Source organism: Gasterosteus aculeatus, chromosome 9 (assembly GCF_964276395.1).
Source record: "Gasterosteus aculeatus chromosome 9, fGasAcu3.hap1.1, whole genome shotgun sequence".
Lineage (NCBI taxonomy): Eukaryota > Metazoa > Chordata > Actinopteri > Perciformes > Gasterosteidae > Gasterosteus > Gasterosteus aculeatus.
In genome coordinates, this window is record NC_135696.1 from 4676429 (window position 1) to 4741971 (window position 65543).

Genomic DNA, 65543 nt, shown 5'->3' on the forward strand with positions numbered 1-65543 from the left:
AAATGTACTTTCCTGAGGTGCTAGATTTAGGAAAACACTGTTAACCAATGCATTCTTGTGTTCTGTGCGTTTTCAGCTTTCTCTCGGCCTGAAAACGATTAATAGTCAAGATTGCACCAAAACTTAGTTTGAACAAAAAAGGTTGGAAAACTATTCACAAACCTTGATACCATCATGAAAAGGATGAATGTACCTTCCTGAGTTGCTAGTTTTAGGAAAACACTGTTAACCAATGCATTCTTGTGTTCTGTGCGTTTTTAAGGCTTCTCTCGGCCTGCAAACGCCTTAATAGTCAAGAAAGCACCAAAACCTAGTTTGAACAAAAAAGGTTGGAAAACTATTCACAAACCATGATGCCATCATGAAAAGGATAAATGTACTTTCCTGAGTTGCTAGTTTTAGGAAAACACTGTTAACCAATGCATTCTTGTGTTCTATGCGTTTTCAGCTTTCTCTCGGCCTGAAAACGCATTAATAGTCAAGATTGCACCAAAACTTAGTTTGAACAAAAAAGGTTGGAAAACTATTCACAAACCTTGATACCATCATGAAAAGGATAAATGTACCTTCCTGAAGTGCTAGATTCAGAAAAACACTGTTAACCAATGCATTCTTGTGTTCTGTGCGTTTTTAAGGCTTCTCTCGGCCTGCAAACGCCTTAATAGTCAACAAACCACAAAAACTTAGTTTGAACAAAAAAGGTTGGAAAACTATTCACAAACCATGATACCATCATGAAAAGGATAAATGTACTTTCCTGAGTTGCTTGTTTTAGGAAAACACTGTTAACCAATGCATTCTTGTGTTCTGTGCGTTTTCAGCTTTCTCTCGGCCTGAAAACACATTAATAGTCAAGATTGCACCAAAACTTAGTTTGAACAAAAAAGGTTGGAAAACTATTCACAAACCATGATACCATCATGAAAAGGATGAATGTACCTTCCTGAGTTGCTAGTTTTAGGAAAACACTGTTAACCAATGCATTCTTGTGTTCTGTGCGTTTTTAAGGCTTCTCTCGGCCTGCAAACGCCTTAATAGTCAACAAACCACAAAAACTTAGTTTGAACAAAAAAGGTTGGAAAACTATTCACAAACCATGATACCATCATGAAAAGGATAAATGTACTTTCCTGAGTTGCTAGTTTTAGGAAAACACTGTTAACCAATGCATTCTTGTGTTCTGTGCGTTTTCAGCTTTCTCTCGGCCTGAAAACACATTAATAGTCAAGATTGCACCAAAACTTAGTTTGAACAAAAAAGGTTGGAAAACTATTCACAAACCATGATACCATCATGAAAAGGATGAATGTACCTTCCTGAGTTGCTAGTTTTAGGAAAACACTGGTAACCAATGCATTCTTGTGTTCTGTGCGTTTTTAAGGCTTCTCTCGGCCTGCAAACGCCTTAATAGTCAACAAACCACCAAAACTTAGTTTGAACAAAAAAGGTTGGAAAACTATTCACAAACCATGATACCATCATTAAAAGGATAAATGTACTTTCCTGAGTTGCTAGTTTTAGGAAAACACTGTTAACCAATGCATTCTTGTGTTCTATGCGTTTTCAGCTTTCTCTCGGCCTGAAAACGCCTTAATAGTAAAGAAAGCACCAAAACTTAGTTTGAACAAAAAAGGTTGGAAAACTATTCACAAACCATGATACCATCATTAAAAGGATAAATGTACTTTCCTGAGTTGCTAGTTTTAGGAAAATACTGTTAACCAATGCATTCTTGTGTTCTGTGCGTTTTCAGCATTCTCTCGCCCTGAAAAGCCTTAATAGTCAAGATTGCACCAAAACTTAGTTTGAACAAAAAAGGTTGGTAAACTATTCACAAACCATGATACCATCATGAAAAGGATAAATGTACTTTCCGGAGGTGCTAGTTTTAGGAAAACACTGTTAACCAATGCATTCTCGTGTTCTGTGTGTTTTCAGCTTTCTCTCGGCCTGCAAACGCCTTAATAGTCATGAATGCACCAAAACTTAGTTTGAACAAAAATGGTTGGTAAACTATTCACAAACCATGATACCATCATGAAAAGGATTAATGTACTTTCCGGAGGTGCTAGTTTTAGGAAAACACTGTTAACCAATGCATTCTTGTGTTCTGTGCGTTTTCAGCTTTCTCTCGGCCTGAAAACGCATTAATAGTCAAGATTGCACTAAAACTTAGTTTGAACAAAAAAGGTTGGAAAACTATTCACAAACCATGATACCATCATGAAAAGGATAAATGTACTTTCCGGAGGTGCTAGTTTTAGGAAAACACTGTTAACCAATGCATTCTTGTGTTCTGTGCGTTTTCAGGTTTCTCTCGGCCTGAAAACGCCTTAATAGTCATGAATGCACCAAAACTTAGTTTGAACAAAAATGGTTGGTAAACTATTCACTAACCATGATACCATCATGAAAAGGATGAATGTACTTTCCGGAGGTGCTAGTTTTAGGAAAACACTGTTAACCAATGCATTCTTGTGTTCCTCAGCGTTTTCAGCTTTCTCTCGGCCTGCAAACGCCTTAATAGTCATGAATGCACCAAAACTTAGTTTGAACAAAAATGGTTGGTAAACTATTCACAAACCATGATACCATCATGAAAAGGATGAATGTACCTTCCTGAGGTGCTAGATTTAGAAAAACACTGTTAACCAATGCATTCTTGTGTTCTGTGTGTTTTCAGCTTTCTCTCGGCCTGCAAACGCCTTAATAGTCATGAATGCACCAAAACTTAGTTTGAACAAAAATGGTTGGTAAACTATTCACTAACCATGATACCATCATGAAAAGGATTAATGTACTTTCCGGAGGTGCTAGTTTTAGGAAAACACTGTTAACCAATGCATTCTTGTGTTCTGTGCGTTTTCAGCTTTCTCTCGGCCTGAAAACGCCTTAATAGTCATGAATGCACCAAAACTTAGTTTGAACAAAAATGGTTGGTAAACTATTCACTAACCATGATACCATCATGAAAAGGATAAATGTACGTTCCGGAGGTGCTAGTTTTAGGAAAACACTGTTAACCAATGCATTCTTGTGTTCTGTGCGTTTTCAGCTTTCTCTCGGCCTGCAAATGCCTTAATAGTCATGAATGCACCAAAACTTAGTTTGAACAAAAATGGTTGGTAAAGTATTCACAAACCATGATACCATCATGAAAAGGATGAATGTACCTTCCTGAGTTGCTAGTTTTAGGAAAATACTGTTAACCAATGCATTCTTGTGTTCTGTGCGTTTTCAGCATTCTCTCGCCCTGAAAAGCCTTAATAGTCAAGATTGCACCAAAACTTAGTTTGAACAAAAAAGGTTGGTAAACTATTCACAAACCATGATACCATCATGAAAAGGATAAATGTACTTTCCGGAGGTGCTAGTTTTAGGAAAACACTGTTAACCAATGCATTCTTGTGTTCTGTGCGTTTTCAGCTTTCTCTCGGCCTGCAAACGCCTTAATGTCAAGAAAGCACCAAAACTTAGTTTGAACAAAAAAAGTTGGAAAACTATTGACAAACCATGATACCATCATGAAAAGGATGAATGTACCTTCCTGAGGTGCTAGATTCAGAAAAACACTGTTAACCAATGCATTCTTGTGTTCTGTGCGTTTTTTAAGGCTTCTCTCGGCCTGTAAACGCCTTAATAGTCAAGAAAGCACCAAAACTTAGTTTGAACAAAAAAGGTTGGAAAACTATTCACAAACCATGATACCATCATGAAAAGGATAAATGTACTTTCCGGAGGTGCTAGTTTTAGGAAAACACTGTTAACCAATGCATTCTTGTGTTCTGTGCGTTTTCAGCTTTCTCTCGGCCTGAAAACACATTAATAGTCAAGATTGCACTAAAACTTAGTTTGAACAAAAAAGGTTGGAAAACTATTCACAAACCATGATACCATCATGAAAAGGATAAATGTACTTTCCGGAGGTGCTAGTTTTAGGAAAACACTGTTAACCAATGCATTCTTGTGTTCTGTGCGTTTTCAGCTTTCTCTCTGCCTGCAAATGCCTTAATAGTCATGAATGCACCAAAACTTAGTTTGAACAAAAATGGTTGGTAAACTATTCACAAACCATGATACCATCATGAAAAGGATGAATGTACCTTCCTGAGTTGCTAGTTTTAGGAAAATACTGTTAACCAATGCATTCTTGTGTTCTGTGCGTTTTCAGCATTCTCTCGCCCTGAAAAGCCTTAATAGTCAAGATTGCACTAAAACTTAGTTTGAACAAAAAAGGTTGGAAAACTATTCACAAACCATGATACCATCATGAAAAGGATAAATGTACTTTCCGGAGGTGCTAGTTTTAGGAAAACACTGTTAACCAATGCATTCTTGTGTTCTGTGCGTTTTCAGGTTTCTCTCGGCCTGAAAACGCCTTAATAGTCATGAATGCACCAAAACTTAGTTTGAACAAAAATGGTTGGTAAACTATTCACTAACCATGATACCATCATGAAAAGGATGAATGTACTTTCCGGAGGTGCTAGTTTTAGGAAAACACTGTTAACCAATGCATTCTTGTGTTCTGTGCGTTTTCAGCTTTCTCTCGGCCTGAAAACACATTAATAGTCAAGATTGCACCAAAACTTAGTTTGAACAAAAAAGGTTGGAAAACTATTCACAAACCATGATACCATCATGAAAAGGATGAATGTACCTTCTTGAGTTGCTAGATTTAGGAAAACACTGTTAACCAATGCATTCTTGTGTTCTGTGCGTTTTTAAGGCTTCTCTCGGCCTGCAAACGCCTTAATAGTCAACAAACCACCAAAACTTAGTTTGAACAAAAAAGGTTGGTAAACTATTCACTAACCATGATACCATCATGAAAAGGATAAATGTACTTTCCTGAGGTGCTAGATTTAGGAAAACACTGTTAACCAATGCATTCTTGTGTTCTGTGCGTTTTCAGCTTTCTCTCGGCCTGAAAACGCATTAATAGTCAAGATTGCACCAAAACTTAGTTTGAACAAAAAAGGTTGGAAAACTATTCACAAACCTTGATACCATCATGAAAAGGATGAATGTACTTTCCGGAGGTGCTAGTTTTAGGAAAACACTGTTAACCAATGCATTCTTGTGTTCTGTGCGTTTTCAGCTTTCTCTCGGCCTGAAAACGCATTAATAGTCAAGATTGCACCAAAACTTAGTTTGAACAAAAAAGGTTGGAAAACTATTCACAAACCTTGATACCATCATGAAAAGGATGAATGTACCTTCCTGAGGTGCTAGATTCAGAAAAACACTGTTAACCAATGCATTCTTGTGTTCTGTGCGTTTTTAAGGCTTCTCTCGGCCTGCAAACGCCTTAATAGTCAACAAACCACCAAAACTTAGTTTGAACAAAAAAGGTTGGAAAACTATTCACACACCATGATACCATCATGAAAAGGATAAATGTACTTTCCTGAGTTGCTAGTTTTAGGAAAACACTGTTAACCAATGCATTCTTGTGTTCTGTGCGTTTTCAGCTTTCTCTCGGCCTGAAAACACATTAATAGTCAAGATTGCACCAAAACTTAGTTTGAACAAAAAAGGTTGGAAAACTATTCACAAACCATGATACCATCATGAAAAGGATGAATGTACCTTCCTGAGTTGCTAGTTTTAGGAAAACACTGTTAACCAATGCATTCTTGTGTTCTGTGCGTTTTCAGCTTTCTCTCGGCCTGAAAACACATTAATAGTCAAGATTGCACCAAAACTTAGTTTGAACAAAAAAGGTTGGAAAACTATTCACAAACCATGATACCATCATGAAAAGGATGAATGTACCTTCTTGAGTTGCTAGATTTAGGAAAACACTGTTAACCAATGCATTCTTGTGTTCTGTGCGTTTTTAAGGCTTCTCTCGGCCTGCAAACGCCTTAATAGTCAACAAACCACCAAAACTTAGTTTGAACAAAAAAGGTTGGTAAACTATTCACTAACCATGATACCATCATGAAAAGGATAAATGTACTTTCCTGAGGTGCTAGATTTAGGAAAACACTGTTAACCAATGCATTCTTGTGTTCTGTGCGTTTTCAGCTTTCTCTCGGCCTGAAAACGATTAATAGTCAAGATTGCACCAAAACTTAGTTTGAACAAAAAAGGTTGGAAAACTATTCACAAACCTTGATACCATCATGAAAAGGATGAATGTACCTTCCTGAGTTGCTAGTTTTAGGAAAACACTGTTAACCAATGCATTCTTGTGTTCTGTGCGTTTTTAAGGCTTCTCTCGGCCTGCAAACGCCTTAATAGTCAAGAAAGCACCAAAACCTAGTTTGAACAAAAAAGGTTGGAAAACTATTCACAAACCATGATGCCATCATGAAAAGGATAAATGTACTTTCCTGAGTTGCTAGTTTTAGGAAAACACTGTTAACCAATGCATTCTTGTGTTCTATGCGTTTTCAGCTTTCTCTCGGCCTGAAAACGCATTAATAGTCAAGATTGCACCAAAACTTAGTTTGAACAAAAAAGGTTGGAAAACTATTCACAAACCTTGATACCATCATGAAAAGGATAAATGTACCTTCCTGAAGTGCTAGATTCAGAAAAACACTGTTAACCAATGCATTCTTGTGTTCTGTGCGTTTTTAAGGCTTCTCTCGGCCTGCAAACGCCTTAATAGTCAACAAACCACAAAAACTTAGTTTGAACAAAAAAGGTTGGAAAACTATTCACAAACCATGATACCATCATGAAAAGGATAAATGTACTTTCCTGAGTTGCTTGTTTTAGGAAAACACTGTTAACCAATGCATTCTTGTGTTCTGTGCGTTTTCAGCTTTCTCTCGGCCTGAAAACACATTAATAGTCAAGATTGCACCAAAACTTAGTTTGAACAAAAAAGGTTGGAAAACTATTCACAAACCATGATACCATCATGAAAAGGATGAATGTACCTTCCTGAGTTGCTAGTTTTAGGAAAACACTGTTAACCAATGCATTCTTGTGTTCTGTGCGTTTTTAAGGCTTCTCTCGGCCTGCAAACGCCTTAATAGTCAACAAACCACAAAAACTTAGTTTGAACAAAAAAGGTTGGAAAACTATTCACAAACCATGATACCATCATGAAAAGGATAAATGTACTTTCCTGAGTTGCTAGTTTTAGGAAAACACTGTTAACCAATGCATTCTTGTGTTCTGTGCGTTTTCAGCTTTCTCTCGGCCTGAAAACACATTAATAGTCAAGATTGCACCAAAACTTAGTTTGAACAAAAAAGGTTGGAAAACTATTCACAAACCATGATACCATCATGAAAAGGATGAATGTACCTTCCTGAGTTGCTAGTTTTAGGAAAACACTGGTAACCAATGCATTCTTGTGTTCTGTGCGTTTTTAAGGCTTCTCTCGGCCTGCAAACGCCTTAATAGTCAACAAACCACCAAAACTTAGTTTGAACAAAAAAGGTTGGAAAACTATTCACAAACCATGATACCATCATTAAAAGGATAAATGTACTTTCCTGAGTTGCTAGTTTTAGGAAAACACTGTTAACCAATGCATTCTTGTGTTCTATGCGTTTTCAGCTTTCTCTCGGCCTGAAAACGCCTTAATAGTAAAGAAAGCACCAAAACTTAGTTTGAACAAAAAAGGTTGGAAAACTATTCACAAACCATGATACCATCATTAAAAGGATAAATGTACTTTCCTGAGTTGCTAGTTTTAGGAAAATACTGTTAACCAATGCATTCTTGTGTTCTGTGCGTTTTCAGCATTCTCTCGCCCTGAAAAGCCTTAATAGTCAAGATTGCACCAAAACTTAGTTTGAACAAAAAAGGTTGGTAAACTATTCACAAACCATGATACCATCATGAAAAGGATAAATGTACTTTCCGGAGGTGCTAGTTTTAGGAAAACACTGTTAACCAATGCATTCTCGTGTTCTGTGTGTTTTCAGCTTTCTCTCGGCCTGCAAACGCCTTAATAGTCATGAATGCACCAAAACTTAGTTTGAACAAAAATGGTTGGTAAACTATTCACAAACCATGATACCATCATGAAAAGGATTAATGTACTTTCCGGAGGTGCTAGTTTTAGGAAAACACTGTTAACCAATGCATTCTTGTGTTCTGTGCGTTTTCAGCTTTCTCTCGGCCTGAAAACGCATTAATAGTCAAGATTGCACTAAAACTTAGTTTGAACAAAAAAGGTTGGAAAACTATTCACAAACCATGATACCATCATGAAAAGGATAAATGTACTTTCCGGAGGTGCTAGTTTTAGGAAAACACTGTTAACCAATGCATTCTTGTGTTCTGTGCGTTTTCAGGTTTCTCTCGGCCTGAAAACGCCTTAATAGTCATGAATGCACCAAAACTTAGTTTGAACAAAAATGGTTGGTAAACTATTCACTAACCATGATACCATCATGAAAAGGATGAATGTACTTTCCGGAGGTGCTAGTTTTAGGAAAACACTGTTAACCAATGCATTCTTGTGTTCTGTGCGTTTTCAGCTTTCTCTCGGCCTGCAAACGCCTTAATAGTCATGAATGCACCAAAACTTAGTTTGAACAAAAATGGTTGGTAAACTATTCACAAACCATGATACCATCATGAAAAGGATGAATGTACCTTCCTGAGGTGCTAGATTTAGAAAAACACTGTTAACCAATGCATTCTTGTGTTCTGTGTGTTTTCAGCTTTCTCTCGGCCTGCAAACGCCTTAATAGTCATGAATGCACCAAAACTTAGTTTGAACAAAAATGGTTGGTAAACTATTCACTAACCATGATACCATCATGAAAAGGATTAATGTACTTTCCGGAGGTGCTAGTTTTAGGAAAACACTGTTAACCAATGCATTCTTGTGTTCTGTGCGTTTTCAGCTTTCTCTCGGCCTGAAAACGCCTTAATAGTCATGAATGCACCAAAACTTAGTTTGAACAAAAATGGTTGGTAAACTATTCACTAACCATGATACCATCATGAAAAGGATAAATGTACGTTCCGGAGGTGCTAGTTTTAGGAAAACACTGTTAACCAATGCATTCTTGTGTTCTGTGCGTTTTCAGCTTTCTCTCGGCCTGCAAATGCCTTAATAGTCATGAATGCACCAAAACTTAGTTTGAACAAAAATGGTTGGTAAAGTATTCACAAACCATGATACCATCATGAAAAGGATGAATGTACCTTCCTGAGTTGCTAGTTTTAGGAAAATACTGTTAACCAATGCATTCTTGTGTTCTGTGCGTTTTCAGCATTCTCTCGCCCTGAAAAGCCTTAATAGTCAAGATTGCACCAAAACTTAGTTTGAACAAAAAAGGTTGGTAAACTATTCACAAACCATGATACCATCATGAAAAGGATAAATGTACTTTCCGGAGGTGCTAGTTTTAGGAAAACACTGTTAACCAATGCATTCTTGTGTTCTGTGCGTTTTCAGCTTTCTCTCGGCCTGCAAACGCCTTAATGTCAAGAAAGCACCAAAACTTAGTTTGAACAAAAAAGGTTGGAAAACTATTCACAAACCATGATACCATCATGAAAAGGATAAATGTACTTTCCGGAGGTGCTAGTTTTAGGAAAACACTGTTAACCAATGCATTCTTGTGTTCTGTGCGTTTTCAGCTTTCTCTCGGCCTGAAAACACATTAATAGTCAAGATTGCACTAAAACTTAGTTTGAACAAAAAAGGTTGGAAAACTATTCACAAACCATGATACCATCATGAAAAGGATAAATGTACTTTCCGGAGGTGCTAGTTTTAGGAAAACACTGTTAACCAATGCATTCTTGTGTTCTGTGTGTTTTCAGCTTTCTCTCGGCCTGCAAACGCCTTAATAGTCATGAATGCACCAAAACTTAGTTTGAACAAAAATGGTTGGTAAACTATTCACTAACCATGATACCATCATGAAAAGGATTAATGTACTTTCCGGAGGTGCTAGTTTTAGGAAAACACTGTTAACCAATGCATTCTTGTGTTCTGTGCGTTTTCAGCTTTCTCTCGGCCTGAAAACGCCTTAATAGTCATGAATGCACCAAAACTTAGTTTGAACAAAAATGGTTGGTAAACTATTCACTAACCATGATACCATCATGAAAAGGATAAATGTACGTTCCGGAGGTGCTAGTTTTAGGAAAACACTGTTAACCAATGCATTCTTGTGTTCTGTGCGTTTTCAGCTTTCTCTCGGCCTGCAAATGCCTTAATAGTCATGAATGCACCAAAACTTAGTTTGAACAAAAATGGTTGGTAAAGTATTCACAAACCATGATACCATCATGAAAAGGATGAATGTACCTTCCTGAGTTGCTAGTTTTAGGAAAATACTGTTAACCAATGCATTCTTGTGTTCTGTGCGTTTTCAGCATTCTCTCGCCCTGAAAAGCCTTAATAGTCAAGATTGCACCAAAACTTAGTTTGAACAAAAAAGGTTGGTAAACTATTCACAAACCATGATACCATCATGAAAAGGATAAATGTACTTTCCGGAGGTGCTAGTTTTAGGAAAACACTGTTAACCAATGCATTCTTGTGTTCTGTGCGTTTTCAGCTTTCTCTCGGCCTGCAAACGCCTTAATGTCAAGAAAGCACCAAAACTTAGTTTGAACAAAAAAAGTTGGAAAACTATTGACAAACCATGATACCATCATGAAAAGGATGAATGTACCTTCCTGAGGTGCTAGATTCAGAAAAACACTGTTAACCAATGCATTCTTGTGTTCTGTGCGTTTTTTAAGGCTTCTCTCGGCCTGTAAACGCCTTAATAGTCAAGAAAGCACCAAAACTTAGTTTGAACAAAAAAGGTTGGAAAACTATTCACAAACCATGATACCATCATGAAAAGGATAAATGTACTTTCTGGAGGTGCTAGTTTTAGGAAAACACTGTTAACCAATGCATTCTTGTGTTCTGTGCGTTTTCAGCTTTCTCTCGGCCTGAAAACACATTAATAGTCAAGATTGCACTAAAACTTAGTTTGAACAAAAAAGGTTGGAAAACTATTCACAAACCATGATACCATCATGAAAAGGATAAATGTACTTTCCGGAGGTGCTAGTTTTAGGAAAACACTGTTAACCAATGCATTCTTGTGTTCTGTGCGTTTTCAGCTTTCTCTCGGCCTGAAAACGCCTTAATAGTCATGAATGCACCAAAACTTAGTTTGAACAAAAATGGTTGGTAAACTATTCACTAACCATGATACCATCATGAAAAGGATAAATGTACGTTCCGGAGGTGCTAGTTTTAGGAAAACACTGTTAACCAATGCATTCTTGTGTTCTGTGCGTTTTCAGCTTTCTCTCTGCCTGCAAATGCCTTAATAGTCATGAATGCACCAAAACTTAGTTTGAACAAAAATGGTTGGTAAACTATTCACTAACCATGATACCATCATGAAAAGGATAACTGTACGTTCCGGAGGTGCTAGTTTTAGGAAAACACTGTTAACCAATGCATTCTTGTGTTCTGTGCGTTTTCAGCTTTCTCTCTGCCTGCAAATGCCTTAATAGTCATGAATGCACCAAAACTTAGTTTGAACAAAAATGGTTGGTAAACTATTCACAAACCATGATACCATCATGAAAAGGATGAATGTACCTTCCTGAGTTGCTAGTTTTAGGAAAATACTGTTAACCAATGCATTCTTGTGTTCTGTGCGTTTTCAGCATTCTCTCGCCCTGAAAAGCCTTAATAGTCAAGATTGCACCAAAACTTAGTTTGAACAAAAAAGGTTGGTAAACTATTCACAAACCATGATACCATCATGAAAAGGATAAATGTACTTTCCGGAGGTGCTAGTTTTAGGAAAACACTGTTAACCAATGCATTCTTGTGTTCTGTGTGTTTTCAGCTTTCTCTCGGCCTGCAAACGCCTTAATAGTCATGAATGCACCAAAACTTAGTTTGAACAAAAATGGTTGGTAAACTATTCACAAACCATGATACCATCATGAAAAGGATGAATGTACCTTCCTGAGGTGCTAGATTCAGAAAAACACTGTTAACCAATGCATTCTTGTGTTCTGTGCGTTTTTAAGGCTTCTCTCGGCCTGCAAACGCCTTAATAGTCAAGAAAGCACCAAAACTTAGTTTGAACAAAAAAGGTTGGTAAACTATTCACAAACCATGATACCATCATGAAAAGGATAAATGTACTTTCCGGAGGTGCTAGTTTTAGGAAAACACTGTTAACCAATTCTTTCTTGTGTTTTGTGCGTTTTTAAGCCTTCTCTCAGCCTGCAAACGCCTTAATAGTGAAGAAAGCATAAAAACTTTGTTTGAACAAAAAAGGTTGGAAAACTATTCACAGATCATGATCCCACAATTGAACAGATGAATGTACTTTCCTGAGGTAGTAGTTTGATGAAAACACTGTTAACCAATGCATTCTTGTGTTTTGTGCGTTTTTAAGCCTTCTCTCAGCCTGCAAACGCCTTAATAGTGAAGAAAGCATAAAAACTTTGTTTGAACAAAAAAGGTAGGAAAACTATTCACAGATTATGATCCCATCATAGAACAGATACATGTACTTTCCTGAGGTGCTAGTTTGATGAAAACACTGTTAACCAATGCATTCATGTGTTTTGTGCGTTTTTAAGCCTTCTCTCGGCCTGCAAACGCCTTAATAGTGAAGAAAGCATAAACACTTAGTTTTGAACAAAAAAGGTAGGAAAACTATTCACAGATTATGATCCCATCATAGAACAGATACATGTACTTTCCTGAGGTGCTAGTTTGATGAAAACACTGTTAACCAATGCATTCATGTGTTTTGTGCGTTTTCAGCTTTGTTTGAACAAAAAAGGTTGGAAAACTATTCACAGATCATGATCCCACAATTGAACAGATGAATGTACTTTCCTGAGGTAGTAGTTTGATGAAAACACTGTTAACCAATGCATTCTTGTGTTTTGTGCGTTTTTAAGCCTTCTCTCAGCCTGCAAACGCCTTAATAGTGAAGAAAGCATAAAAACTTTGTTTGAACAAAAAAGGTAGGAAAACTATTCACAGATTATGATCCCATCATAGAACAGATACATGTACTTTCCTGAGGTGCTAGTTTGATGAAAACACTGTTAACCAATGCATTCATGTGTTTTGTGCGTTTTTAAGCCTTCTCTCGGCCTGCAAACGCCTTAATAGTGAAGAAAGCATAAACACTTAGTTTTGAACAAAAAAGATTGGAAAACTATTCACAGATTATGATCCCATCATAGAACAGATACATGTACTTTCCTGAGGTGCTAGATTGATGAAAACACTGTTAACCAATGCATTCTTGTGTTTTGTGCGTTTTTAAGCCTTCTCTCAGCCTGCAAACGCCTTAATAGTGAAGAAAGCATAAAAACTTTGTTTGAACAAAAAAGGTAGGAAAACTATTCACAGATCATGATACCATCATAGAACAGATAAATGTACTTTCCTGAGGTGCTAGATTGATGAAAACACTGTTAACCAATGCATTCTTGTGTTTTGTGCGTTTTTAAGCCTTCTCTCAGCCTGCAAACGCCATAATAGTGAAGAAAGCATAAAAACTTTGTTTGAACAAAAAAGGTAGGAAAACTATTTACAGATTATGATCCCATCATAGAACAGATACATGTACTTTCCTGAGGTGCTAGTTTGATGAAAACACTGTTAACCAATGCATTCATGTGTTTTGTGCGTTTTTAAGCCTTCTCTCGGCCTGTAAACGCCTTAATAGTGAAGAAAGCATAAACACTTAGTTTTGAACAAAAAAGATTGGAAAACTATTCACAGATTATGATACCATCATAGAACAGATAAATGTACTTTCCTGAGGTGCTAGATTGATGAAAACACTGTTAACCAATGCATTCTTGTGTTTTGTGCGTTTTTAAGCCTTCTCTCAGCCTGCAAACGCCTTAATAGTGAAGAAAGCATAAAAACTTTGTTTGAACAAAAAAGGTAGGAAAACTATTCACAGATTATGATCCCATCATAGAACAGATACATGTACTTTCCTGAGGTGCTAGTTTGATGAAAACACTGTTAACCGATGCATTCATGTGTTTTGTGCGTTTTTAAGCCTTCTCTCGGCCTGCAAACGCCTCAATAGTGAAGAAAGCATGAACACTTAGTTTTGAACAAAAAAGGTTGGAAAACTATTCACAGATCATGATACCATCATAGAACAGATAAATGTACTTTCCTGAGGTGCTAGATTGATGAAAACACTGTTAACCAATGCATTCTTGTGTTTTGTGCATTTTTAAGCCTTCTCTCAGCCTGCAAACGCCTTAATAGTGAAGAAAGCATAACAACTTTGAACAAAAAAGGTAGGAAAACTATTCACAGATCATGATACCATCATTGAACAGACGAATGTACTTTCCTGAGGTGCTAGTTTGATGAAAACACTGTTAACCAATGCATTCTTGTGTTTAGTGTGTTTTTAAGCCTTCTCTCAGCCTGCAAACGCCTTAATGAAGAAAGCATAAAAATTTAGTTTGAACATAAAAGGTAGGAAAACTATTCACAAATCATGAAACCATCATAAAACAAAAACATGTACTTTCCTGAGGTGCTAGTTTGATGAAAACACTGTTAACCAATGCATTCTTGTGTTTTGTGCGTTTTTAAGCCTTCTCTCAGCCTGCAAACGCCTTAATAGTGAAGAAAGCATAAAAACTTTGTTTGAACAAAAAAGGTAGGAAAACTATTCACAGATCATGATACCATCATTGAACATATGAATGTACTTTCCTGAGGTGCTAGTTTGATGAAAACACTGTTAACCAATGCATTCTTGTGTTTAGTGCGTTTTTAAGCCTTTTCTCAGCCTGCAAACGCCTTAATGAAGAAAGCATAAAAATTTAGTTTGAACATAAAAGGTAGGAAAACTATTCACGAATCATGAAACCACCATAAAACAAAAACATGTACTTTCCTGAGGTGCTAGTTTGATGAAAACACTGTTAACCAATGCATTCTTGTGTTTTGTGCGTTTTTAAGCCTTCTTTCAGCCTGCAAACGCCTTAATAGTGAAGAAAGCATAACAACTTTGAACAACAAAGGTAGGAAAACTATTCACAGATCATGATACCATCATTGAACAGATGAATGTACTTTCCTGAGGTGCTAGTTTGATGAAAACACTGTTAACCAATGCATTCTTGTGTTCTGTGCGTTTTCAGCTTTCTCTCGGCCTGAAAACGCATTAATAGTCAAGATTGCACCAAAACTTAGTTTGAAACAAAAAAGGTTGGAAAACTATTCACAAACCTTGATACCATCATAAAAAGGATGAATGTACCTTCCTGAGTTGCTAGTTTTAGGAAAACACTGTTAACCAATGCATTCTTGTGTTTAGTGCGTTTTTAAGCCTTTTCTCAGCCTGCAAACGCCTTAATGAAGAAAGCATAAAAATTTAGTTTGAACATAAAAGGTAGGAAAACTATTCACGAATCATGAAACCACCATAAAACAAAAACATGTACTTTCCTGAGGTGCTAGTTTGATGAAAACACTGTTAACCAATGCATTCTTGTGTTTTGTGCGTTTTTAAGCCTTCTTTCAGCCTGCAAACGCCTTAATAGTGAAGAAAGCATAACAACTTTGAACAACAAAGGTAGGAAAACTATTCACAGATCATGATACCATCATTGAACAGATGAATGTACTTTCCTGAGGTGCTAGTTTGATGAAAACACTGTTAACCAATGCATTCTTGTGTTTTGTGCATTTTTAAGCCTTCTCTCAGCCTGCAGACGCCTTAATGGTGAAGAAAGCATAAAAACTTTGTTTGAACATAAAAGGTAGGAAAATTATTCACAAATCATGATACCATCATAGAACAGATACATGTACTTTCCTGAGGTGCTAGATTGATGAAAACACTGTTAACCAATGCATTCTTGTGTTTTGTGCGTTTTTAAGCCTTCTCTCAGCCTGCAAACGCCTTAATAGTGAAGAAAGCATAACAACTTTGAACAAAAAAGGTAGGAAAACTATTCACAGATCATGATACCATCATTGAACAGATGAATGTACTTTCCTAAGGTGCTAGTTTGATGAAAACACTGTTAACCAATGCATGCTTGTGTTTTGTGCATTTTTAAGCCTTCTCTCAGCCTGCAAACGCCTTAATAGTGAAGAAAGCATAAAAACTTTGTTTGAACATAAAAGGTAGGAAAATTATTCACAAATCATGATACCATCATAGAACAGATAAATGTACTTTCCTGAGGTGCTAGTTTGATGAAAACACTGTTAACCAATTCTTTCTTGTGTTTTGTGCGTTTTTAAGCCTTGTCTCAGCCTGCAAACGCCTTAATAGTGAAGAAAGCATAAAAACTTTGTTTGAACATAAAAGGTTGGAAAACTATTCACAAATCATGATACCATCATAGAACAGATAAATGTACTTTTTTGAGGTGCTATCCATCCATCCATTGTCAAACCGCTTTTCCTGCACACAGGGTCACGGAGGGGCTGGAGTCCACCGATCTCACTTTTAGCCTTAGGGACACAGAACTCTGAGACAACCGATCTCACTTTTAGCCTTAGGGACACGGAACTCTGAAACAACCGATTATCGTTTTCATGCCTTACTGACACGGGACTCCGGAACAACCGATTCACGTTTTTATGCCTTACTGACAATTGAACTCCGGAACAACCCGATTCCTGTTTTTAGACCTGTCAAGGTTATCAGAAACAACCCCAGTCTCCAGGCCCCCACACCAATTCGTGCCGGGCTAAAAGGTAAAAACTCTATAGAAGATTCCAAGAAAAACCCCTGAAGATTGCACCACAGTATCTTGTCCTGCGCCAACTCACGCCAGTTTAAGGGCAAACCCAATAATACCCATAGAACATTTCCCTGAACCCCCTGTATAGACAAAACAACTACTCCTCCCAAATGCCCAAAGAGAGTCCTAAAGAAAACCTTCCCCCAAACACAGACACGGAACTCCGAAATCAAAAGAGTTCCCTCTTAAAAACCTTCCCCCGAAACCCAGAGACGGTCCGAAAGCTTTCTTACCTGTAATGAAGAAAAAACACTGTTCGCTAGTTAACGGATCTCATCACTCCCATCCACCTCAAGTAGAACCTGGCCTCTCAACAATCCAAACTAATCCTGTAACGGACTTGGGGTGGAGGACTTATTGAAAAGGAGTCCCAGACTCCCTCGTACGGTTTCAGGTCCAAACTTGAGAGGAAAAAAGAGTTGTTGGGATCCGGCTCGAAGGACCGAATTATGTCAGAAAAATTCTCACTCGACGCCGGCGTAAAATCATCAAAACAGGTTATTTAATATTTGCAAACAGGAGACAAAGTTGACACACATACAAGTCATGCGCCAACCCTGCTCAAAGGTTTTCATCTTTGGAGCAGGAATGTATACTGCAGGTATGGCATCAAAACACAGGGATGGTTAGGCACATACAGAGAATTGTTTACCCTCAGGAGACAGAATGTCCCTCCCGAGGCCAGCGCCCCCAATCTCGACAGACAAGATGTCTGCCAGCTGAGGGTAGCAAAAACCTTGAGTAGTACAGCCTTATTGATCTCATGACACACATTATTTGCAGTTTTTCCAACACACATATATTGTTTTTTGGGAGGGGGGGGTTGTATTTTTCATGGTGGGGCCACGCCCCATGACCTTCTACTGGCCGGCCTCCACCGGGTCGACCCTGACACACTTTTTAGGGTTTGTGTACTACAAACACTGCTCACCTTGAGCATTGGTGATGTAGTTTGTGATGAACATGATATAATAATATTGTTGATTTTTAGAGAAATGTATTATCTATTATTGTTTGTTGTGTGTTGTGGATTATTGTGCAGAAGTCACCTTTTTCCTAAATTATACTATTCTGGTAGGATTGCAAACATAGTTGCAATCCTACCAGAATAGTATAATAATAATAATTCATGATGATGAATACATTTTTCGCCATCCAGCTGTTTGAAAGTGCAAAATCCCAATATCAGGATTGGTGAGATTTTGTCAAATGAGCCAAACTAACTTTATTTCCAGTTCATCGATCTGTCCATGCTTCATTTTAATGCACGCAGTAGTTTTAAAATCATTCAAAGATTTAAGACAAACATAATAATGCTGCAAATTTTTTATACCAAAAACAGTGACCCAAAACAGCGTCCTTGTTTTAAACATTGTTCTCAACGTTGATCCGAGATGCGACAGGGGATCCACAGGGGACAATCTGACGTTTCGCAGCATGAACAGCACAGCATAATGGCTTAACTAATGCTTCAGTTTTGTGATTCCTGGTCCATTGCGTCACTGCTGTGGTTCACTGGCCTGTTGAAGAGAAATAGTATTGGCAACACCTGTACCTTTGCTACGATACCAAATCAAAATGCCTTCAGCAACAAAGGCCCATTGTCTCTTGTTAAGAGTCACTGTGGTTTTTACTCTGTAATGTATTTGCTCAACATGGCTCACTTCTGTCCTCCTTAAATTGATGTCGAATATAAATAGATGTTCTACTCAATTGTGTACAGTACACCAATACTTAGAAATGAACCGTGCACGCTCACAAATGCGCATGCACAGAGGGGCGTGGTAACAGCGGGCGTAGTGATGCTTGGTGGAACAGAGAGTATGTAATCCAGCCGCTTTTTCCACATTCCAGGAATAACTCCCATGGCTCATTCCCTGACTTGGAGCCTGACTTACTCTACACACACACACACACACACACACACATGTAGGATCCCCTGGATCCTGGATGGAAATTCACCCTTAAGTGTTACCCTGGCCTTGTCTACCAAACCTGTCTCCACTTTGTGATCAGAGACGCTGATCACAAACTGATTGAGCATCCGTAGATTCTCGTCCAAACTGTGAGCTGTTTTAATCTGGATCACATTTTTAAAAATGTATTTGTATCGATAGGGGCAATCGCGAAACCGATGTGGATGTGTTGTGAAACAAAGCCACAGCATCCCCCTCGATTACCACCCACAAACCCGCTTTATTCATATAAACAGGGTGTCTTCATTCTTTCCCAATACGAAATGATCACAGTGACCTCTGTGAAGGCTCGATGGGCCTGATGTCTTTAAGGAACTGCTGTCTCATCACTCAACGTCCAATAAGATGCTCTGGCTGCTCGTTCGTCCACTTCCCTTCATTCATCTCCACCCCGCACAGTGATACAGCACCCTTTGGCTCCGCCCCCCCAGTGGTGCCGTGAACTCCTTCAAACATCACACCACCGCTCTGGCCCCGCCCCCCCGTCAGCCTCATAGATACTCGTTGGATGGCACTCGGACCCGGCATTGTTTAGCTGGCGCTCGGCTTTCCCTGCACGTCCTCTGTCCCTCCGCAGGTCCCCTGCTGTGAACCCCTCCACCTCCATCTCCACCTCCGCGCGCGTCGTAGCCCCACTTCAGCGGTCGAGTAGGGAGAAGCCAGCGGGACTCAGCATGACGTGGATTCGCGGGGGACTCGGGCTGTGCACATGGTTCCTGCTGATGCTGCTGCCTCGAGCAGGTAAGACGCTTCCTGGCAGGAAAACCGCTTCTTACCGCACAGAGAGCAGCACCGCTGCGTCGAAGTTGGCGGAGCTTATTTATTGCGGCTGTTAATATGAATATAAACCCGTGAAACAATTGGTCTTGGTCTGTTTTGGTTTGGAATTGTTTGTATACGCCATGAATTATGCGCTGAACAAGGACTGTGATTGAGGATAATCTGAAACTGGGAAATGTTTTGTTCATTTGGGATTCTGAATGAATGTGATGCACTGAGGACGTGGATCATAAAGGAAAACCAAATTCAGTGAGATTTACTGTTTCAGTCTATGAATGGAATGTACGCACCGCGCTGTGATTGGTTTGTTGCATTAGAACGCAAGCGAACAGCCAGTCGAAGCGGCCCGTGTCACCGGCCCGTGTCAGGTTTCAGGTGGGCGGAACAAGCGCAGAAACCGGCCGGTGTCAACTAGAAAGGGTGCGGTTAAAGCACCGAAAGACGCCAGCGTCCAGGCATAATGTGCTAAAAGGAATAGAAGCATATTAAAACATCCTTAGTTTTAGTAACGCATCATGTCCAACTAGTCAAATGGATGTTGCACAGGTGCTGCAGATTGATTCAGTTACAGACGGGAACCTCACTATCAAGTACGGAACGTGTAGTTTTTAAAATGAGATCATCAGATGAGATATTTGCATTTGGGAAGTCAATTCTCAAAAGAAACCCCTGTGAATGTGTCCTATTAAAGTGCAGTTACACTAGATCACTGCGGAAGTGGCCTCCTCCTGGAGCACATGCATCATGGTTATTCAATTACCGCTGGGAGTGTGTTTGAGTCAACAGAGACCTCTTTGTAAAGTTTTTTGTGTGTGTGTGTTTGTATTACATGCACATGTCATAAAAGGCCGGTTGCTATTGTTAGGGGACGAGTCGTTGTCTCACAGGGGGACTGTTGTCATGCAGCATTGTGGTGACAACTTGTCTGACCTCTTTGCAGTATCTGCCCTTCATTACAGAAGTTCCTGCTGTCAAAGAAGTTTTTGGGCGAATCATAGCCGTCTGCTGTGTGTATGTCTGTGGTTCGTTGGATGTCATGTTTGCGCTGTGCGTATAAATGGCATCTACTGAATAAGATGCAGTTTCTTTTTGCTTATGAGACTGTTTACTTGAAGTTACAAAAATATCAGCAACACTTGAGATTTGGCTTACTGAGTCAGGTTTGAAGTAGATGTCATGAAAGTACATGACTATTACATTCAACGAGACAAACGTTTGACCACACAAAAGACTTCATGCAAAGACTTAATTCTAACACCTCCTTTTATTAACTTCTTGAACCATATGTGGAAGATTAGGAGTTTGAAGTTCAGCGCTGGACCGACTTTTGCTTCCTCCTCTGCGACGGGAATGAATGAACGGTTCTCGAGTGGGAAAGCGAGCGAGAGCCTTGTCGTCATTGTTCACCGAGCACATCTTTAGGAAAAGCTGGTTCATGAGAAACAGCTTCGGAGACTCTATTCCTGGAACCCCGTCCCCCATGTGTGAGCGTGGGCTTGCCGTGGTTTCCCTGAAGGCGTGTGGGTTAGACTGGAACAGCTTCTCAATATCAGCCAAAGTTCTCCCCCCCCCCCCAAACAAACCTTGACTACAGTCTGTTTTTTGGGGCATGACATTCTGGTAGTAAGCCTGTAGGATTGAGAACGCCTCCCCTTGCACAATTTCCCGACTGGCCCTCATATCGTAACCCATCACACCCGTACTGTCCCTAATTTAATCACTTATTGACACACACATTGACTTCCTTGTGTTCGGAGTCTCCTCCTCTGTCACCGTGGTGACGCTGTTATGAGGAATCTACCAATCAGCCACCGGTGGTGTGATTGTTCAACTCCTCCCAGGCCATTGTCTTAAAGGCGTAGTCGGTCACGTCCCCGGCCTCCAGGTGTTGGGACAGACTGGCGGTGCAGAGGTGATGGAGGAGGAAAGTGGTTGGAGTGTGAGCTGCCCTCGTTGGTTTAAAGTGCCGTGATGTCGATGCCGTCTTTGCTCTCTTGTGGTTTTGTGGAGGTGTCATCGTCCCGGGGCGAAACCTCTGTGTCCCAAATAAGCCGAGGTCACTCTTTGAGGTCATACTTCTTCTTCTGCAGGGCAGTGAAGCCGTTGCCACTTTCACGACAAAAAGAGGCGTGTGAGTCCTGTTTCATACCAGAAATGACTAAACAACAAACGAGTATCAGAGGCGTGTGGCTCGGTTGGACATGCTGCATCATCAAATCAAACTCTTTTTCTGTACATTCAATGAATACAAGTCTCATTTTGTGAATCATTTATTTTATCTTTGAAAGTGAAGGGGACATTAAGTAAAGTGGAATTGGTTCGTGGATATGACTGCATGTGTTTGTAATGAGGGAATAAAGAAAAAAACAGTAATACTGGTTCATGTGTTGCCGCAAAGGAAGGTGACATGAAAGACCGATTACTTCATATCTTGTTCAAACATGAGTCAGGGATCCAGACAGTGTTGTTCTCCGTTAAGCAAAGAGGAAAAGGTGTGTCTGTCAGTTATCTGAACACCGGTGACTTTCAATGTGTAATTTCCAATTATTTATTAACCTCACAGTGATACTGGGTTTTTTTTTGTGTTGACGCAAGCTCATTTTTGTACTTGGTGCTTACGAGCAGGAACATGTAAATATAGCAGTAAATGCTGATAATGTCTCTGCATATTCAATCATTTCACTCACAGATGCAGCCTTCATATGCAGCTCCACCCAGTTGAAGTGTGGAAACGGGAGGTGCGTCACCAACAGGTGGATCTGTGATGGAACCGACGACTGCGGCGATGGAACCGATGAACTTCCCGCAACGTGTGGTGGGTTCTTTCATCATAAATTACTCTGAGACTGAATACAGAATAAGAAAATTTAAACTCGCAACTATTATCTTCTGCTTGTATCATAAAAAAAGGGAAGCAGAAATGCAACAACGCCACACAATAGTTTCCATAAGTAAATGTTAGTTAGGTTTCATACTCTAGCTGCATCTCACCGGCCATATGTACTTGAAACATGACATCATTTTATAGCATCCTTCTCCATTCTGTCCCCAGCAACAAAAACATGTCAGCCATCCGAGTTCAGCTGCGGCGCTCCCACCAACCAGTGTATTCCTGGAGCCTGGCATTGTGACGGCAAAGCCGAGTGCACCAACGGAGCTGACGAGAATAACTGCAGTAGGTTTCATATCACATTATTTCACTCTTAACGTCCGCGGTGATTCCCTCGGTAGCGCAGAGCAGCGGCCAATCGGCTCGACGGTGTGGCACCATGACACGCATGTTGTGTCGTTTTTAGTGTGAATGTCAGGCCTGATCCACCTCTAGCCTTAAAGTCACATGACTTCCTCTCCTCTCCCCGTCCTGCCTCCCCACAGCGGCCAAACAATGCACCCCTGACCAGTTTCAGTGCACCAACGGCCAATGTGTGTCCACCGCCTTCGTCTGCGACGGCGACAGCGACTGTTCGGACGACTCTGACGAGGCCTCCTGCCCCAAACCCACCTGCAGCTCTAGTTCCTTCCAGTGCAACGACTCGGTGTGCGTGCCGACCCAGTGGAGCTGCGACGGAGACGCGGACTGCCCCGACGGCTCCGACGAGTGGCCGCAGAACTGCGTGGGGCGGCTGCCGGAAAAGACCCAGGTGGGCTGCGGAGTCCACGACTTCCAGTGTGAAAACGGAGAGTGTGTCCACGGCACCTGGAGGTGTGACAGAGGCAATGACTGCTCGGATCATTCGGACGAGTTCAACTGCAGTGAGTTGGCTTTCATCGGGCTTTACAGCATTCTTTTTATCTACTTATGAAGACGACAGAAGATGCACATGTAAACTAAGATTTTCCTTGAAATCAAACCTATGCCTCATTTCACGGTCTCTTTTTCTTGTTTGTCCTTTTATCTTCTTTTTCCAGGTCTCCCCACCTGTCTCCCAGATGAATTCCAGTGCAATGACGGCATTTGTATCCATGGCGGCCGCCAATGTGACCGAGTGCCCGACTGCAGGGACCTCAGCGATGAGATTGACTGCCACACAGGTGACCGTTTCACCCGGGCGTCTAAATGTACACAGACGCTAGTATTTTAGGCCCCGTAAGACCAAGTGTCTTTGCAGAGGAATTACCACGCGGCCAGATTACGGTTGTATTCACACTCCCCTGCTCCTCTCCACAGCAAATGGATGTGAAGGCTCCGAGAAGTTCAAGTGTCGCAACGGGGAGTGTATCAGCATGGACAAAGTGTGCGACAAGCAGAAAGACTGCAGGGACCAGTCCGATGAACCGAGCGAGTGTGGTAAGTGAAGAACTTGTTTTGCCAGCCAGCCAGCGGCCAAAGAGCCTCACACCTGGAAGTGTAATAAAGAAATATTGGGAATACGCTGAGGCCTCTTTGCTGCTCGTAAAAAAAGTGAAACCACATCACAGCCTGGAAATTATGATTGGACCAGCTGGCCCAGCAGACTCTGCTGAGTGGCCTCGATAGTTTGTGGTTTGATTCAGTGAGTTTGTGCTGCCGTTAGGAAAATGGTTTTCAGGGAGTGAGCTCTGTGTATCTGCGTCTCCATAGACCAAAACGAGTGTTTGACTGGAAACGGTGGTTGCTCCCATTCCTGCAACAACCTGAAGGTCGGCTACAACTGCTCCTGCCACCCCGGGTACAGCCTGAACACGGACAAGAAAACCTGTGCAGGTGAGAGGAGCGATTCTGACGATTCAAATGAGGTATATTTGGGAGGAAGGCTGTGACCAGCTTTGGAACTATATTTAACTTCATGTTATTTGCGAACTCTTATCTTTCAATTTGCATATCGACCTTCTCTCCTTCTGCCTGTAGACATCGATGAATGTGCCGAGGCGGACACTTGCACTCAGACCTGCACCAACCTGCCCGGCAGCTACAAGTGTGAATGTAAGAAGGGCTACCAGGTCGACCCAGTGAGCAAGACCTGCAGGGCCGAATCAGGTAATGGCAGAAAACCCGTCCTCGCTCAGGACCTACTCTCAGGAGCAGCTGTCGTCTTCACGCCCTACAGACTTGTGCTGCAACACTGTTTTTACATGTCTTCTTCCCTCCAGGCACAATTCCCACACTCTACTTCACCAATAGACACGAGGTGAGGAAGATGACGGTGGACCGCAGCGAGTACGTCCGACTGATCCCCCAGCTGAAGAACGCCGTGGCTCTGGACATGGACATGCCTAAGAAGATGATCTTCTGGTCCGACCTGTCTCTCAAGAAGATCTACAGGTTAAAACTTTGTGTTTCTTAGGCTCTATCAAGAAGTACTGCGTCTAGAACTCTGTTTTTCATTTAGTTTTAAAGCCATATCTTGCTTACTAAAACTACTACTCGTATATCTCCCAACAGCTCAAAGTTAGACGTGGCGGGTAACTCCCACTATCACTCTGAGGTTATTGGAAGTGGCATTGAGGCCCCAGAAGGCATTGCGGTGGATTGGATCCATGGCAACATCTACTGGACTGACAGCGTTTTGAAGACCATCTCTGTAGCAACGACAGACGGCAGCAAGAGGAAGATCCTGATCACAGAAGATCTGGAGAAGCCAAGAGCCATCACAGTCGACCCTGTGAATAAGTAAGTCAAGGTTTTTGGCAATTTGTAAAATTACTGAAATTCTTTTGATTTATTAAGAACGGGTTCAACTGGAGCTTTTAATTGGGATTTCTTATTTGTAATTATTTTGTTTACAAATCATTTTTATTTTGTCCACCGTAGCTTTATGTACTGGACAGACTGGGGAGATGAGGCCAAGATAGAGAAGAGCGGGTTGAATGGAGGGGATCGCGTCGCCTTGGTAACGGATAACATCATGTGGCCCAATGGCATCACCCTCGGTAAGCAAAATTTCATGCAAGTATTAAATGGAAACCAATGACTTCTGTTCAGACCGTATGGAGAGCACACACTTTTATTGACTAGTCAAACCCCTTTAACATGTCCTTGTGTGTCTCCTGTCCCCTCTGGACAGACATGGTCAACCAGCGTCTGTACTGGGTGGACTCCAAGATGCACACTCTGTCCAGCATTGGTGTGAACGGAGAGAGTCGGCACAGTCTCATAGTCAGCGAGGACAAGCTTGCGCACCCCCTCTCCTTGACTGTCTTTGAGGTTAGTGATGGACCTTGTTGGGCTTGTTTTACCCCACGAGTCACCAAGACGTCATCTAGACAGTGCAGACATCTTCTATCAGCTGACATGACGAACACCGTTATCATTGTTACGAGGATGCAGACACAAAGGCCCTGCTGATGTGATGCTAGTGCAGTTTTTCCAACAGAAAACAATATGAATCTAAAATCAAACGTATTACTCCATGGTTTATTCATTTTAAAACACAACTTTGCAATGTACTTAACTAGCATATTTAAGACTTGTTAGAAAGTAATAAAGCACATGCTTGTTTACCGTTATCCAGCTGAAATAGTTAAAAAGCATAAAGCCAGTTCTTAGTGTGTACTTTATTCCCTCTAAATTTAAATCAGTGGTGCTAGTGTATTAATCTGTTTGAAGAAACTTAAGCAAACGATGAATAATGTTGTCAAACGTTGTAATACTCTTGATGCATTTCTCCTTTGAACAGGACCGAGTGTTTTGGACGGACATCACCAGCAGTGCTGTTTTCAGTGCCGACCGCCGGACCGGGAATGACATCACTCAGCTGGCCGCGGACCTGGACCATCCAGAGGACATCGTCCTGTACCACGACCTCAAGCAGCCAATCGGTACAGAGGCATCTCTCGACCAGAGAGATATAATAATAAAAAACAAGCTGTGGAGGCCATGCAAGGATTTGAAATGCTTCTTCCTGTCTCTCTTGTAGGTATAAACAGTTGCACAGGAAGCCGTGGTGAGAATGGAGGATGCGAGTTTCTGTGCCTTCCCGCCCCGCAGATCAACCATCGCTCTCCTAAATACACCTGTGCCTGCCCTGACCACATGACCATGGGATCCCGCAAGAGGACGTGTGTGACAGGTGGGTTCCCCCCTGCACTACAAAGAAACTCACATTTAGCATCAAGTCATACGTATAAACCGATTATTTATTGACTTGCTTATTCCCACCACCTCCAGGCAAAAACCAAACTAGTCCACTGCTCCCACCCAAAGCACCCACGGCAGCCCCAACTGCAACTACCACCGCCGCTACCAAGAAAGATACAACTACCTCGGCTAGCCAGCAAGGCACACAGCGGCCTGCCGCTACAGCTCAAGGTACAGGAAGGGGGTCTGGATTGTGCTGAAGTGATTACAAAATATCTGTCTAGAAAGTTCACATCAGAGTACATCACCTTATTCTCTGGCCACATGTCAATGGGGGGAAAAAGGAGGCAGAGTTTAAAGTGTTCGTCGGGGGATGAATGTTAATCGTTGGCATGCTGATCCGTTTTCGTTTTTTTTTTGATCTAACTTGAGGGACGGTTCTATTGTATTTTCTGCTGTTTCAGGCAACCGATTGGCAGCCTCGCCCGAAGAAGCCCATTTATCCCACCCTGTTGCCCTCTACGTCGTATTGCCAATATGTAAGTTCCATAGTTCAGCTCTTTATGACTCTCTTGTACTACATGCCACCATAAAGAGCCCAACTTTCCCTACTTCTTCTAACTCGAGTCCTCTCTTGCTCTGCAGTGGTCATGTCCCTGCTGGTCTTTGGAGCAATGTGGGTATGGAGACACTGGCGTCTGAAGAACACCAACACCATCCACTTTGATAATCCAGTGTACCAGAAGACCACTGAGGACGAGATGCACATCTGCAGGAACGGCTCTGAGGGCTACGTTTATCCCCAGGTATCTTCACTTTGATCCCAAGTCACTTTATTGTTCATTACAAATAGTCCGTAAGAATAGACGTATGCATGCATATTTATATGCTCCATATTGTATATTGTTATGCAGCTATTCAGTGTTACTCTCTTGTGTTGCAGAGGCAGATGGTGAGCATGGACGACATTGATGTGGCATGAGCCAAAGACGAAGACACCAGCTGATTGTGACGTGAGGTTTTTTCTGCTGCAAACATGAAGCAACAGTGGCCTTTTTTTTTTTTTTTTCTTTCTTTTTTTCTCCCTTCCCTCCCCCCAGGTGCTCATTTTGTAGCTTATGTTTATGACCTCCACATTGTGCCGTCCAAGACGTTAGAAGGACTAAATGAAGCCGAACAGAATGAAGCCGTTTAGTCGGACCATAAAATAACTTTAAAATGAAGGATGCCTTGCTTTCAAAAGATTATGTTCTTAATCCCGGAGGACTATTTGGAAGTACTTTGCTGCCAACATGGCCTCCTCATAAATGTTTCCCTTGCAAACCCTGATCTACTCTATCTGTACATGCAGGTGCCTTCAGTTCACACAAATAATTCAACTGGGTTAATGGGATGTGCATAAATGCCTTAGTGACCTCACTACCTCCCAAACCAGAGTCTGTGGTAGTTTGTGCTTTAGCCACACGCAGTGGTGGCCTTCAGTCTCTTCTTCTGGGTAAAGGGTCGCACATATAGTTTCCAATATAAACGTTTGTCTCATCCATCACGTCTTCAACGTAAACCCCATTTGTATTGGTACTCTTGCTGTTTTTTGTTTTTTTTCAGTGTGCAGAATCACACTTTACTTGCACTGTAAATGGGGAAAAGCTGCAGTTTCTGAAGTCAACCAAAGTGAAGAAAAATGTTCGGTTTTTGCAAGGTAAAAATGTTACTATAGCCATGTAAATAGTTCCTGTGAATATTATGGAAAACTAAAGTTTGCCGTGGCGTTGGTGATTTACATTTGTAAATTTTATTCAAGAGAAAATGTAAATATGTCAGATTCTTATTTATTTATGAGAAGTTTTTTGATCGTAGTTATCTGACTGGTTTTGTTCCAGCTAAGCCAGTATAGCTGTTACTCTGCACGGCTGTAAACTGTTCAATCAAGACTTGTTTTGCTCTGTTGTTGTTGTTGTGTGATATCTGGTCTGTGTCCCTACTGCAGCGTGGGGCCGCAACTTGAAATAAGTGCTCTTTGTCTCTTACACAATGGCCTGTTTTTCAGTAAAAAATTACATAATTTATTTTACTTCACCTTTTTGTGTTTCTTTGACTTGTGGTTTTCACGGTGAATCACATTCTGTATGTAATGTGCAACGCACCAAAAATGTCTGTCTTGTTAATGCACATTGCTTTGTTCTCTTTTGGATGTGTTGGTCTTTTTCTATTTAAAAGTATAACTCTTAAATCGTCTGTTTCTCTTCAATGGAGGTCGGTTTCACTAGAATTATATTATGACTGAACTAAACTGGGACATGAGAAACCTTCCCATCGGATGCAGGCCTGATAATGAGATAATATGGGGACACCAGATATGAAGTGATCACTGCTGAATGTCTTGCCGAGCTCTCTGCTGATTATCTGTGGTACAATTGCTGCCCATGAAACCTGTTAATTGTCCTTGAAACGCTGAGCGGATGAGTTCTTAAACGCATCTCCATCAACGATATGAACAAATGTCCTTCTTTTAACTCTCACTCTTATCATCACTAGACATAGAACCTGTGTATATCCTCCGATAGACTAGCGCTGAGCTGTCTTTGGATTTGGAACAGACGTCATGACTTCATAACCCCTCAGTGGACTTTCCACCTTCAGTAGCATTCGTTTAATAACACTCCCCAATTGAATAAATATAAATCAACCATTAATGTAGAATTCAACAAAGGTTGTGTAAAAGAGATCTACAGGTGATGTCCAATAGCCTGGGATGGGATGACATGCCAATGAAAGCAAAGAACCAGCAAACATCCTCTCTGTAATCTAATACACATCCTCCATAATTCATGTTTAATAATGGTTCCTCCCCCACGAGAGTGACCACAGTGCTCAGACCACTACAGTGCATTACATTACATTACAGGTCATTTAGCTGACGCTTTTATCCAAAGCGACTTACATTATAGAGCATTAGAGAGCAGCAACTGTGTGTGTTGAGCTTTATAGTCTGTAGAGAAAGTGGATTTTTACGACAGACGTCATGCGGTGGAAAATTTTCACCTCAAAACCCACATTTTTTTCCACCCATGGTATTGGTTTTTTTCTAAAAGCTCTGCTCTGATGAGTAAAAGTAAAGGGAATGTTGAATTGTATTCAAATTAATTCATATTACCCAAACAATTGACATGAATGATTACTTTTTTAGCAATCCGTCCATGCACTATAGTTTACAGAATAAAGGCAGCTTTTGTTCAAAATCACTCAAAAGCAACTGAGACAACTGCAGAAGAAGTGAGAACAGTCTGAATTTCTACTCTTTAAACTTCAAAATCTCTCTTGACTCTCGTGGTTTTACTTAACAATGGTTTAATGGGTATAAAAATTACAAGAAAAGCTTTTAGGACCTGCAGTAGTGTGTATGAGTTTGTGTTTGACGTCAGTGACAGGCGGTGTTAGGACACACTGAACAGCTCTCATTGTCTTTTACTCAAAGTCTTTGGTATGTCGTCTTTCAGGACCTGGGATCCACATTCCGCTGGCATCACCCGCGTCGAAGGCCAAGTTGTGTCTTAGCTTCCGTACTACCGCTTTACTTGAGACTTTGTTATTCAATTCTTGATAAAAATTGTGCCGATTGCTACTAATGCTTGTTTCAATAGCAACAAGCAGCATCGTTGTTGACAGTTTCCTATCAGAACAAATTAGCCTGAGACCTATGAGACAAACAGGCAGATACACCTGAGGCCCGGGGGACGCGTGACACCTGTGCCCTGCTATGCGCCTTGTCCTCCCTATCACGGACGCCCCATTGGCCCGCTGGCAAGCCGAAGGGCGGAGCTCAGCTCACACCACCGCACGCGCCTGAGGGAAGGGGAGTGCCCTCAGAAAAATGACAGTGAAACAATGCAGGTGGAGGATGGGGACAGCGGGGGGGCAGGGAGAGTATTCCCCTGTCAGGTTGCTAAACAGGGCTCCAACCGTCCTGAATGATAAGGTAACAACAACAGGCCCTCCTGAGCGCTGCCTGACAACCCGAGGGCCAAAACTGAGCCTCAGCGACACTTTGTGCTCTGGAGTATCAAGCTGAGGACGACCTGCTGTGTCTCTGAAAGACAATGCTGCTCTGCTGGGTATCATCCGGCGTCCATTACAAAAGTAGCACTCGAGAAGCCGTCGTCCCGGATTTGCATTGCAGGAAATCTCACTGATATCTTTCGATCGGAGCCTCCATGCTGAGCTCAACCGCTGTGACCCCGACAGTATCCCTCCGCTTTAAACAGAGGAGCACTTCAGGGGTTCCCAGGCGACTGGAGGAGGAGGTTACAGACTACAGTTCACAGCCGTCTTTCCCACGGAACCAATCTGTGATGGATTTAAGGTCATCGTTGTATTTGCCTCCGTCTTCTATTCACTGTAATAATCCCTGTGGAAGTACTGCGGAGCTTCAAATGTTCGCCCGTGGAATTTGAACGGACGTTTAGGGCTTCAACTAACAATTGTTTTCATTGTCATTTTCTTGAAGTATCAAGAAATGGAAAAAAATATGTTAATTTGCATTAAAACTGATTGAGTTCAGACCATGAACTCATTTCAATTCCAAAGAGATGAGTGTTAGAATACTATTTCAGCCATGTGCTTACCGAAAAGAGCCAGGGAGGGGGGAGTTAAACCTGCTACACTACTGTGGTTGAAGCTGAGGGGAATCACAGTAATATTTACATAAGGAAAGAATGTTCTTTTCTTAACTGAATATTCTGAATAACTGAACATATAGAATCAGAATCGGCTTTATTGGCCATGAATGTTTACACATACATGGAATTTGTCTTTGGTTACACATTGCTCTCAGTTGTACATAGATGTACAAATAAACAACAGAAATATAAATAATATAAAAAAAGACATTAAAGACAGCAAAATAGAACACAAAAACAAAGCATAAACATTTACTGGTATGTACAACTGGTATAAGTTTGACATTTAAAACCCTCAATATAATTTAGATATTAACACCAACTAGAAAAAAAGCAATACAATGCTGACAAAGGGTCAAAGGGTCTTTTCGTGAACCGTGTCAAACAGAGCGACCAGTCTCACAGCGCACAACTTTAGCTTTGAATGCTGCTTTCGAAAGGTCTTCATGACTGCAGCTTATTTCCTGAGTGAACACATCAGGTTTAAGGTCTTGCCATCTCGGTTGCAGCTCAGTCCACACCAAGCCTTTATGGACTAAAGGAGAGGGACATTTGAAAAGACTGATCTCTATCCGGCAGTCTGAGACACAGGCCTCTGTCATGGTGTGTTATTGTGAGTCACAGCCGTCCTACACACGCCTGATAAGAAGCTGAATACATGAAGATGTTGGAGAGCAATTTTTATGGCTGAATAAATATACACAGCGTATGGTTATTAAGTGCTTCTGCAACCATGAGGCCCGAAAAAGTAGTGCACTACTGACCTAATACAAAATTGTTTTCTAAAAATTCAGAACATTGTGTACTTTCACGGTGAAACAGATTTCATCTGCAACAAAGTCACAATATGTGAGTACATCTAGGAAATTGTACTTTACTATACAACAAAATCTACTGCGTTTTCTGCCAAACTGCAAGAAGGTTTCCTTCTGTTACCGTTCTAAAGGAAAAAAAAAATATATATATATATATATATATATATATATATATTATTGAGGAGAAAATGTTTAGTACTTATGGAAGTAAAAAGATTTTGTCCTGCAGAAGCAACACAAACACTGAACACAGCTTCTGATCAGAGCAGAAAAAGACAAAAATATTATCAGATTCTCAGCATTCAAGTAGTAGTAGTAGTAGTAGTAGTATGCATATAGACAATTACATTGGAGAGAAGGCCGACCAATGATATCGGCCAATAACTGGCAAACTTGGCAAACTAACACCAAAACACCAGTTAATTGATTTTAGGGCTGACTTGCTCTTATAAGTCAAAGTCTAATATTTCATGAACAGTTGACGTCAACCAGATAAAATGATCACACTCTGTTTGTGGGTCTTTAGCGCCCTCTGGGGGATAACCTGAGCACCCCCCCCCCCTCCTCTCTCACCTGGTGAATGTTTCACCTGCATGTAGTGACGTCACAACACGCTTCAGGAAAAAGAAACGGAAGGAGTCCACGATCACCTCAGGCCGATGAGTGCGGGACGACATCCAAAGCACTGACGACTCGAGTTGAGCTTTATTCTTTGAGTTTGAGTGCTTTTGAGTGGAGAAGACAGCATGTCTTCCTCCGCTATATTTGTGCTGGATCTGAAGGGGAAGGTAAGACTAATGCGCAGCTGATTGGAGACGCTGGTAAATTAATATTTTCGGGAGGACAAGTCGTTAAGCACCGCGTGTGTTCTTACAGTGAGTCGACGTTGTGAACTGTTGCTTAAAACTGCGAGTCATTAATGGCGCTGGCCTCGTTAAACATTAATAAAGTCATTCATTGAGCGATCCTACGCTACTTCCGGATACACGTCAGTTGGAACAAACCAGGAGGCAAAGGCCTCCGGTTGTGGCATTTGTGTTACTGTATTTTGGATGTTGTTGTTGTCGTCACAACGCATATGCCACATACGGCCCCTTCTGTCCGGCCACACAAAGTCAGTGTCACTGCGAGAACCGGTGCACACGCGTGTGTTTTCAGGTGTGTTATTAAAAAAAAAGGGTGTGTTCATTTCATATGACTGGGAGCTGCAAGGTGATATAAAAACGATCATATTCACTATTGAGTGTAGTATCTTGTTGATCATTGTTTAAAAATGTTTAATAATTAGAAATGCAAAAAGATAATCTCACATTGTTGGGTTTTGTCCCACTTAGATATTTAATTCACTCCCCCTTCAGAAGGAACAGCAGCAAATCGTGACGACAGAGACTCATTTACTAGAAACATTTTTTTTTTTTTTGATCAAAGTCCATTGAATACTTAATTGATCAGTTATGGTGATGAGTAGGGAATTAAATCACTGTGGGATGATTAATAATACCTAGAATCCACTTATTAGTATACGCAAGAGAAACGTCAATTACACTTTATTGGGATTCTTATTGAGAAGTGTTTATCATTAAACGCAAATTTAATCCTATATTTTTCCAGCGTTGCTGGTAGCATCATTCCAACATCAGGTCGCACGCCAGAAAATATAAAATTACCTCAAGATCTGCAACATTATTTCTCATAATCCTGATCAGAAACAGAGCATCTTTTCTGTTTTCGATCCGCTGTCTTTTTCTCTAATTTATAACCGTTCAACGCGGTTGTCTAACCCTCTGTTGCTGTGTTATACTCCCCGCTCAGGTGTTGATTTGTCGGAACTACAAAGGCGACGTGGACATGGCGGAGATCGACCACTTCCTGCCTTTACTCATGCAGCACGAAGAGGAAGGGCTGCTCTGCCCGGTGCTGTCCCACGGCAAGGTCCACTTCATGTGGATCAAACACAGCAACCTGTACCGTATCCTTGTCCTCAAGGCGGCTGCTGGTCACGCTTATTCAGAGCCAGGAGGAAATAATGATTGTAACCACAGATCATTACATTTTGTCCTTAAAATTCAATAGCGGTGAACTTAACTGTGTAGACTGCTCCTTGACCTGATCTCTGCACAGTGGTGTCCACGACAAACAAGAACTCCAACGCCTCCCTTGTATACTCATTTCTATACAAAATAGTCGAGGTGAGCGACCGACCGTATGTGACTTGTGATTGACATGTTTGTCACGAGCCGGTGGTCATAGTGATGATGCAGGTGATTGAGTTGTGTGCATTGTTCAGGTGTTCACCGAATACTTCAAGGAGCTGGAGGAGGAAAGCATTCAGGATAATTTTGTGGTCGTCTACGAGCTGCTGGATGAGCTGATGGACTTTGGATTCCCTCAGACGACCGACAGCAAGATTCTACAGGAGTGAGGCTTCAGAAGATGCGCGGACAAGCATGAGTATGATGAGGGCGGCTGAATCACAGCGTCTTCTCTTCACATTTCTGCCCAGGTACATCACTCAGGAAGGCGCCAAGCTCGAGGTGGGGAAATCCAAGGTGCCGACCACCGTCACCAACGCCGTCTCCTGGAGGTCAGAGGGTATCAAATACAAGAAGAACGAGGTCTTCATTGATGTCATTGAGTCCATTAACGTGCTGGTAAGACAGGATGTGGGAATAATTATTGTTATTTGTGTCCTTCATGCTGCTAATATCACTTTTACGTGTAGTTCAAGCCGATTTAGTGCTGCATTGGGGCCAGTACAGAGTGCCTTTGTATTCTCTTCCTTCGTGACACAGAATCCATTCGCTGCTTTGTGTTAAACTTCCTCTATTAGCAGTGGTAGTGGAGGAACTGTGGGAGCTTCTTCATGTCGCAGTCACGATGACGTAAGATTAGGCTTTTTCTGACACTGTGCTAACACTTTAACACCCATTAATTTAATTTCATCAAGTGGGTTTTATTTCCATCATATTTCTAATATCCTTATTTACTTTTATGCGTATCCAGTGCTGATGAGAGGATCCGGGAACAGAAGGTGAACCGCGATGTTCATTGAACCAAAGCATTCCGACGTATCCACCACTGCGTATTGTTTGTCTAGGTGAATGCCAATGGCAGCGTGATGAGCAGCGACATAGTGGGCAGCATTAAGCTGAAGACGATGCTCTCTGGGATGCCGGAGCTGCGCCTGGGCCTCAACGATCGAGTGCTCTTTGGTCTCACCGGACGTAGGTTCACCCGCCTCCCTAACATGTACCTCCCATGCGCTCCTGTTTAGTACCACTGATTGTGTCCCTGTGTCTTCAGGTGACAAGGGAAAGACGGTGGTGATGGAGGACGTGAAGTTCCACCAGTGTGTTCGTCTCTCGCGCTTTGATAGCGATCGAACCATCTCCTTCATTCCTCCAGACGGGGAGTCTGAACTCATGTCGTACCGCATCAACACCCACGTTAGTCCCATTCAGCACCTAGTTACTGCGCCTACTAATCCCTTCGTATTTGTCACTAGCACCATGTGCCATATTTAAGGCTCGCACACTGTTTGATACATGTTTATTTCATGTAAATACATGTACTGTATGTGTAGACTGTGAGAGAGAGTGTTGCTGGTGTCACATTGTATGCGATGGATGGATGGATATACGTGATTTGTTGCTTGTGCAAATGCAGAAATAATGAGTTAAGCTATCGCAGCTCAGAAAGCCTCATAGATCCTTAGAGGAGCATTAATGTAAACATATGAATTTAAGGAACATATACTGTGTGTAACTCAAAGCTTTTTTGCGTTGTTTGAACTGTTTTATGAAACGCTATTAATCTCTTCCAGGTGAAGCCTCTCATATGGATTGAGTCCGTCATCGAGAAATTCTCTCACAGCAGAGTGGAAATCATGGTTAAGGTACTGACCGACTGTACTTGTCTTACCGGAGATGTTTTCTTTGGACACCGTCAAGAAAAGCAAAGGAATTGGAGCAAAGAGGTTCCGTGTCGGGAACTAGCTTTTACAGTAACCGTTGTGTTGTATTTCTAGGCAAAAGGTCAATTTAAGAAACAGTCTGTGGCAAACAATGTTGAGGTGAGGGTCCCCGTGCCCAGTGATGCCGACTCACCGAAGTTTAAAACCAGCACCGGACAGGCCAAATATGTGCCCGAGAAGAACATGGTGGTTTGGACCATCAAGTCTTTCCCTGTAAGAAATTCTTCAAGGCGTATATGGCATTTTAGTTGATGTTCCGGTCAAAGGCCGGTGCTCAATCTGTATTTAACTCATGTCTGTCTAATCCATTTGTCTGTGTGTGCGTCCATCTATCCATCCAGGGAGGTAAAGAGTTTCTGATGAGAGCACATTTTGGTCTGCCGAGTGTGGAAAACAATGAGCTTGAGGGAAAACCTCCAGTTACCGTCAAATTTGAGATTCCATACTTCACAGTCTCAGGAATACAGGTGTGTGTGTGTTTCTATATATTGATAAGAGAAATTTTAAAACCTGGGAAGATCATTGAATTGGGCGTCTGCCGTTTACAGCACATTCAGAGTCATGTCTGGTCCTGTAAGACCAGATCTCATCTTAATACACAATGCACATTAATGTGTCTTGCCGCAACATGATTTTGTCTCCCAGTCTCACTCAGTCTTTTTCACCAGGTGCGATATATGAAGATCATTGAGAAAAGTGGTTACCAGGCTTTACCGTGGGTCCGGTACATTACACAGAGTGGAGGTAGCCTTCATTCCTTTTTTTCCATTCAACCTCAATATGACTTGGTGTTCTTCAGACCACACTGTACTATTTCAGCAATTGGTCAGATACCCGATAATGTATGTGGTTATTGAATGTTTAACTTGTATAATCCCCCTTATATTTGTTCTCTGTATTTAGACTACCAGCTCCGGACCAATGTGTAAAACCAGCGGAATTTCTGTATTCGTCACCTCCACCTGGTCCTGCAGATGAACAACCATAGACAACTTTAACTGAACTGTCTTTAAATTTCAACCACTCTATTTAATGATAATGACTCTATTTTCTATGTTGTTTTATGAAATCCGTGTACAACTGTGTTTTAATGTTTCTATTGTGTGATCATTGCAGATTATTGAAATGCTTAATGAAATCATTCCTTTAAAAAAATGTTATTTGACTTTTTATTTGAATTTTGTACTAGTTGTTTCCCTTTCGGTGTTTTCTTAATAGTTTGCCAGACCATATTTGGGCCCTATACATTACTCATGCGTTGTGCAATCACACTGACCATTTACACCCGCCTTTTTTCACATTTGCCTCTGGAGAAATACAACTTCAGGTCAGAAATGTGAATGAACTGCCCTTTGAAGACATTAACGTATACAAATCGCCCGCTTTCTTCGCTGCGTGTCCTGATTGGTTGACTGCTGCTGTTACCACAGTAATGGTGTAGTAACAGAGTTCTATCCCCGCCTTCTATGCCATATATGGAAGAGCAACGCCCTCTGCGCGAGCTGTGATTGGTCAGCGTGGGTTCTCTCCAATGTTTGTAAATTGTAGTCTGAAGACACTGCTCTGCATATCTCACCGCGCAAATGTATTTTCTAATGTTTATAAACTTTCCAAGTTTGGATTTTATTTAAAAACTACCGGTCTTAAGAAACAGCGGGACTGAAGGTCACTGCGACGTTGTGGAGTTTAAGGAACCGAACAAGGTAACGTTACGCTTACACGCTCTATAGTTTCTCTTTTTTTAAGCGTTAGCGGTTAGCCTGGATGCTAATTGTTTGTAGGATTCATTGGAGGTGACTTGTCTCCCTGTCCCGGTGTAACTGATGCGTCCACGGAGCGTCTGTGCTCGTAAAACGAGTTGAAGCAACACAGTGCCAGCGCGGTGAGATAACATGGCGTCACCGGGGAGCTGAAGCTTACGTTAGCCCGGATGCTTGTCGTAGCTAGCTAGCGATGCCGTCCCGAGTCCCGGCTTAACGTTGACCGCACCTCCTCGACATTCCACGTTTTATTGCCAACGTTAGGAGCCCCTTTGTCTTGAGTTTCAGTCTAACCGCCGCACGTCTCCCACTGCCCCGGCAGGAAGAGAGACATATAATGGTCCTGAGCCAGATGGATGCCGGTAAAGCTCTGACGGCGGCGGCAGCCAACGGGAGCACGAGCGAGGTGCAGCGGATCCTGATGGAATGCAGAGTGCCCGCGGACACGCTCAACGAGTTCGGCAGGACGGCGCTGCAGGTCGGTACCAGAACCCAACGGAGGTTCTCTGTACGCGGGCAACGACTCGATCAATGCAGGCTTCGTGTCTGTAGCAATAACATCAGGTCCGTTGGTCGTGAGTCATCTCTCCTTCCAACTAGACATGGCTGCTTCGGATTAGCATCTGTTATGAACGCGTTACGGGTCAGGTGTTGCTCTTTGTGCTTTTAATAAAGATGAGTAAATTGTGTTTGCACTGTCACCCAAATCCCCCTACCTGAGATTGCCAGGAAACCAATTAAGCATCAGAAAAAATAATTTTTGACTTGCTGGAAATGGCTAATTAATTGGCTACTAAGTGTATATTCCACTTGCAATCTAATACAACATCCTTTCTAGAAATACAACCTTCAATGCAGCGCAGTTTAGGTTTAAACTGAATGTGAGTTCTCCGCCCTATTTATGTAAATGAGAGAACACTAAACGGGGATGTAGCTGGTTTCTCATCATTGATTCTTTTTATCTTTTGAAAAAATGATCTCTGATCATTTTTGAAATAGTGAAACAACTAAAGGGACGGCTGATTGTACGGAGATGGGTGTAGTCATTAAAGTTCTTCATATTCTCGTTACCATAGTGACTGAATTTGTTGTCCCCTCTCCTCCAAAACCTCCTGCAGGTGATGATGATGGGGAACTCCAAGATTGCCGGTTTGCTGTTGGAAAAGGGAGCCGACCCCAACGTCCAGGACAACCACGGGATAGCGCCGGTCCACGACGCGGCCCGAACCGGGTTCCCGGACACTCTGCGAGTTCTGGTGGAGTATGGCGCTTCGGTGAACCTCCCGGACCACAGCGGCGCCCTGCCCATCCACATCGCCATCAGGGAAGGCCACCGGGATGTCGTGGAGTTCCTGGCACCGCTCTCTGACCTGAAGCACGCCAACCTCAGCGGTCAGACGGCGATCGACGTGGCCCGGGCCTCGTGTGCGCCCGACATCATGGACTTGCTTTTTGCTCACATTCATAGTTAGTCAGAAGTGTGGGGGCCGTCCGGGTAACCCTGATTTGGCTTCAGACCTGGTCACTTGAATTCATTGCTGTGTAAAGGATTAATTGTTTTGTTACTAGTCGATCAGCATTAATATTTGACGAGGGACATATTGTCCTGGCAGCTTGTTTTCAGTGGAGGGGTGGCTATATACAGTAGACACCTCTTTTGCACAGTGCAATTTAGGCACCTTACGTATCTGTTTTCCCTTTTTTATTGGGAGTGCACATTTGAAGATCGTTTCCCCAGTGTTTTGTAATTTTTACATTTATTCCCATTGTGAAACAGTTGAAACCCTATGTGTTTTTAAACACTTTTACAGACCTTGATGTGGTGCACCCTTATTGCTTTTCATAGTTTTGTTTCTCATTAGATGTATTTAGACTTTGGATTTACTCCTATTTATTGTTGGAATAGAACTGAATATTCCTGTGACTTTGTAAATAGCAACATTTATTGTGGTTTGTTAAAATGTTATTTATATAAATAATTTTAAAACAAAAGTGAGATTATTCACTTTAGTATTTGAAGAGCAAACACAGAATAAAGGGAACTTGAATTCTTGAATACCATCTTTTCTTTATATTCATAAACCGTGTTTCAGCCACAATGAAGTTGTATATTAGACGATTTATTAGTCAAAGCGTCCCGCCGGAATGCGTTTCCCAACCTCGTGATCGGGTCGCAAGATGATTGTGATAAGAAAGATGACAAAACCCCATTCACTCACAAATGTGTTCTTGGGGAAATAATGTAACCTTTGACTTCTTCTGTCCTTTAATAATTTAAATACTCATATGTGATGCTGCTCAAGACTTTATCAACTTTAAGCTTCTGTCATAAATACTAAAAAACGTTGTGAACCACATAATCACTTGAATTATAAAATCATTTGATGTACATTTCCCTTTGAATGAAGGAACATACTGTCTTTAAACCGTTGACTCTGTGTATCCTGGAGTGTTTCCCCGAGGTTATTCCCATGGGGGCGTTTACAGGACCGGCTGGTGGAATGCGCGGCGCGGCGAGAAGCCTCCAAGGTCGCGCAGATAGCTGGATTAAAAACCCCAAATGAATGAGGGCCCTGTTGTGTTGAGGCTGGTAGGTAACGGTGCCACAGTTTGCTGATGTTTGTGTGGGCTGCCGTAGTACAATGGCCATTTTGTTTGTGCTCTCCACCAGAAAGGAGATACAGTTCAGTTGCGGTGTGTGGACACCACGCATGTTTCGGTGGTGCCAGTTTACATGTGAGCTTCTCACAAAACCCATTTGACAAACAACGGCGGTGGAAAAAGTAACTACTCTGGTGCTCTCCTTAAATACAATTTTGAAGTCCTTTTACTGTGCAACTTTCTACAATGTAATGACATACTGTACTCTTTACTTTAGTACATTTATTTTCCAGCCTAAGTTACTAGTTTGATGCTAAAAAGCTTACAAACTAAGTCATCAGTTTATTAGGTATGAGATGGTTATACATTCACACAGTATCCTGTGAAACATGAACATCCACTCAACTTTAAAGTTATAACATAACACATTGTTAACATAACACATTGTACTTTCTGGGTTTTGATACCTGTAGCCTACTTCCTTTACCTTTACAATCCTTTGAGTCTGCATTATTAATGTATTTATCTAAACTATATAGTTGTGTATCTTTATTGGGGAAAGGAAACGACTCAACAGCTACTGCTGAAGATCATTGATTCAGCATTTAACAGTAGAGCTGTTTGATGCCCAACAGTCAAATGCTGGACCGTGCAGCTGCCTGCTGGCGTCCATCGCCATGTAAATGTAAAATACGGGGGCTGCAAACATGATAGTCTCAGACCGACCTGCCTCCGGCCACTAGGTAGAGCTCCATTACTTCACCAGTGTGCCAGTGTGCGCAAACAGTCCCTATATGAACACCGTTGTGGTTTGTTTGTTCTGCAGGTTGGGACGTTAACAGTAACAGGGACGAGTTTGCAAAAAAAAAGTAGAGGAGAAAACTCCTCCCCTCATATACATGCAGCCTGCGGGAGCACATGACGGCGATAACGCTGAGGGAGAGTAAGGTGTGACTCTCACAAAGGAGCTCATTGTTAATCACAACCGTTTGATGGAGGGCTGCAGTGGTGGTAGTTTCTCCTGTGTCTTTTTTATCCTAAGACCCTTATCCAGAAAAAGAATGCACCTTGACCTCCCTTTTAGAGCTATACGGGCTAAAAATAAGATGAATTGAATGCAGCAAAAATGTAAAAATTTACAGTCTAATAAAAATGATTCTCTTTGGATTGTAGATTGTTAGTCAAAAACAACAAGTAAATTGTAATAAAAAAAAGGGGAATGCAATTATTCATTAGTATAATTAGTGTCTTTCTGTCATGATAGCAGGAGTAATGACAAGGTGAAGCGGTGAAGAAGTTAAAGGTTAAGGTGTCTTAAAGGTGCAGTTTGGAAAACTTTGGTGGAAGATGCCAAATGTAATGCGACTACACTGTAAGAAAACAGGGATGTCTCCTTTATGTTAGAAAAGGCCTTTTTTAATTTAGCTGAGATTACTTTGAGGTTTTAACAGTGTTAATTAGACAAGTCAGTGTTTTTAGTCCGATATGACTCCTTCTCGCTCCCTCTGAGTGTTTTTCAATTCCCTTTCCCTTCACATACCAACTAGTGGGATAATCAGTGACAAAAAGCCTTTGAATGTCTGCAGTGGAATGTTACCCAAATGATGAGTCCTCCTCCCTGCGTTTAACTTTAACTAGGGTATCACACAAGATACGGTTGATCACTCAGTGATGAAATAATATGAGGCGTCGGATGGATTCTGAACCTTGACACCACTTTACTATCATACTAAAAACTGGTGAAATCTGAGACGTGCGTCACTGTAAACTGTCAACTCTTCAGCTCAGCTCAGCTCACCGAGCTGCAGGGAACCACGGCCTGCAGAAAAACTACATCCGGACCCTTCAGAGTTCCCCCAGTGGGGGAAGGAGCTCGCTAATCTGATTTTCAGATGTAAATACTGCACCATTGAAGCCAGTCGTGAAGGCACACTCCACAGGTATGACTGAAGATCACCCCCGGCAACCTCAAACAACCCCCCTGGAGACATAACATGTTGTTAGTTGTTTCCGGCCAAGCCTTGGATGCAATAATTATCTGTTTGGATTAATGCCGGTAACACACTTAGCTGCCACCTTCAGAGAGGAAAACACATAAGTAGATGATTGACAAAGCATTATGACATTAGTAGCTTCATTTTTAGGACAAATGTCAGTCTTGCACTCACCTCTAAATCCAACTAAATGATAAAATAATGACAAAATAAACAGGTCTTTCCTATGATCTTGGGAGCTGTGTTGCAGTGTAGCAAGGTCACGGTATTCGCCAGATTACCTGAAGTATGTCTGTGAACTTACTGACAGGATCCCATTTTGTCTCCATGCAAGCCCCGACACGACAGCTCTGTCGTTCAGGCGGAAAAGTTTAACCCCCGGCTCAAGCACGACGCCCGCAGACGGAACAAGGGGGGAGAACAAAGAAAGGATACAGGAAGAAACAACGACTGTGCACTTGTTTGTTTAAGAGAGACTGAACAGAGTAAACTTCAAGCAAAATGGATCCACCTGAAAGCTCCTCGTGTACCCTTCATCTTAACACGGAACACGAGCAGCTACAGTGACGAGCAGTTTAACAGTGTTTAAGTCACTCCAGTGTCTTGCTTGGCGGTCTTCAAAAAGGCACAGTAACTGTAACCGCATCAGATAAACATCCAGCTGCTCAACAGGAAATAATTACCAATATTTTACTGTAAAAAATGTTTTTCTTTAAATGAATACAGAGAAAAACTATGAAGAACGTATGAATGTTCATTCAAAAGTTGCTTAAAAAGATAGTTTGATTGTATTTCTCATTAATTATTATGTGACCTGACTTCTAATAATAGGCTTACCTGTTGGACTGAATGTGTAAACAGGGGGATGAATACCTTTTATTCTGCTTCTGAAAGGCCTTTTCTCCCTCCACTTGTTCAGTGACTGAAAGGGAGCAACATGAACCGCCTCCTCACGCTGTGCAAACCTGTCCAACGGGATACGGCACCGTCACAAATTCTACGACCGTTACCCTCAAGAATCCACAAAATATTCAGTAAACACTGAAGGTTTTATTTGTGTTAAGCCCTTGATGTTTCAAAAGTATAAAAATAGCCATAGTTATGGCTCACGATGAGTTCTAGAGATTGACTGTCTTTTGTGGGGTCATGGTTATGGATTCCCCTTTTATGCTGTTTTATATGATACATTCGACCTAGAGGCACAAATGAATGTCTCCATGGACCACCGTACACGGGGACTAGATGAGTCAGCAGCAGCCCGTCGCTCCACAAACTCAGCGATTGGTCAACCTGCTCCGTACATCTGATGGCAGCAGATCCCTCAGGTTGTCCTCCACGATCAGCCCGCTGAGATTCAGCAGGGGACAGTCCCCGATCTCCACAGGCAGAGACTCCAGGCGGTTCCCTTTAACCTCTAGCCGCACCAACTGGGCCAGGTTGCCGACTCTGCAGCTGATATCTGACAGGCAGTTGTTTCCGAGAGCCAACGTCTTTATTCTTTTACAGGAGAACAGCTCGTCCGGCAGCGACTCGAGGGAGTTGAAAGCAGCGGAGAAGAACTGGAGGCCCTGCAGGATGCCCACCTCAGGAGGAAGGGAGGTGAGCTGGTTGTGGGAGACATCGAGGTGCCTGAGTTTGGTGCAATAAAACAGCCGAGAGGGAAGCTTCCGTAGCTTGTTCCAGCTGACGTCTAGCGTCTCCAGGGTGTGCAGCTTACTGATGTGATCGGGGATGTAAGTGATTTTGTTGTTCCACAGTTTCAGTGTCACCAATCGGTGGCAGTGCTGCAAGCTCAGGATCTCCTCCACTGTGCTGAGTTTGTTGTCCTTCAGGTCCAGCTCCTGCATATTGATCAGGCTGAAGACGGCACTCGGGATGCGCTCTAGCTCGCAGCCCACCACCTCCAGCGAGACCAAGCTGGTTAACTTCTTCAGGCTGCTAAAAGCCTGCAGCTTGACACCTTCGTTATGGATACACAAGCGCTGCAGCTGCAACGCGACATCCACCACGCTGGGTGGGATCTTGGTGAGGTCACAGTGGAGGCAGAGGACTCTCAGCGCTTTAAGCTCTCGAAGAGAGTCAAGAGTGGCACTTTTGGACACCTCATTGGCTAAAGGACCACTCAGATGTAACTCCTCCAAGCTATGCAGGCTGTACATCCAAATAGGCACTTCTTCTAAACTTTCAAAATCTAGACACAGCACCTTTAAGTGTGCCTTGAAGTGGTTCAGGGCAGAAAGCTGCAGCTTCACGGGGCAGAAGACCAGCGACAACTCCCGAAGGGAGTCCAGCTTTGCTACGCTCGATGGGATGGTGACGTTTTTAAGCTGCTCCAGTTTAAGCGATTCCACTTCGACAATCTCACAGACAGTGTCGGGGAGCCCCGGCAACATTGAAAGGTGGAGCTCCAACCGGTTTCTGGCGTTGCTGGCGAGGCGGGTGCGCAGCTTTTTGGCGGTCCACACGTAGTTGAGGTTGAGCTGATGGAGATGGCTCTCGCTGACCTCGGAAAGGAAGACGGCAAATCTTTTAGAGTACAGAGCATCATATTGGTCCACGAGGTGCAGGAGGAACGCAAAGTCGTTCTTCACATCCGGTATGTCGTTGATGCCCGTCTCCAGTCGGACCTGCTCGAAGGAGTACTCCTTCAGAGGTCTGTGGAACTGCCAGTAGAGGGTGTAGATGCACAGAATTCCGTAAACTCCCACGAAGCAGATGTAGCAGTAGGCAAGCTTGGAGAAGAGATGGGCTTTGTTGTGATTACAGCAATAGATATCAAAACCAGTCAGCTCCGGAGGGATGTAACAGCGCACTATTATCTCTATGTTCGGTACCAGCACCGACGTGTAGATAATGATTACAAGGAACTTGAAGACCTTCAGTGACGTTTGTAGCACGTACATGACATACAAGAGGTCCGCTTCCTCGACGTGAGTTCTGAACTTCTTCACTTTTTCAAACAGAGCTTTGGCCTGCTCCCCCTCCTTCTTATCCAAGACGGAGGCGGGTGACTGAATCTCCGGGAGTTTTTTTTCTGGGTTGGACTTGACGGAGGAGGAACGAAGAAGCAGGACCGAAGCCTCCTCGTCTTCCGCTCGCCGATCCGTGGAATCTTTTGACATGGTGTTCCTCCTCCAACTCACCAGCTTCTCCTCTCCTCTTTCCTCAGAGACCTCACTCAGGGCCCTCGTGGTCCAGGGAGAATCAAAGCACTTGCCCAGGATGGTGACGAACAGGTCAAGCTTAGAAGACGTCCCGGGGAACTTGAACCAGAAGCTGCTTGCTACCATGAAGATCATAGTGTGGATCACAACCAGGTACGGGAAGAACTTTGCGAACCAGTGGACGTACTTCTCGTAGCAATAGTGGTTGACAAACACATACTGGGGGATGTCCAGGTTGTTCTTGCGACCAAAGACCTCCCTGATTTCAGGCTTCGCAGGTGGGTCCACCGTGCGTTGCGACGTCTCGTTGTCCCTGTAGGTCCGGATGTAGCTGCAGTCGATCGCTTCGGGCGTTTTGCTGGTGAAGGGGCTGGGAAGGCACGAAATCTTGTCTTGGGTGAGCTGTGGAAAATAGATGAATGGGAAAATAAATAGACAACCTATTTTGCTTCATATAAACTTGGTTCAAGTCTTGATAGAGGTATATCCCAGGGGTTGTCCTCACGTGCACAGGTACTTTTGTAAACTGGAAATTCCTCTTTCATTCTCAAAGAGTAACACTCAAACACGACACGGTCCGTTTCCCATTCTCAAAACAAGAGTTTCTGAAGAGATTTCAGCACAAAATCTCAGTTTTCAGGGACACGCGTTTGAAATGCTGAATCTTTCTTTCATTTCAACGTTTTGATTCGTATCGAAACTTCCAAACACTTTAAAGATAAAACTGGAGGAAACAAATTTTTTTTATTGTTATTTTAAAATCGAAAGAGGGCATGTCCTTTAAAAGAATGTCCCCCGCCTATGTTGAGTAAATAGAGCGGCAGGTGAGGATTGATTTAAACCAGAACAATTAACCGTCTCTGTACTAAATTATTTGATTACATTGTTTAATTTCCCTTCTGTGCCAAATACATTTCTAATGTGACACAGAAATAATGATCAGGTGGGGAGAGCCGCAAGTTAGTTAATTAGTTTGGTCTGAATCCTCAGTACGTGGGTCGGAGGAGACGTGGGAATGAGTGAGACTGTCTGCGCTTGTGCTTGAAGGACAGATAACAGGAATTGAACAGAGCAGACGGTGCGTGGGAACCAAATATTCCTCTGATATGCCTCAAAGGACAAACATGATGCAAATGTTTCACCTCGGGCAGAATCGGTGTAATCATTTACGAACGAATGAGCGTATCACAAAGTGGTCTGTAGCCCCCCTCACCTGCAAGGTGCACCCAAAGACACCAATCATCAGCATGGCAACGCATAGGTACTCCGAGAAAACATCCCACCACGGTTTCAGCACCCGATACTTTGAGTTCTGCTCCGCCCCGAAGTTTCTGAATTCCCCCACTGGGATCATCCTGGCTGCTGCTCCACGCTGATGAAATAAAAAGATGGACCGTAAACACTTTAAAATGACATGACACCAAATAGGCCTACCTCATGCTGTGCCAGCAGGCGGGACTGAAGAGGGAGGCTGCCAGACACAGGAGCCTCTCGCCTTCAATGAATGAATGTGTGCAGGCTTAAAGTGGGTTAACTGGTTTGGCAACACAGTTAACTGAAATGACCGTCTTCACAAAAGGGTTGATGTCATTGTTTTGGGAAGGGTTACTTTACTTACACCAATACTCGACCCCCTCTAACGACACCACCAGCACTTGTTTCATGGCCTCTTTATTTTCCAAAGAAATTAGACACTTGGGGAATAAACAAAGTTGATAGCACACCGTGCCAAACATGCACGTGCGTCGTAATTTATAAGTACAATTTGGTTTGGTTTTGTATATAACTATTAAAAGGTTGTTTAAAACCTGCAGCGTGTCCGATAGGCTACTGGAACTCACCGTTTCTTAATCACACTAACGTGAGTGTTACCTGTTCGTAACCTTGCTGTTGACTTTCATGTCTTAAAAGTAGTTTCAGTTCGTTTTTACAGATTCAGCAGTAAAGAAAACAACGGTGCTTTCAGCTTCGCACAGGTGGGTTTCACATACCTGCGTCCGAGGAGGATTCACTTGTGTCCAGTGGGAGTCGCGAGCCAATAGTCATCGTCAGAGACGAACACACCAAAGTCAAGTTGGCGGACACCACGTACGACATCCGGGGAGGATTTTCAAAATAAAGACTTCCGCAACAAGCCCACCCCAGCGCTAACAATCAAGTTTAGATATATTCACCTCCTAGATCTCTTCTAGCAGCGTATTACTCATAGCTGTAACTACATTTAATTTGTTTACTCATTGTAATAACATAATAATCTAAACATGCTTTGTTACAAATTACAAAGTTACACGTCTTCGGTGTATGTCTTAATTATTAATTTTATTTCCTATCATTGCAACAAAGAAAAACGAATGAGAATAATTCTTAAAACAATAGTCACTGGTTCTTTTTAGAAATATATTTATGACATAGTTTTCTATGACTTCAATGACAACTTAAACTACTTACTATGACATTTTACATGGTATTTCATCTTATAATATTTTGCATACTATAGTGTGGCTATTATGCAACATAGTATACGTTTTTTATGAGAAAAATACTGTAAATACTATAGTATATCAGAAAATTTGAAAATGTTATAATAATAATAATGGTACATGGATTCATAGAGAAGGAGAGCAAGAGAAGAAAGGAGCTCAGCGTTTCGTCCCCGGCGGTCTATTGGCTAATGAGTGTTATCAAGTCTTCTCTTACACGAGGTCAGTGGGTCTGCTGGTTCCACAGAACTGAGGGCTGCGGCTCTCATCCAGTTTTTAAAGAATCTAGGAACCACGAGTAACGCAGCATTTAGGGAGCGCAGCTGACTCGTGGGGAAATATGTTACTTTAAAGATCCTTAAGATACGACACCAGAGAGGACTAGTGCTGTAACCTCATTGTAACCGAATGTTCTAGTCTCTGCACAGCATGTAGTGGTCAACGGTGTCCAGCGGCATGTTAAGGTCCAACAACATGGAGACAAATACTTTGTCTGATGCAATTAAGGCGTAAACCGTATAGTTTCTTGGAGAAGTCTAATATAGTGTACAAAAAAAGCTATAATATAGTAAGTAAAAAACATGAATGATCATAATATAGTATGTTCAAAAAAGTCTGCGAATTGTTTATTTTAAAAGTCATAACAGTGTCAAAGTGAATTTATGTTAGATACATTTAAAAAGTTAAATTATTATATGTTGAAAGAAAATCAGAAAAATCTAATATACTGTCCAAATAAATCATGAAAGTCACTATACGGTACATCAAGGGCAATAGCATTTTGACAGAATTATCAGGATGATGACTTTTAAGTAAGGATATATCAGTAGTAGTATTTAATACCTTAGTAATTAATATCTTTCAGGTTTGTCAAAATGAGTTGTGTTGGCAGCAAACATGGCTGGTTGATTTATTCCTCTTGTGGCACTGACTTGTTCATTTTAAATAGGTGGATATAATTTGAGGGGTCGTCATGGCGCAGGGGGTAGAGCGGGTGTGCTGTTGGTGGTTCGAGTCTCGACTGCCCCATGTCCAAGTGTCCCTGAGCAAGACACCTAACCCCTAATTGCTCACTGGGCAAAATGTGAAAAGCCATGGGTTTAAAGTGTAATGTTAGTCGCTTTGGATAAAAGCGTCAGCTAAATGACATGTAATGTAATGATGGAGGAACAGCTCTGGGATTATTATTATTAGTTTAGAATAAAAAGGCCAGCGTGCCCTCTGGTGGCCACTCAGCATAATCTCAAACACCTCGAAACCCACATTTCTGGTTTGTTTGTAAGTGGATGTGTCATTTTAAAATGTCTAAAGAACTGAGCTTATAAAATAATTTCACGACTATAATAGTACAACAAACATATTTTATTTCAAAATGTATTATTGTACAGGGTATGTTTGCTGGAAAAGAAAATTTACAAAGCAGACATTAAACATTCTAATTTCCATTCCAACAACTGACGCAACTGACGAAAAACAAGTCCCTTTAGAAGTGAAGCATTTTCTTTTTACAAACATCCAAAATGAGCATTAACAGGCATTTGTACTTAGTTACAAGTCATGCTAGTTATTGAAAAACACAACACCAGAGTCCAATGCAGTACAACGCTGATGTCAGTGAAGAGGAACGAGAAAACCATACTGAACAAATAAATAAAAAAAGGGAGATCTGAGATTCTGTACAAGACTTTAGAATATCAATGTACAAAAAACATCACTGAAAAACATGTTTAGCTTAAATTGCTGTTAGAAATACACTTATTTGTTATTTGTGTACAATGCGTGAGCACTACATTGCAACACTTCTCTGAGGTCTGTTGCGCGAGAAGGCGTCTTGTTCGTGTCAGTAATCAAGGTTTTTCTAAAAACACTAAAATGTTTAAATGCTACGGTCTTCCTATTCCTCTAAACGCCGTCAAAGCCCGTTTTTTCGTTCTCTTGGCACTTCATACACCCAATTATACTGGATCAGACTCTCTGACACCTGAACGAGAAGCAACACGGCCACTTTCAACGGCAGTAATCCCATTTCAACATACCAGTGGATATTATAGATGGACATATTGGTTACGATGCAGTTTTAAGGTTCTGCTTCTCCTCCACAAGCAATTCAAATGATAAAATCAGGCCTCATGTAAGAACAACTTGCAAGTTGTCGAACAGGTGATTTAAGATCATTTGTGGCGATGAACTTTCTTTGGTGTAAACTAAAGTCAGCGCTGTGTGGATACGCTGCATTATTGGAAAAATAAAATTGTCTCAATATTTTTTCTGATTAAATTAGGAGATGACATGTGTTGACGAAATTGAGCTCTTTGATAGGTGCCTATGAATAAAATGTATTAATATGATCATTGGATGTGCTCTGGAATTGGGACACAGTGGAGCAAACGTGACAAGGTTCAGGACGGGGACACAGAAAACGCTTTCGCTTGAGGCCTCGTCTTGTCTGTCTGGCTCAACTTAACCAATTTGGACACACAGCGATTCTCTGTGTAACGTAATGGCACTTTGAACTCTGCTGTCAAATGCTATGTTTTGTAGCATTTACTTTTTATTATAATGGCTTCATTTTAATGTCTTGTTTGAAGTGTAAAGAGCCCCTGAGCCGTTAACTGGCCCGTTTCCGTGTGCAGCCCTTTCCTCCCATGGCTCAAACCTGGCATGTGACGGTCCGACAGAACGCTCCACATGCCACCCCCGAAAACACAGTTCCCCAAACTAACTGACCAACTTACCAGCCTGGAAAAGTGGACCGTAGGATCTGGGGTCATACTTTAGGATAATCCAATGCGGATACTTCAATATTTATTCCACTGCACTTTTACAATAAAGTTTTTTATCATTTCTTTTTTGCTTGTCCAGAACCAATGAGGCAGCGTGTGCGGTTTCACCGTGGTCTCAAATTTGTTGTGAGGGTCTTTGTTTTGGTAAGACAGCGTGGCGTTTTGTGCTGCCCGTCCATCTGTGTGTGTGTGTGTGTGTGTGTGTGAGTGAGAGAGACAGGCTCCATCAGTCCTAAGTGCCAAAGGACCCGTCCTGCCGCTCACTGCTGCAGGAGCTGGAGCCGCCGTTGGCTGACTGACTGGCCGGTGACGCGGCGTCGCTCTCCCTCTCACACGTATGACTCCGTTGCAGGTCTTTCTGGCACGGCTCCATGGTAACGGCCACTCCGACGCCGCTCCGCCCAGATGTCATGTGCGTCACCTCAGACCACGTGTCCTTCTCAGGGTCGTAACACTCCACGCTGTCCAGGAACGTGTTGCCATCGTAGCCTCCTGTGAACAGAACACGAAGAATCAGTCTCAGGAATAGTTGCATTCGCTCAATGAAACTAGGACCACCTACAACACTGTTGAGTCACAAAAAGATCACATAAAAAAAACATTTCGGAGGAGACTACTAAGAAGGTCAATACATTTCCAAAGGCGAGTGCTTGGACATCGAAGTTTAAAGTGTAGATTTTGCCGACCAAATAAACTTCTGGGTGCAACAAAAGCCCGCTCAAATCGTGCCATCTTCCCTCGCAGTAGTTACACTACTACTCACCCATTACATAAATGCTTCCATGTAATGCAGTGACTCCCAGAGCGCTGCGCCGATGCCTCATGGAGGCAGCGAAGCTCCAAGTATCCGTTTCCACATCGTAGCGCTCCACCGTGTTCAGCTGGTTGGTGCCGTCGTAGCCGCCCATCACAAAGATGCGATTCCCCAGTGAGCACACACCTGAGGAGGGTCAACGGCAAATTATAACAAACCGACAGACAAACAGCCTTTCATATCTGTGTAATATAAAAATTACGGATGTCAGCTTTCTAGAGCTTTCGCCAACCTTCCGGCTGACACGTTCCCGTCAAAAAGCAGCTCCCTTCCTCACCAGCTCCGGAGCGCACAGTGTTCATGGCGGCCATGGTCTTCCAGTCGTCGTTCTCGGGGTTGTAGCACTCACAGGAGCTGAGGCGGTTGGCCCCGTCGAACCCCCCCACAGCATAGAGCAGCCGGGTGATGACAGCGACACCTACACCGATCCGCCGGGTCAACATGGGGGCCACCAGCTGCCACTGGTCCCTTTCTGGGTCGTACCTGAACCAGGAACAACACATATTCATTGGTTTTATGGTTAATAGCGACCTGGTCCCCCGTCGGCCCGCTGAGGCCTCAAAGCAGAAACGGGATGTCGCGAACTGCCTCTTTACAGCGGCCATTAATAAAGCTCACCCGCCGCTACGTTTCCCCGTCGCCTCTGAAACTAGGAATCGGTGATCTGATCTCACCTGTAGCCGGGCGAACACACTGGTAGCAGGAGAAGAGTCTCGGCCTCTGCACTCAATTGATTTAAGGATTATTTTTTAATCTCTAAAGCACTACACGTGCTGGCGCCTGGTTACACCTCGTCCCCTACCCCACCTCCAGACTTTTTGTGATCACACAAAAGCCTGAATGATTGTTGAGAATAGTACAATGTTTCTAACAACCTTCTACACTAGCAACAGGTGGAACGCTCTAGGGGTCGGTTTCAAGTAGGAGGTTTAACAAACTGAGTTAAAGCCTCTGAGTTGATTTATCCTGAGATGGGAAACAGAGTTTGGGGTTTCAGAACAGCTGTTTAGAGTTTGTTGACTCAGAGTTGAGGGCGTGCACCACCACTGTATGAAGGCAGCAAGAACGAAGCCACGATACATACGTTTTACTAATTCCCAGTAGGAAAATTACATTTTTTTACACAGAATGCACTATACACAGGGTTGAAATACACACCCACACTCATATTTAGAATAATATCGCTGGTAAAAACTGGTTCAATGGTATTGAACCGATAATGTATTTTATTCAGGTGCGTCCCGTGGAACTCCTCTTTAATGGCTTCACTGGTTTGTGTCCAGGGAACAAAAACCTTTAAGAGACGTTTCAGAGCGACGCACACGTTTCTCAGGGCTCTGCATACAGCAGCTTTACTAATATTATAATGTTGTAAAGAAAATGTTTGCAAAAACACAAAGAATGCTTGAATGTGCGAGCATGTCCACAATGGGAGACATTAGGTATTTGAGGACGGGTGAGGTCATGTACATATTTGATGGACTGTGAAGAAAAACGATATCGTTCAAACAAGTAGTTATATGGAAATGACAATATATCTAATCAGGGCCTCAATATTCTCGACACGTTTAACGCCCTGCGAAGTAAAAGCACTTCTTCATCAACAGGATCGTCCAGAAAAAGACGTGACATGTTTGAGAAGACACTTTAGTCTTAAGTAACATAACATATCTATTATTTGTTCATATGTGGAAACTGCGCTACAATCCGCCTGATACAGAGTAACTCAATGAATGAGGAAATGAAAGCGTGCTGTGTGATTGGCCGAGTTGCGGTCAGAGGGAGGAGACTGTGAAAGAAACTCCAGGTTTATTGAAGAAAACCTGGTCGGGAGCAGGTTTGGTTCACAGGCTCAGTTACCATGGTGACTGACGCTGAGCTTTAGTTACCTCCCTTTGTGAAACAGACAAGCCAGTTTCCCCTCATGTCGGGGTTAAACTGAGTTTCCACTAAACCCGCTTCTTGAAACGGACCTCTGGGCTACATTGAAGCACTCACTATGTGTGTGAGAGAAAAAAAAGAACATCTGGTTTAAAGTTCATACAGATTTTTAAAAGTACTTAAAGATCCAACGATCACTAAAGCGAATGTATGTCAAGGGAAGTGAGATTGGAACACTTGGGCAGATGGAAACGTGAATACGGATTCTGCTGCCAGGTGTGAGCTGAGATATGGCATCACTCGCTGCGCATGTTGAGGGAAACAGAGCAGCGCCTTTGTTGCCAAGATCCGCTTTCCCCATCAATGAGTCACTTATAATAAGTCACATATGTTTGCTGAGTCATTGTGGTGTTCCTGGTTAATATTTGCTGCTGATTTTTACGGTTCTACAGAAAACGACTAAAAATAGAGACTGTAAGGAAACCGATTCATCTGCCTGTAGGAATGCAGAAAAACACGCACACAGGCGGGGAGGCAGTTTAATAAAGATGTTCTTTTGAATATTTTAAGGGAGAGTGCTGAAGGGTTAGATCACACAGTCCGTGGGAGAGAAACCATTTTCAGCCATGACGTCTTTTACTATTTTATAGCGTAACAAAATGTTGAATTAATCTTCCTCATTTAAGCTTTGTGTGAAATGTAAAAACCCATTACAAGTGTAACAAAAGCTTTAATGTTCCAGGAAGTTACCCGTTCCTGCTCTTATATGCTCATTAAGCAGGTACAATAAGGAGCATTCTCCTCTTAATCATGAATGCCAAATGTTGGGCTTTTAGCCACTGAATGTAGAAACCAAACCACAGAACCACAGTTTGACACGTCATTTCAAAACCACCGGCAGCCACTTGTAATTACATATTCTGTTATGATGAACAATAGATTGGGCTGTGGCTTCACTATACGTGTGACAAGTACTTGCTTTGAACCCTCCCCTCACTATAAAGCTAAATTTGCTTACCTTTCAACACTATTGTGATGAATGCAGCCATGTGATCCTCCGACTGCATATATCATCCCGTCGATGACGCCCACTCCGATCCGGTTCCTTGGCACGCTCATGGGGGAACACGGCAGCCAGCAGTCGTTCATCGGATTGTAGCAGTCCAGCGCGTTGGAGTCCATGTTGCCATCGGGCGCGTTGTTTCTTCCCCCCACAGCGTAGAAAAGCCCACTGATCACACACGCTGCCAGGCCACTGCGAGGTACCTGCAGGTCAGCCAGCCTCTGCCACGCCCCCGTACAGGGATTATACGCCTCCAGGTAGCTGAGAGACTGGCGGAAATAACCCCCCGCGGTATAGATCAGCTGCGGCACCTTCGGCGTTCTCCAAGAAATGACTTTGTTGGGCTTGTGGAGGGTGAGGTCCTGGAAGATCTGGGCCAGGTAGTCTTTGCACTGGGGGTCCCAGTCGAGAGACTGGAGCTGGGCCTGCAGGAAGTTGGGGGTGAGCGAGTGGCAGCGGACGGCCTGGAGCAGCGCCTGGACGTACGGCCGCCGGTTCTCCCGGTCGTAGCGAACCCAGGCCACGCACGCCTGGAAGACTTCGGACTCGCAGCGCACATTGAGCTCGTCTCTGCTGATGAGGGTGACCAGCTGGCAGTGGGACAGGTTGAAGAACTCCTCCTGGGTCGCCACCTACGGTCAGGACAGGAGACACAAGCGTTTTAGAAGACAACAGCTCAAGGAACTTTTCAAGTCAAATGTTTCACCAATTCGCTGCTACTTTTCCCACCAACGTTTTGACTTGACTGGGCGACCGTGGGTGAGTGGGGAGCACGGTCGTCCTCCAATCAGAGGGTTGTCGGTTCGATCCCAGGCCTGGCTAACCCGCATGTCGTTGTGTCCTTGGGCAAGACACTGAACCCAACATTGCTCCTGTAGCTGCGACTACAGTGTGTGAATGGTAGTTACTGATGGCAGGTGTCACTGTGTATGGTTCTCCTGTCATCAGTGTATGAATGGGTGTGAATGGGTGAATGATGTCATGTAGTATTAAAGCGCTTTGAGTGGTCGGAAGACTAGAAAAGCGCTATACAAGTACAGACCATTTACCAATATAGATTAGCGCACACACTGAACACTGGCATCCTGCCGTGAGCTTCCTGGTTGATTTCTAATTCATTGCGGCGTGCGATCAAACATTATGCAATGCGTGTCTTTCATGTAGAGAAAATGCATCTATTAAAGAAGTCAGGCAGACCTCACTGTTTTTTGTAAGACGTAAACCCAGGGGTGAGTATACATGACACACAGACTCTGCCCTATTTCTTATCATCTTATCTGAGATTAAAGTTGAATGTCCATTTATTGTTTTCCTGCTGCTAAGGTAAACACACAAAAGGCTTGTGGCCAGCTGACGGAGCTTTTCACTCAAACACAAGACACTTCACTCACTAAATGAGGTGTGTCAGCAGGTACATTTAGTCACGCCGCTGTGCTCAGTAGTAAAAACATGACGGATCATTATATAATAAATCCATCCATCTACACGGTCAACTCGTGAAGGCGTCCATCTTAAACCGGGTCGGTGCTGTACCTGGCTGAAGTTCATGTAGATGTACTCGCGGGCCTTCTGGTGGAGCTCCATGCACGCGATCTGCTCAGCGAAGTTGGCGATGCCGATGGCGTTGCTGGGGTCGAGCTGCTGCACGAGGAAATCGCAGCAGGCCTTGACCACGCTGTCGATCTGGTACATGACGGCGCCGTTCATCACATGGATCACACACTTCTCCCCCACAGAGATGCTGGCGGTGTAGGCGAACTCTATCAGTCGCTCCATGACCTGAATGAGTGAGGCAAGAGGCAAGGAGAAAGAAAGGGTGGGGGGGGGATGGTGGATAAGAGGAAGGATGGAGTTGAAGTGGATGCCTGTTTGTTGTGTGGATTTACAGGATATTATAAACAACATTGGTAAGTTAAAGAAGTGAAACTAAGAGTTTTCAGCCGAGCACTGCCGTACAGTTCCCAGTGTGCACGTGGAGTTGACCTTCGAGGAGCATTACTGCATATTACTGTTCATTCAGTGACAGAAATATATGGAAGCATAGTGAGTAATACATTCAAGACCAGTGAAAAACAAACATCAACTGGGTTCTTTTAACAGCGCATTCCCTTGTTGTAAGCACACTAAGACCTTTAACTTGCTCTATTCAGTTGTTAAAAAATACTTTTTTTCGTTGCTGAAAATCAAAAAGAATATATAGTAATATATATCCATTTTTAAACTGTACTAATAAACACAATTGGCACATTCTCACACAACAAATATAATGTGATTTATTGGTGTTAAAGTCTTTATCCCTCCCTCACATTAAGTAACCTCTGGCCCGTGTGTCCAGCAAACTGAAAAGAAAGACGTCAATCTGGGACGCTGCACCGTCCGACTCACCCTGGGATGGATCCCCTCGATGGACACCAGCTCCATGCCGCACTCCTTCAGGCCATTGGTGAACATGGCCCTGAAGACCGGCGACGAGGAGGCCAACACCACTTTGTGGGCCACGAAGTCCACCGCCTCCAGGTCCTTGTAGCGTACGCGCAGCGTGACGTCGCACAGCTGGCGCCCCGCGCGCAGCTCGTTCATGATGGCAAAGGCGGCCGCCGTGTGGCTCTCTAGCGTGTAGCTGAAGACGTGGTGGCCGTTGCGCGTGGACGGAGTCACCAGCGCTTTGTATTCTGTCATGCATTCTGTCATTTCCTACGTGGTCTCCCTCCCTCTCCCCCCACCGGCCTCTTTCTCAGGAACAGCGGGCGGCTCTATGGGGCATCCTGGCACCGTGCACGGCCGAAATCAAACCAGTTCCAAGTGGCACTTTAGGGGTTAAACAGGAAAGCTCTCCTGGCTACACAAGATATTCCGTTTGTGTGCAAGGGTTCACGTTCTGAAGAGTTCTCTTTTCAGTACCCGGGTCCAGCTGTAATGCTCATTATGGCACCACTACAGACTGCTGCCTGTCACGGATGGTCATACTTTCACATGTTGTTGGTCCAACAGAATCAAAACGTCTCACACTCAAAGTCCCTTCGGCTGTCAGAGGGGGTCAGCAGGTACAGAATGTTCTATGACTGTACCGACTCACCAGGAGCAAGAAGTTCCAACGTGCGTGTTGTTAACACAAGTGCTCTTCTTTCGTCTGTTGGGGAAATCAAAAGGAGTGTTAGTCCTGACAAACAAAAAACAACTGCAGTTCTTCACCGAATGAACTCAAAAAACAAAAGCCACCAAAATACAAAGTCATGAGATTTGCCCAAATTCAAATATAAACGTGGGATTGTAAAATCAAACTGAAGGACTCACCCTGGAGAGGTACAGACAGTATTGCTTCATTTTCAGAACAATTAATAATCCCCTCAGTCTGCTACACGTGTGCCATGAGATGTTGGGAGGGTAGAAAAACAGGGTTGAGCGCCAAAAGTGTCGCAAGCACGGGTCGGGGGGGAGTCGGAGGGGCTGGGGGGTGTTCGGTGGCTTTCTCCGTAGACGCCTTCCTCAATCCCGCCCAGCTATGGAATTTGTCTCCAGCGCTGCTGCGTTTACTCTGCAGCTTTTGGCTCAGCTGACAACTGGAAGGAAGGAGGGAAAAGGGGGAGCCGGTGAGCGTGTGTGGAACATACTTTAAAACTGTTCTTAACGCACAGTGACTAAACCCAGGCAGTTTAAATCGCTGTACACGGCTGATAAATACATTGTCCTACTTAACAAGGGGCTCAGCACCAGTCAGCCTCTATCGACTTACACTGACAAAGTCTATCTACGAAAAGACGCTGCCCTCAGGCCTTTCACCCCCCCCCCCATGGGGGAGGGTTTCTCCCCCGAGCAGTTAAGTAGAGACAGACCTTTCATTTTCAGGTTAACAGAGGTGTTTGTGATAAGACTCGTCAATCACAACTCAGCGAGTTACTGCACCACTGAAGACGTCACAAAACAAACAGGTGAATGCAGGGAATGTTGAGGGGGGTCATTGTCTGCTTCAAAAGGTCGACACAGTGACAGACTAGAATCGGATTCAGCTGGTCAGCATGACTGAGGGCTTTTTCGCTCAGTACTGGGACAAAACCAGCTGGGGCCCGAAGCAGAGGCAACGCAAACAAGCACGCTTTAAACCGATTCAAATTACACGTGACAACGATAAAAGAACAAGCAACGTTGTTGGAAATCTTTCCAGAATAAAAGTATAAGTGCCATTCAGTGCAAAGTGCAGCCAGCAGTTGCTTATTGTGCATCTGGAGTTTTCAGAGTTACATAATAAAGCACACAGGATGCGGACGTAAACACACACCAGGTTATCGTGTCCAGATATGTAAGGAGTTAAAATTAGTTTTTTTCCCTTTTCTTGTTCTCTGTCGAACAATTTATTAATAATAACAATAATGAAATCCACTCGGTTTTGACCCGCGGCCCAAGTATCTTTTTCAGTATTGAGAATGCAAAAGTCTGGCGTGTCCACGGAGGGTCACGCGTGTGGAAGCATCACGCAGCGGGTCAGGAGGAGGCCATCAGCCCGCAGTAACACGAAGCACGCAGAGGTGAAATTGTTTCACAGGAAAACACGTTGCTCAACAGTGAGACAGAAACTGCTTACAGACAAACAGGATCCGGAGTACTTTTGAACCGGCTGCAGGTCTCACATACTTTATGCAATCAAAACACAATGGCGGGTTTGAAACTGGAATCAGATTCTCTTTCGAAGAAAGAGCAGCGGTTTCAGTCTTTTGATGTTGAATGTAAACTACCAGTGGATCTGTTGTCTAATGTTTTAAACCATTTTCACCAGCCGAGCAGATCTGATTATATTCACAATCTGCAGATTATATTATCTATCAATATAAATGTATATGAATGTCCTGATATATGTCATTACATTAAAAGCACATGATCACAATTGGGATGCTGCAATGGAATTAGAAAATGCTTTAGTTAACATACTACAACAACAACTACTTGACTGTGTTTTTTCTTCATTTTGTCGACAGTGAAGTGAATCATTGTCGGGAGGGATCAGCTTTACAGGACGCTGATTGAGTCACAGCTGTAACTTAATAAACAAACATTCAGATGAGAGTTACGAGGTGGAACTTGTGATCCAAACATACGGTCTCGTGGATGACAGAGGGAGTGATAAAGGATCGATCCCCCCGGTTAGAGAACCAGGCCTGGACGCCATTTAGTGACACACACACACACACACACACACACGCACGCACGCACGCACGCACGCCAGTGTTGAACGTGTCGCTTCTCCTCGGTGACTCATCGTGAACTCTTCACCGGACGAACAGAGGAACGTTCTGTACCACAACATGACCCAGGGGAGCCTGTCCTCATATAAACACACACGCAACTACACGTCCGCGCCGTTACGTGAACATTAAACGTTAAGAGCTTTCTCACAAAGCGCCGCGCGCTCCCGCGGCAATCCTGCGCGCGACCGTTTAGATTAGAAAAAGAAGGACGAAATGTAACACACGTCAAAAGAAGAGTCCGCTCGCGTCAAATCCTCGGGCTCGGTTTGCGACCTAAAGTGAAGTCCCATTCATGACAAACCGCTCGGGACGCCGCCGGTGTGACGAGTAAACGTTTCGGAAACGGAGCTCGCGGCCAAACCGCCTCCCGACGCTGAAACGCCGCTAATAATAGACACGGGAACGTAACGGCTGAGAGCCGTGAGCGGTGCGCTCAAAAGCTAACAAAGCGCCACCGGAAGCTACAGCGAGCCGCCGCACGCAGCCGCACCGGCAGGACCCGCACGGAACACTCAAAACGAGGGAAACTCACGTTGACTTAGTTCAATTCCTCCATCACGGTCCGCCGAGCTGAGCGCCACATAGGAAGAAGTGTGTGTGTGTGTGTGTGTTGGGGGGAGGGGGTGTGTAACTCACGGTGACTAAGCATTGTACCGGCCTCTTCTCGCCTTCATAATAAGAGCCCGCCTACACCGCGCAGGACCCGCCTCCGTTGACGAGTAGTGGAGCTGAAGTAGGTCCCGCAGGAGGCGGCTTTTATTGAGAAAGAACGGGCAAAAAGGAAAGGGTGGAAAAACGAGGCTCGAAACAACAAAAAACTGACGCTTCCATTTCAATAAATTCTGATGTTAATAATACGAACTGCGACGTACATATTAAGCTGGTCACAACGTGTTGAAAAATACATTGCTTATAAGAGTGGACAACTTTAGTACAAAAAATAGGCAAAGCAGATTTATTATTACTTGCAAAATGGCGATAAATAAAATATAATAGTGCTCAAGAGACACGGATGTGGTGACCCCTAATTACATAATTACCCAAATGCACACGTTGCTTCCTTCTAGAAAATTCCATCTTTCTGATTGGCTGCTACAGAACACATCAGACGACAGACATATGCTCCACGCACCTGATGACAGTTCAGTAAATCCCCCCATCTGTCAAAGATATAATTCAGATGAACACAGTACACAAAATACTCTGTTCTGGCAAACAGCCACAAGGTGGCGTCAAAGGCCAACTTTTACAGTACAGGCACAAAAAACACCACATCAACGTAGTCGTTCAGAATAAATCATATTATTCTAAATGCAATCATGCAGGAGTGAACTACAAGTAATCCTATTCTACAAAAATATTCAAGCTTTGTTGGCACCCATAGATTGAATCTGAAAGTAACTAAACTAGATAATAAGGGCTGTTTCAAATCCCCCGCAGGGTCAGTGAAATTGATGATGAAGCCAAACCCCTGATGTGATATGACAAGCGTTGAATCAGCCTTCCTAACAGTCGGTTTGGATCTCCAGTCAGAATATCTAGGTGAGGTTATCCTCGGGGCTGTACTCCTAGACTAGAGTCATGCTTGTCTGTCGGCTTAAAGCTGCAGTCACAGGATCGGATTTGAAATTCACTTTCATGAATCGGGTTTCTATTGATCCAGTCTGCAGTGGGGACTGTCATGGCAACTGACCTAAGACCTCTAGTCCCATCAGGAAGGACGCTGAGGAGGATGTGCAAGCAGGAACAGGGCTTTTTGATAAAGCCAACATCTGGACGAATACCTGCACCCATACAAATCAAAAGTGTCCCAGTGCCATGTTGCACTTTTTATTTGAGATAAGTATATCTGTGGGTAGCTGAGGAGGTAATAGTGAAACAACTGGTGTGATTGGTACCACTAGACTTTCCATGAGAAAGAATGGCTTTTCCTGTCAGTGCAAAACTTCAGCATATTTCCCTCAATAGAATAAGAAGAAAGAAAACTTTAGATAACTGTGTTAAAAATGAAGAAAAAAAAATGCGTGGTGCCCGTGCCTGAGATATGCACAGCTCATATGAAGGCTGCATGTAGGCCGATACCAGATGCGAGAGATGGGGGCTGACTTCCTGTGGTGCTTCTTCAACAACTGTTCTTCTATTCAGACAACCTCAGCTACACACAATGACGCACGCATGCTTGAGTGTAATAACAAACCAAAAACTCCTCTTTAATTCTTTGAGAAAACATTTATTTCTTTTATGAAAAGAAAGTTAAAGTTTGCTGACCCTTTCTTGTTAAAAAATACATATAATTTACAAAACAGATTATATAAAAGGCTTTAGAAATACTAAAGGTTCACTACAGGGGTTACAGTACAAAAAGAAAAGCACACTGTCTTATTCATCCATTAAGGTCCGGAAAGACTTCTGTAAAAAACACATCTTAAAATAACAAAATGTCAAACTAATTTTGTAATAATGAAAAATCTGTATCTTAAACAAAAACCGGAAATATTCTGCTAACATGATGGATAGTGATGGGGAGTATTGTAATAATTGCACTGCTTGTGTAAGATTTATCTTACAAGTGCAGGCACAATATTTATCCTTAAAAGTCCTGCAGCTACATGAGGATTAATTACATCCGCAACTTTGTTTGTGAGTTGAAATCTTTAAAGTAAACACTTTTTTAGGCTTAGACGTACAAGTAATGCATTTGCAGCTGATTTGTTTTCAGTTAAACAATCAGCAAAGCATCAGCGTGTCACTATGGAAATATATCCCCCGTTACCCTAAAAAAACCCACAACATGAGATTTTGTTGTTTGGCTTGCTATTGCAGTTTTCCGCCAGATACCAGGCTGACATTTAAAGACAACGAACACCAAACCCCAATGAATCTAAGAGGGTCGTCTGTGGTGACAGTTTAGAGTGAGCGCCATCGTTCTCTCTCTTTCCTGTTGTCGCTCAGTCGCCTTGCATCATATGTGTGTTGGGTTCCTCGCACAACTTAATCTCAACAAATCCTTCGAACTTGTGAAGTGTAGGTGAGACGTATTTGTGCTGCATTTAAGGCACTTCAATACGAAAACCATCATTAACACAGAAAATGTTACTTTTTTCAGTCACAACAGTCTTTTGGGTTTACAGATGTCATCTTTTGGTAGAACCAAAATTGAAGACTAGGCTGCTTCTCCATTCATTATAATATTTCAGTGCAAATTAGTAAAAGAAAGTGTGTCTTATTTGTTCACATTTGAGTGGCATTCCTGTTTTGAGACCATCTCACAATGAAATTCTGCACCACGTCTGACTTGGCGAGGTGAGTCATTGTCCAAACAAGAAACCCTTGAGCTTCTAGAATGTCTCATACATGAGTCTGTACTGCTTCCTCTTTACTGAAGATGTGGTACACGTTGCGTGAAACTTGGGGTAAAACTTAGGCTCAATCAGTCGGTCTCAGTCTTTATGACTTGAAGAGTTTGGGATAAAGGGCCTTAATAGGAGATGAGTTTGTGATAACGTTCCCAGAGGAAATGGTCGTCTCCATTCCACCCTCCAACTTCTGGGCTGTCACCTCAGATTTACTAAAACTGCACTCCAGGAACGGCATCCCAATCTTCTTCACCTGACCATCTCGGGTCATCAGACACGGCCGACAGAGCAGCCGCAGAATGGCTCTCCTCATGTCCTTGCTGGTCAGGGTGTAGATGATTGGGTTGAGCAGCGAGTTGACCATGGCTACTCCCAGGAAGTAATCTGCCTTGTAGAGGAGCGGACAGCTGCGGGTGGGGGAGAAAAAGTCCAGGAGGAGCAGGACGAAGAGGGGCAGCCAGCAGGCGATGAAGACCCCTAGCACGATGGTGACGGTCTTGAGGAGGGCGATGTACTTCTGCGACTTCCTCGCCAAGCCCTTCCTCATGCTGCCCGTCAGGCCCAGCCGCTGCCGCTGCGTGTTGGTGCGCACGATGCGGAACACCCTGACGTAGAGGACCACGATGGCCAGGAGCACCGCGCTAAACACGGACACGCAGCCGAGGATGTAGCTCTTGGCATAAAGCGGGAGGACTGTCGAACACTGGTCCAGTCTGCGGATGCAGTTCCACCCCAAAATCGGGAGAACCCCCAAAAACCCTGCCAAGGCCCAACTGGCAGCAATCAGGGCCAACATCCGTCCCCGCTTTGCCCCGTGGTAGGGCCTCATGGTCACCATAGTAACATGGCGTTCAATTGCAATGGCCAGTAGACTAATGATAGAGGCGGCCAGAGTGATGAAGACCCCTCCCTCCCTGAGGAACCATAGCAACGGCGTCAGTCTCAACGTATTGTGTCCGGACATGATGATGTTGGCCATGTATGTAATCCCGGCCAGCAGATCGGACAGAGTCAGGTTGCCCAGAAGGTAATACATGGGCAGGTGGAACTTCTTGTTCCTCCAAATAGCGATGAGAACCACAGCGTTCTCCAGGACAATGAGGAGACACACGACCAGGAACGCAATGTTCTCGGGCTTGAGTCCCTCGCGGTAGCGGTCTTTCTGCAGCTTTCCGGTGTAGTTGTAATGCTGCACGAGCACTGAGTTGTCCTGGTACTCCCAGAAGAACTGCATGTAGTTGGGCAAGGAGACGTTGGGGACAGTGTGGAGGACGGGCGTACACGGGGGAGTCCCCGCCTGAGCAGAACTCCAAGCCTCCATGATTTGTGATACTTTTCTTCTATTCTGCCCGCAGTCGGTGGCTATAAAGTCCTTTTTGTTGGCATGCTTTTGGCAGAGCTGTGATGAATGTGCCTCAGTGCAAACAAAAAAGACTCGTATTCAATGTCTTGAATTAAGGAAGAGTTTATCCCCAGATTCTCCTGCCGTTTTTTTTCTGCCAGAAGACGGTGCTCTTGAGCTCTGCTTGTCCAGGTAACAGGGTCCCGCTGCAGAAAGACATGTGGAAAAGCATGAAAATGATGTAAGAAAGGACCACAGATCGCTGAAACCATGATCCTTAAAGATGAACCTTGAAAACATCACACACTTAAAATATACAAGTAAAAAGTCATACATTTTGAAAGGGCTAAGTTGTGTTGCACTGAAGTTTAAGACACATTGACATATAAAACGTTATGAGTCAAAAAACTTGAATCAAACTTCCACATGAAAGCAAAGCGTAGGCTGGTGATGTGGGTTCCAAAGCAGTGTGTGTCTGCATCTCTTCCTCTCATGCAGTAAGCATATATGCAAGGATAAATTGTTAGATAAGTTGAATGCATACATTCTTCTGACATCTGAGTATTGATTGGGACAACATGAAACTTGAACTAGTCATGATCTCATGAATGTGATACAAAAGGACAGAGGGATCATTTTAAAATAACATATTCAGCCTTGACAACTTTCTTTAAAGTGTGTTTCAGTCACTTTGAGGTTGTTGGACAGAAACTATCACAAAATGTGTACTCAATTTGGCGCACATACAGCCGCTTCCCCATTCCACCTTCACAGCACAGATTAAGTGGGTTTAAAGTCTCCCACACCTGCAAATACCCTTAAACAGCGCGGGCAAAGTTGATGACACTTTAAAAAAAGCATATACGTAATATACATAAATAAATAAATATATTTAATGTATAAAACAATCAGGGCTGATTAGGGTTGCTTTCTTTTGAGTCTCTGTCGTGAGAGGGAAGGATTTTGCGGCCTCTCGAGTCATATGTTACCAAACATTTACCAAACGGTCTGGAGATTTCAATGCATTCAATCTGCTGCCAAAAATTTGATGATGATCACAAGAATTGAAATTTCTGTTTAGAATAATGCTGCAATAATAGGGGCCGTAAAGCCATGGATTGATTCA

General features: G+C 42.9%; 6 protein-coding genes across 9 annotated transcripts in view; 3 read left to right on the plus strand and 3 right to left on the minus strand.

Annotated features, from left to right (window-relative positions):
- Positions 1 to 19127: 19127 nt before the first annotated feature.
- On the plus strand, positions 19128 to 28705 carry ldlrb (low density lipoprotein receptor b). Its single transcript, XM_040186725.2, has 18 exons — positions 19128 to 19439; positions 22168 to 22293; positions 22531 to 22653; positions 22854 to 23231; positions 23388 to 23510; positions 23647 to 23766; positions 24040 to 24162; positions 24307 to 24435; positions 24549 to 24720; positions 24841 to 25068; positions 25210 to 25328; positions 25463 to 25602; positions 26075 to 26216; positions 26315 to 26467; positions 26566 to 26706; positions 26940 to 27014; positions 27121 to 27281; positions 27419 to 28705. The coding sequence occupies exons 1-18, from the start codon at positions 19373 to 19375 to the stop codon at positions 27455 to 27457; spliced, it is 2559 nt and encodes an 852-aa protein (XP_040042659.1). The 5' UTR covers positions 19128 to 19372; the 3' UTR covers positions 27458 to 28705.
- A 3856-nt stretch (positions 28706 to 32561) lies between these two features.
- Positions 32562 to 37011, plus strand: ap1m2 (adaptor related protein complex 1 subunit mu 2). The gene is made up of 12 exons (XM_040186727.2): positions 32562 to 32754; positions 33779 to 33935; positions 34088 to 34155; positions 34254 to 34384; positions 34470 to 34617; positions 35064 to 35190; positions 35270 to 35412; positions 35790 to 35861; positions 35994 to 36152; positions 36281 to 36406; positions 36608 to 36683; positions 36843 to 37011. The coding sequence occupies exons 1-12, from the start codon at positions 32713 to 32715 to the stop codon at positions 36866 to 36868; spliced, it is 1275 nt and encodes a 424-aa protein (XP_040042661.2). The 5' UTR covers positions 32562 to 32712; the 3' UTR covers positions 36869 to 37011.
- A 416-nt stretch (positions 37012 to 37427) lies between these two features.
- Positions 37428 to 39755, plus strand: cdkn2d (cyclin-dependent kinase inhibitor 2D (p19, inhibits CDK4)). Of its 2 annotated transcripts, XM_040186730.2 has the most exons (4): positions 37428 to 37642; positions 37721 to 37821; positions 38022 to 38177; positions 38818 to 39755. In XM_040186730.2, the coding sequence occupies exons 3-4, from the start codon at positions 38037 to 38039 to the stop codon at positions 39169 to 39171; spliced, it is 495 nt and encodes a 164-aa protein (XP_040042664.1). In that variant the 5' UTR covers positions 37428 to 37642; positions 37721 to 37821; positions 38022 to 38036; the 3' UTR covers positions 39172 to 39755. The 2 variants fall into 2 exon arrangements, with proteins under 2 accessions (XP_040042664.1, XP_040042662.1); XM_040186728.2 differs by lacking the exon at positions 37721 to 37821 and having other exon boundaries at positions 37439 to 37642.
- Positions 39756 to 43327: 3572 nt separating this feature from the next.
- LOC120825224 (volume-regulated anion channel subunit LRRC8C) lies at positions 43328 to 47546 on the minus strand. Of its 2 annotated transcripts, XM_040186726.2 has the most exons (3): positions 47450 to 47546; positions 46672 to 46830; positions 43328 to 45860 (listed from the first exon to the last, which is right to left on the minus strand). In XM_040186726.2, the coding sequence occupies exons 2-3, from the start codon at positions 46810 to 46812 to the stop codon at positions 43569 to 43571; spliced, it is 2433 nt and encodes an 810-aa protein (XP_040042660.1). In that variant the 5' UTR covers positions 46813 to 46830; positions 47450 to 47546; the 3' UTR covers positions 43328 to 43568. The 2 variants fall into 2 exon arrangements, with proteins under 2 accessions (XP_040042660.1, XP_077936329.1); XM_078080203.1 differs by lacking the exon at positions 47450 to 47546 and having other exon boundaries at positions 46672 to 46831.
- Positions 47547 to 49285: 1739 nt separating this feature from the next.
- On the minus strand, positions 49286 to 60472 carry keap1b (kelch-like ECH-associated protein 1b). 2 transcript variants are annotated; one of them, XM_040186482.2, is made up of 8 exons: positions 60252 to 60472; positions 57774 to 58039; positions 56865 to 57609; positions 56013 to 56258; positions 54435 to 55111; positions 51813 to 52018; positions 51485 to 51661; positions 49286 to 51213 (listed from the first exon to the last, which is right to left on the minus strand). In XM_040186482.2, exons 3-8 carry the CDS (start codon positions 57168 to 57170, stop codon positions 50954 to 50956), a joined length of 1872 nt encoding a protein of 623 aa, XP_040042416.2. In that variant the 5' UTR covers positions 57171 to 57609; positions 57774 to 58039; positions 60252 to 60472; the 3' UTR covers positions 49286 to 50953. The 2 variants fall into 2 exon arrangements, with proteins under 2 accessions (XP_040042416.2, XP_077936330.1); XM_078080204.1 differs by lacking the exon at positions 60252 to 60472 and adding an exon at positions 59944 to 60175.
- Positions 60473 to 61928: 1456 nt separating this feature from the next.
- s1pr5b (sphingosine-1-phosphate receptor 5b) overlaps positions 61929 to 65543 on the minus strand; it is a 3947-nt gene continuing 332 nt past the window's right edge. The window contains exon 2 of the mRNA XM_040187596.2: positions 61929 to 64623. Within this exon, the coding sequence (XP_040043530.2) occupies positions 63167 to 64396 (1230 nt within the window). The 5' untranslated portion in view covers positions 64397 to 64623 and the 3' untranslated portion in view covers positions 61929 to 63166. The remainder of the gene's footprint in view (positions 64624 to 65543) is intronic.

Excerpts from the sequence above, each read along its gene's own strand:
- cdkn2d (XM_040186730.2), top strand. The coding sequence starts at position 38,037 with ATGGTCCTGAGCCAGATGGATGCCGGTAAAGCTCTGACGGCGGCGGCA. Across the intron at positions 38,178-38,817 it reads TCGGCAGGACGGCGCTGCAG|GTGATGATGATGGGGAACTC; the intron begins GTCGGTACCAGA and ends AACCTCCTGCAG.
- keap1b (XM_040186482.2), bottom strand. The coding sequence starts at position 57,170 with ATGACAGAATGCATGACAGAATACAAAGCGCTGGTGACTCCGTCCACG. Across the intron at positions 56,259-56,864 it reads TCGAGGGGATCCATCCCAGG|GTCATGGAGCGACTGATAGA; the intron begins GTGAGTCGGACG and ends TCACTCATTCAG. Across the intron at positions 51,214-51,484 it reads TGGAAGCATTTATGTAATGG|GAGGCTACGATGGCAACACG; the intron begins GTGAGTAGTAGT and ends TTCTGTTCACAG.
- ap1m2 (XM_040186727.2), top strand. The coding sequence starts at position 32,713 with ATGTCTTCCTCCGCTATATTTGTGCTGGATCTGAAGGGGAAG. Across the intron at positions 35,191-35,269 it reads GCTCTTTGGTCTCACCGGAC|GTGACAAGGGAAAGACGGTG; the intron begins GTAGGTTCACCC and ends CTGTGTCTTCAG. Across the intron at positions 35,862-35,993 it reads GAGTGGAAATCATGGTTAAG|GCAAAAGGTCAATTTAAGAA; the intron begins GTACTGACCGAC and ends TTGTATTTCTAG.
- LOC120825224 (XM_040186726.2), bottom strand. The coding sequence starts at position 46,812 with ATGATCCCAGTGGGGGAATTCAGAAACTTCGGGGCGGAGCAGAACTCA. Across the intron at positions 45,861-46,671 it reads TCTTTGGGTGCACCTTGCAG|CTCACCCAAGACAAGATTTC; the intron begins GTGAGGGGGGCT and ends TATTTTCCACAG.
- ldlrb (XM_040186725.2), top strand. The coding sequence starts at position 19,373 with ATGACGTGGATTCGCGGGGGACTCGGGCTGTGCACATGGTTCCTGCTG. Across the intron at positions 23,232-23,387 it reads TTCGGACGAGTTCAACTGCA|GTCTCCCCACCTGTCTCCCA; the intron begins GTGAGTTGGCTT and ends TTCTTTTTCCAG. Across the intron at positions 25,603-26,074 it reads TCTCCTTGACTGTCTTTGAG|GACCGAGTGTTTTGGACGGA; the intron begins GTTAGTGATGGA and ends TCCTTTGAACAG.